This window comes from Barbus barbus, assembly GCF_936440315.1.
Source record: "Barbus barbus genome assembly, chromosome: 9".
NCBI classification, from domain to species: Eukaryota; Metazoa; Chordata; class Actinopteri; order Cypriniformes; family Cyprinidae; genus Barbus; species Barbus barbus.
Window position 1 is genome coordinate 31,634,134 of NC_136737.1, and position 65,176 is coordinate 31,699,309.

General features: G+C 40.4%; 3 protein-coding genes across 4 annotated transcripts in view; 2 read left to right on the top strand and 1 right to left on the bottom strand.

Moving 5' to 3' along the window:
• The window catches only part of LOC306875389 (COMM domain-containing protein 2-like), a gene marked incomplete at its 3' end in the record, with an annotated part of 4,327 nt that extends 3,775 nt beyond the window's left edge, over window positions 1-552 (bottom strand). The window contains exon 1 of the mRNA XM_079425904.1: window positions 377-552. Within this exon, the coding sequence (XP_079282030.1) occupies window positions 377-443 (67 nt within the window). The 5' untranslated portion in view covers window positions 444-552. The remainder of the gene's footprint in view (window positions 1-376) is intronic.
• An 8,445-nt stretch (window positions 553-8,997) lies between these two features.
• Window positions 8,998-13,971, top strand: LOC306874875 (piggyBac transposable element-derived protein 4-like). Its single transcript, XM_079425166.1, has 2 exons — window positions 8,998-9,179; window positions 12,113-13,971. Exons 1-2 carry the CDS (start codon window positions 9,028-9,030, stop codon window positions 13,779-13,781), a joined length of 1,821 nt encoding a protein of 606 aa, XP_079281292.1. The 5' UTR covers window positions 8,998-9,027; the 3' UTR covers window positions 13,782-13,971.
• Window positions 13,972-18,674: 4,703 nt separating this feature from the next.
• On the top strand, window positions 18,675-38,205 carry LOC306874514 (peroxisomal ATPase PEX6-like; the record flags this gene model as incomplete). 2 transcript variants are annotated; one of them, XM_079424629.1, is made up of 17 exons in its annotated part: window positions 18,675-19,835; window positions 21,709-21,878; window positions 21,951-22,034; window positions 22,109-22,214; window positions 22,330-22,466; window positions 24,807-24,918; window positions 25,688-25,890; window positions 28,439-28,625; window positions 28,838-28,914; window positions 29,013-29,145; window positions 30,789-30,994; window positions 31,089-31,150; window positions 31,252-31,360; window positions 33,929-34,045; window positions 34,115-34,192; window positions 34,276-34,415; window positions 37,265-38,205. In XM_079424629.1, the coding sequence occupies 17 exons, from the start codon at window positions 18,693-18,695 to the stop codon at window positions 37,399-37,401; spliced, it is 3,201 nt and encodes a 1,066-aa protein (XP_079280755.1). In that variant the 3' UTR covers window positions 37,402-38,205. The 2 variants fall into 2 exon arrangements, with proteins under 2 accessions (XP_079280755.1, XP_079280754.1); XM_079424628.1 differs by having other exon boundaries at window positions 18,693-19,835; window positions 21,709-22,034.
• Between the last annotated feature and the right edge of the window lie 26,971 nt (window positions 38,206-65,176).

Sequence of the window (65,176 nt, forward strand, 5' to 3'; positions counted from 1 at the left end):
CAGAAAGAAATATATTCCCTCTTTCATTTAAACATGGAAATAAAAGAAAATTCTTTAGCATTTTGAATTATAAAACTAACAAATGTTGTTAAACGAAGAAGAAATATTTAGAAATATTGATAGGAATAGATATTTGTCCGGCTATATAAACGCTAAAACTCAGAATATCCTTCTCAAATCATGGATAGCACTGGAAATATGGATAAAGCTGTAAGCATATTGTAAGTTTGGGGGGGGGGAGTAACTCACAAAATATATTTAAACGCTATAATCTTATACGAGGAGCGCATTTATTGGGGATAAACAGATATTATATATAATCACAAACACAAGTGAACACTATAAAGTGATCTGCTGCTGTTTGTGTGTCTCTTACCCGCAGGATCCACTTCTGACAAGAACCCTAAATGCTCCTTGTGCTCCTCAGATAAAACTAGCAGCATTTTCTGACGCTTTTAATATACCATCACACAAAATCATCGGGTTCTGTTTGCGAACTGAATGCTGTTTGGTGAAGCTTCTCCTGTGTTGCAGTCACGTGATCAGCTGTGTGCGCAGCGCTATACAGTCCGAGTGAAACAAGCGCGAGAGCCAGAGCTGCTCCACACATAACTAATGCATCTACAGGTGCAACATACATGATAGATGAATAACTGTTGTACACTCTCAAGGACATTTTAACGTAGCCAATTAAAACCTATTAGTCTAAAAAATATAATAATAATAATAAAAACATAATAATAATAATAATAAAAACAATCTAAATTCTGTCATCATTTACTAATCCTCATGTTGTTCCAAACCTGAATTAATTTCTTTCTTCTGATGGAGAAAAAAAAAATAAAAAAAAAATTGAGGAATGTGGGTAGTCAAACAGCAGATGCTCCCCTTTGGCTTTAATAGTGAAGAAAAAAATAACTAAATTATATATATATACTGTAGCTATATATATGACCCTGGACCACAAAAGTAGCACAGGTATATTTGTAGCAATAGCAAAAAATACATTGTATCGCTCAAAATGATTCTTCTTTTACGCCAAAAGTCATTAGGATATTAAGTAAATATCATGTTCCATGAAGACATTTTGAAAATATATCAAAAGTAATATGCATTGCTAAGGACTTCATTTGAACAACTTTAAAGGCGATTTTCTCAATATTTTATTTATTCATTTATTTTTTGCACCCTCAGATTATAGATTTTCAAATAGTTGTATCTCAGCCAAATATTGTCCGGTCCTAACAAACCATACATCAATGGAAAGATTATTTAGTAAAACAAATTGCCCCATATGACTGGTTTTGTGGTCCAGGGTCACACACACACACACACACACACACATATTTAGCCTACAAACAGGCAAAATTATGTGATATAAAAATATAGTGGGTATGAAGTATTAATATAATGTGGGAGTAATAAGGCAATGGCCGTGTCAGATTATGCATAGCCTGTAGTAAAGGGTGCTGTCAATCATAATTACAATTTCTTCAATCCTGACTGTTGTTCTTTTATTTAGCTCGATGCTTTAATTATAAAATGGTTACTAAATCACAAAGTTTCATTATTTTACTTTACAATACGCTAGTGCTAAACAAGTCCATTTCATAATATACTTTATATACTTTTCATATAATTTGTTGGGTGTTACACTTTATTTTAGACATTCTACTAACTATAAGTAACTTTGCAATTACATGTCAACTAATTCTCATTAATTTGCAAATATGTCTCTCAACTCTCAAAATAAAGTGTTATCTTTTTTGTGTTGAAAATACATTCTGGACAGCCAAAGACTTCATAGAGCTGAATCTGGACAACATGTTTTTGACACTCTGGACAAGCTGGCCCTGTGTTCATTGTGTAATGTGTTTGGTAAGGGTTGTCAGAGCAGGTTTCCAGGTCATCTCTCAGAGTGCTCTGGACGCTGCGTCTGGCTAGTGTCTGTGCTAGTGCTAGCTGCTGCAGCCACGGCTTCTCGGTGAAAGAGCTGAGGAAAAAACTAAAGAAAAAAATGTGTTAAGTCACCAGCGGCACCAAACAGAACAACAAAAATAATGACTATTTTACAACAGATTTCCCGAAACATTAATGCATTTGTCATAGTTTGGACATGCAGATAATCTACGAGAGAACGCTAACTGCTAGCATTCCCATTTAATGGCAGTTGCATGCCTTTTTTGTTTTATTTTGTTAATCACCCATATTTTAAAAGCCATCTGGCATCACTCTGTAGCCTTGCAGACAGGTTATATGCCACACATACTTTTCTCCGCACCCTGCAACTGATTTTATTGTTATCAGCCTATATTATGGTTAGGGTTAGGGGTTGGTATTTCTTAGGTTAGGTTGTTGGTACATGACCAATCACATCTTTGCGATTAACCAGTTTGGTGGGGGGGAGTTACACTTATGCCATCACATCCACAAACCCCCAACTGCTCCCCGGGCAGTGTGTGTGTGTTGTGTGTGTGTGTGTGTGTGTGTGTGTGTGTGTGCATGTGGATGGATGAAGTGCAGAGGACAAATTCCTAATATATTTGGCTACATGTCACATAACTCACTATCATGTTGCTAGTAGAATGTCAGAAAAAAAAAAAAAAAATGAAGTCACGCTGGCTGAATGTCTGATGCATACGGCACACAAAATTGGAAACACTTCTGGAGTTTTTGAAGAACTCATCTGAATTCTACAGGGTTTCTGGGAGATGTGTGTGTCACGTTCTTAAAGCCGCCGTGACTCCAAACTCTCTCCTGGAAGAAGAAAGCAGTTGTGTTTGTAACTGTGACACTTATCCGGATCAACTTAATGCTGGATTTTTAAAGCATGTGAAGTTCACAAGACAGACTCTTGAGGGCTGGAGAAGACATTCTTGAATGAATGATTTATTGGCTGCATGTCGGTATTTTTTTGTAGGGGCATCAACTTTAGATTTCCATGCCCTAAACATGACACGTGATTGGGTGCTTTACATGCTCCTCTTGACCTATCGGCCATTGGCCCATAAAAGCTGCTATGGAGTCCAGACATTCTGCCATCAATCTGAAGTTCTAGCTATGCATAGTCTTGCGAAGCCAGAGCGTCAGACTGACGGCAGAAGGTCTGGGAACCTTGGCTGCTTTGAATGGCCTGCCCAGGAGGCCATTTGACTGACAGGTAAAGCAACCAATCATGTTTCGTTTTGTGCCATGTCATGTTTATGGGCCTGGAAATGTCCCAACAATAACCAAAGTCTTTCAAGGACAGTCTGTTCACTCAGTCAGCGGCCATATTTGCAACGCCTCTGGGCAGCTCAAACATGACCAAGTCCTATCTAAATGAATGGGGGAATCCTGAAATCTCAAAAACTGGTCCCTGAGCTCGCAATTAAATTACATATTTCAAATCAGCAACAAAATCTGAAATGAAACTGCTTCATGAATGTTGTTTCTTATGCTCAAATAGCGCTAAAAACACTTATTTTTCAGTCTAGACCAGCCAATGTGCATGCGCAGCTATAACGCACTTAAGACTGCGAATGCGCAGTCCAGCCTCAGGTTTCTCCTCGTGAGGTTCTGCATCACGGCATCTTTGTTTCCAGGCAGAACATTAAAGAACGTGACACACACGTCTTCTGGAAATCCTGGCTGCATCTGAAAACCTAGGCAGCTGACTTGTTGCCTCACTGCCTTATCAGGCAATGACTTTGCAGGCAGCGTTTTTGCATGAAGGCACATTTCGGACAGGCTTCTGAGGCAGCGTAACGGTTTAATGATCTACAACAAAATATAATGAGTTTTGATGATAACTAAACACATATTTAATTCCTATAATACTGATTTATCGCTAGAAATAACATCAAAAGTGCAAAACGTTAGCTAGAAATATACAGCTACATATAAACTGACAATCAAACGCAACTTTCAGATGCCATCTTTATTTTTTTAGCTCAACCATCACAGAATGGAACGCACAGGATTGTGGGATTTCAAAGGCATTGAAGGATATATCTATGCTGCCTTCAAAATTCACTCAGAAGTACATTCGGAGACAGGAAGTGAAGCAGAATTTGGATTCAGATGTGCTTTGATGCTCTGAAGGCAGCATTTTAGAGCTTTCGGATGCAGCCCCTGAATAATTCAACCAATCCAATGACGACCGAGAATCTCCTGAAGTGTTTCCAATTTTGTGTGCCGTATACATCAGACGTTCAACCAGCGGTCTGACCATCACAGAAAATTCTAATGGTTTCCACTACAAATACCATTACAAACATTACAATCCATCAACTTTTAACCATTAAACCCATTTTAAAATATGGTTTTCTGTAGTGTGTTTTGGGACATATTCCATTAAGATTTATTGGTTTTAACAAGCCACCAATAGAAGACGACCAGCAGAGACCAAAAGGGCCCATTACAGTTTCCATTAAAACCAATACAGGTCCAATTATAACCAGTAAAACCATCACAAATTTTGTGATGGTGTCTATTGTTTTTTTTCAGCAGGGTAGTATATACGAGACTACCAGCAAGGGTTAACTAGCCAAACACCGAGCCCCAGATCCACAGGGTTAAGAAAGTCAACCTCCAACTCTAACTCTACTGCTCCCATTACTATTTCCAGCTGGCAGGATTTCCTTTGGGTTCTTCCTCCCACATGCCCTGTTTCTAGTTACATCTCGTCTTGTGCTCTTCATGGTCTGGGGAGGATGCAGCTGTGGCAGCGCTACTGATGCACTCTGGGAAGGTGGAGCAGCGGGGTGATGACAGACACAGGAAGGACCCATAAGCATGAGGTCACTGGGATGCCACAGGATGACGTTTTGACCTCTATACATCTTCTCAATGCTCGGCCTCTGGGATTTGAGGATTTCTTCTGCATGGGAAAGCTATCAACATGCACCGGATCACCAAGCTCTTTTTCCAGCAGGTGGCGTCGTCTCGCTTGAGTCTTGTGCATCCAGGTCTTGATCTGAAGATAGATGTGCATTTGTAGAGAGCACCCTGGAAAGTTGACAGTAGTGGAAAGTTTTGAAGCTAAATAGGTAACACTCTCGGTGTCGATGCCGAATTGCGATTAGCAGAAGGTTCCTGCCATAGGGATCGCAGCAGGCCAGATTTGCAATGCTGTTACTGACAAACAGTTTTAAGATCAGCAGTTGTCCGGCCTCGACCGCTGCATGTGTGGGGCACTTCGAAGAGTCTGGATGGGCCGTCTGGTAGCACCATGTATGGTAGGGATGGACATCGACAGGATCTCCTGCTTTGACCCCACTGTCGATCAGCCAGCTGGCCAAGTCCAGGTGTCCATGTGCTGCCACCATATAGAGAGCCACACGCTTCTGAAACCTGCGTCACAAGACGTCAAAATCTCCTGAAATCAGGCTACGTCTACATGAATCCAGAAACATTTGAAAACGGCATTTTCGTGTTAAACCGCTCTCCGTCCACACTAGCGTTTTCAAGCATTTTCAAAAACTTTCTGAGGGGTCAGAAAACGTTAAATTTGCTTTACTGTGCATGCATAAATTCTCAAAAAAGAGACAATACAGATGGAACAGGCATGATACGTTTTCATGCAATTCTTTTGGCAGGAACATTTTATTTAGGAAAATAACTCACCATTCATTGAGACGTTCAGGTCGCACTCACTCACGATTGTATGTCTGATCTGAAATGCAACTACCCTCATCACAAGTGCATTTTATCTCATCTTTGCAGGACTGACTTTGATTTGAAGAGTGTACAAAGTAACTCACCTGTATGCAAGGTGTTTTCCGCCAATTTCAATCATGACTAGGGTTGCCAACTTCAGAGAATGAAAATATGGGAAAATAGCATTTCGGGGGGATGGTGGGGGTTATATGCGATATATACATATACACATATACATACATACATACACACACACACATTATTATATATGAAAATGTGTACTTTTCAATTAAAGACTGCTTATAGATTTAATTTGGGCTGCTTTTGGTGCTTGACACTTTTTTTTATTAGTCATTTTGTGTTTCAAGAAAAAATGTAAAATGTTTCTCTCTATTTAACAACATTGAAAGACGACTTCCCTTACTGATCACGTCTCTTGCGCGGCTGGACGTTAATCACGTTGTTCGTATTCACCAATACTGATTTACTGAAGTCAAAACACGGACAGAATTGACGTTGGTGTGAGTGCCGCTTGCTGTGAGGCTGGAGCGATGAGCCGGCAGAGGATTGCGCAGCCTTTCTCGAACAGGTATGTTCACGATTTCTGATTTAGCCTACTTAACGTATACTGCGGGAGGGTGGCTGTGATTGGATGAAGACAGGTATCGGTGATCATTTTCAAGTGATCATCACTCCTGCTGTTGTATCAGTCAGTGGTTAGCAGAAACGGGACACATAAATTGAGCCCAATATACGGGACGGTTGGCAACCCTAATCATGACAACTCTCAGAAGATTTTAGCATGGTGATGTATATGACAGCGTTAATGTATTTGGTCTTGGTGGAATAGATCTGCTTATAGATGGTGCTGCTGGTTATTGCTGTAGTTGTAGATTATTGCTGCTGCTGCAAGCAAGTACAGGAACTTGCTACTGCCAATGCATACGACGATACAGTGCTGTGAGTATTTAAGACATGCTGCTGCTGCACAAACAGCATATAAAATAGCCCGTAGCAGATCTATACAGGTGGAGCTGGGGAAGGTGGAGGGTTTCAGAGAAACTCTGAAAGCGTGCTGCAGGAATCTCAACTGAATACTAGACAGCGATATAAGGCAGTAAGCTCGTTGGCTGCATATGCAGCATGAACCAATCAGCTTGTGCCAAGACATTTAACTCTCTGAATATCATCAGTTACGTTAACAACCCATCAGCCTACGCCATCTAGAGTTTCATGACTGAACTATATATTTTAAATAAATCAATTACATTATAACAAATTTAAATTAAACCAGATTAACAATTTCATTATAGAAAACTGTATGCAAAATATGTGTAACAATGGTGTGGAAGTGAATAGTACATAACAGGCTCAAAAACGGTATAAACATAGATATCTATTGGTGACTAAACGTGCGTCATCGTTTTCAAAAGCCTACAACGCAGAAATGGCATTTTCAAATTTACCCACTTTGGAGAGCGTTTTCAAAAAGCTGTTTTCCTTGACAACAACGCTGTCTCAGTGCGGACGCAACGGAGAGAAAAAGATGCGTTTTCAAACGAAAACGTATTAGTGTGGACAAGGCCTCAGTCACCCTGTCGGATGTACCCAGAACACCCAGAACAGATTTACTGTAGGAGCACCGACTAAACCAAAATTGGGCTGTTGTCAAACCTAAACACAGGTTTCTCCTCAGAGAGGTGACGCTGAACTGTTTGCTTGTGTCCTCTGAAACAAAGTTCTCAGAAACTCATTCCAGCCTTCCCAGGTTTCCAGAAGAAGGATGCTACCTGTGACAGAGAAAACCTTCATTAATGGCATTCGCTAAGAAAATTTGCTTACCGGCATGCAGTGCATTAACCAGGTACCCCCTCATTCACCACCCAAAGTAAGCCTACGCCAGAGTTGGGTAGATAAATTGTAGTCCAAATTACAAAAAATGTACATTACACATTTTAGGTAAAGTAATCAGAATTCTTTTGATTACTTTTTATCTTTGTTTGTCAAATTGATTTAAATAGGATGATGTAAAAGCATATTGGTATAAAAATACCAAGAGTAAGAAAATATATTCCATTCGTTGTAATTAATAACATGAATTGCATTAAACATTACATTTCATTATTAAGGTTTCCCAAACTGGGGGTTATAAAGGAACTGCAGGGGCTTCCAAACCTGGGCTGCGTTCAGCCCTGAAAAAACGGTGCAAAACGTTTATTAGATGGAAACGGTGGTGCGTTGAACACCCTGTTCTGATGACGCAAGTGTTGTAACTACACTATAAAAAAAATTGAGCCAACTTAAAATTTTAAGGCTGTTTTAAGTTTATACAACAAACAATTGAGAATCTCCTAGAAAAATAAGTTGATAGAACTCAAAAATCTGCTGAAGCTGGTTGCCTTTTTTTTTTTTTTTTTTTTTTACAGTGTATGGCAGCTGAGAAGGCCATTCTTTGTGTTCATTTAGAAGAATGTTTCAGGGCCTGGTGAAATCGGTATATATATGTGTTTAATACTGCAAAATACGCTCGATCTTACAGTCACTGCCCTTGCCGTCCAGAATAAGAGAACATCCCAGTCGAGTGAAAGAATTTGTGGAAACTGTGCTTCCTAATTATAGTGATCAACATTTGCCTCGCATTTCAGGATCAAAAGAAATTTCAGGTGTAGGATAATCCACTTCTTACCTCCGAGACTGTGTTATGATCTATGACCTTATTATTTTTATTGTGAGTATTAGGCTTATCATTATTGCTGATCACTGTTGTGCTATGATATTGTAATATTTACCATTATATAATCAGAGGAGCATAGAAACGTTTATAAAGTGTCACGCCACAATAAAATAGAAAAATATATAAATATGTATAGTATTATTATGTACATTAATCAGTGTCTAGCACACCTTCCTGAGGAAAGGATATGGACCAGAAGACATTGCAATTACTACATATTCATACAGACTTAAAGAAGTTCCTGATCTATACTTGTGCTCTCATTATTTCAGTTATTTTGCCTTTAATGTAAATAAACACGTGCAAACAATATTGCTCTTGTGAATTTATTTAGATGTTAATTACAAAATTCATCATCATCATGTTGATATGTTACTATAAAACTCTTTAGACAAACATGTCTTCAGATATCTTCCATTGTTGCATGAAATGACTTCACTTGGACCCACAATTAACCATCCTGTATTCATGTTATCATCATAACTAACAAACCGTTTTTGCACTATGAAAAAAAACAATCCAGTTGCTCCTGATAGTAGACATTGCACTTTATGACAATACACGGCGTAATACGGTAACTGCATGCTTTCCACCAGCAAATCACAGCGGCTTTCGGGGAGAGTGCAAAATATAATTAAAAAACGGACATAAACATGGCGAAGACAGGTATTGCAAGCGAGGAGGCGATTGATTTGATCTTTGAGGACAGCTGGGAAGAGGCTGAGCATGACTCCTCGGACCCGGAGTCTTTGTATTCAGACGCTGAGGAGGCGTATGCTGCTGGCATTGATCCAGATGTGGATTGGTAAGTGAAGCTATGTTTCTTTCTGATGAATCTATGACAAATGTGAGTAAAATAATCTCCGTGTTTTAGTTCGAAATACCTCTGTTTCACACACTTATGTGGTATATGTGTGCGTTTATATGCGCGTGCATTCGTTCATGTTTGCGTGTGCAGGTACATCTCAAAAAATTAGAATATCGTGAAAAACTGCATTTTTTGTAACTTATTTCAAAAAGGAAAACTTTCATGTATATTTTAGATTCATTACATGTAAAGTAAGACATTTCAAATGTTTTTTTGTTTTAATTGTGATGATTATAGCTCATGAAAGTCAAAATCCAGTATCTCAAAATATTAGAATATTTCCTAAGATTAATAATCAAAAAAAGAATTTGCAAAACATGTTCATTTCTGCACTCAATACTTGGTCGGGGCTCAGTATCAGTGAGGAATGGCATGGAAGCGATCAGCCTGTGGCTCTGCTGAGGCACTATTGAGCCTTCAGCTCGTCTGGATTGTTGGATCCACTGTTTCTCATCTTTCTCTTGAAAATATCCCATAGATCCCATATGGGGTTCAGGTCAGGCATGTTGGGTGGTCAGTCAAGCACAGTAATATCATGGTCAGCAAAGCACTTGGAAATGGTTTTGGCAGTGTGGGCAGGTGTTAAAGTCCAAATCTCCATAAAGCTTGTCAGCAGAAGGAAGCATGAAGTGCTCTAAAATCTCCTGGTAGATGGCTGCGTTGACTGTGGACTTCAGAAAACACAGTGGACCAACACCAGCAGATGACATGCAGCCCAAATCATCACTGACTGTGGAAACTTCACACTGGACTTCAAGCAACATGGATTCTGTGCCTCTCCAGTCTTCCTCCAGACTCTGGGACCTTGATTTCCAAATGAAATGCAAAATTTACATCTGAAAAGAGGACTTTGGAGCACTTCTTTTTCTCCACAGCCCAGGTAAGATGCTTCTGACGTTGTCTCTGGTTCAGAAGTGGCTTGGTAGCTCTTTTCCTGAAGACGTCTGAGCGTGGAGACTCTTGATGCACTGACTCCAGCTTCAGTCCACTCCTTGTGAAGCTCTCCCAAGTGTTTGAATCAGCTTTGCTTGACAGTATTCTCAAGCTTGCAGTCATCCCTGTTGCTTGTGCACCTTTTCCTACCCAAACTCTTCCTTCCAGTCAACTTTGCATTTAATATGCTTTGATACAGCACTCTGTAAACAGCCACTCCTTTCAGTAATGACCTTCTGTGACTTACCCTCTTTGTGGAGGGCGTCAATGTTCGTCTTCTGGATCATTGCCAAGTCAGCAGTCTTCTCCATTATTGTGGTTTCAAACAACAAGAGATACCCAGAATTTATACTGTAGGGATGGTCGTTTAATGAAACTCAATTGTAAATATTCTAATATTTTGAGATACAGATTTTGATTTTCATGAGTTGTAAGCTCTAATCATCAAAATTAAAACAAAAAAAACTTTTGAAATGTCTTACTTTACATGCAATGAATCTAAAATATATGAAAGTTTCACTTTTTGAAATAAGTTACAAAAAATGACGTTTTTCACGATATTGTAATTTTTTGAGATGTACCTGTATGTACGTGCATGCACATATCTATGTGTGTGTACGTGCATGCATGTGTACATATGTATATCTCTATGTTTGTGTGTGTGAGTGTGTGTGTATAGGTGAGTGTGCATGTGTATATGCAAATGTGTGTGTACGTGCATGCATGCACCTAATTATGTGTATACCTGTATATTTGTGTGTAGGTGTCATGTGTGTACGTGCATGTATGTGTGTGTGAATGTGTGCATATATGTGACCCTGGACCTCAAAACCAGTCATAAGGGTAAATTATTCGAAATTTAGCTTTCCATTGATGTATGGTTTGTTATGATAGGACCATATTTGGCTGAGACACAACTATTAGAAAATCTGGAATCTGAGGGAGCAAAAAAATCTAAATATTGAGAAAATCTCCTTTTAAAGTTATCCGTAAGTTTAAGTTTTAAGTTTTATAGCGAAACACAAATGATGTGTCTTACAATAATGTTTTTCAAGCTCTTTAATGATCAGATCGCTGTATTTATGTGAATCAATTCATTAAAGTATAGTTTTCTTTGTGAAAATTCCATCACCTCCTCCGCAAAATCGTCTGTGGCGTCCAAACTTTCATTCCTCACACGTAGCCTGTTTCATTAATAAAACTTTCTAAAGGTTGTACTCCAACTCGTTAACATAAGTCTATATTGTTTTCTTTTCTGAGGTATAGGCTGTAGGCTGATTTATTCATGGTATAATACATTAAATGATTGGGCATAATATTTAACGTCTTCCATTCATTGTTTGTAGCACGCCAGTCGCCCAGTAATCGCAATAATTTTGTGCTTTGTTGCTTTTAAAAACACAGCTTTCAAATTCTGTCAGTTTTATCATGAAATACTAATTATAAATGTGTTTTTCCTCTTTATTTCAAGTTTATAGCAAAATTTAAAAGTGAAGGAACAGAAGGCATGAAAAAAGCAGTATAGCCTAATTTATAATGAAAATAATGTCTCATTATTGTAATCGGAAAGATGATTGACTCACATGCCGCTTAAACTGAAGCGAATACAGCCACATTAAAGAGTGTGAAAAATATAATATATATATTGTTTGTATTTCGCTATAAAACTGACAGATTTTGAAAGATGAGACTGGAATATCTCCCGGTGCTCCCAATCCGGGCCATTTGCATGTGCAAAAGGCTAGAATATCTCATATTATAACTTTAATCTTCATTCTTGAAACATTTCGACTTTATTCTTGTAGTATTTTGACTTTATTCGCAAAACATTTTGCCTTTATTCTCGAAATATTTTTTTTATTTTTTTTTTAACGTGGCACTAAAACGCCGTCGTAAGTTTGTAACACATGCTTCATTTTTTATTTTATTTTTTTCAGTGTGGCTTCTCCAGTTACCTACAAAGAAGCAAATGGGCCATCCACATCGAACACAACACCACATAAGAGGGGCCGGGGCCGTGGTCGCAGTCGCAGCCGGGGACTCATTCATGGCCTTGAGGAATCGCGTAGCCTCTCACCAGTATCAGATGATGGAAGATGGAACACTGAGGCAGATCCTGATATAGTGCCCAATATTCCAAGGTTTACTCCTAAAAGAATTCCTGGAGTGCAGCCTCCACTCACATTTGGAAAAAAGTCTCCACTTGATATTTTCAGTCAATATTTTGACAAAGAGGTCATAAACATCTTGTGTGCAAACACAAACAAGAATGCGGTGAGAAATCTGGAGAGGGGTCGGAAATTCACATGGGCTGATGTATACCCTGAAGAAATGAAGAAGTACATAGGTCTGCTTCTCTACATGGGTGTGATGGATCTGCCCAAAGTGAGGGACTTCTGGAGGAAGAAGACTTTGTTTCATGTTCCCTTTCCTGTTACTGTGATGTCCAGGGATCGTTTCTTAGCAATCTCCTGCAATCTGCACATCAGTGAACCAATGGAAGATGCAGAGAATGACAAGAAAAGGGGCACAGAGGAATATGACTGTCTCCACAGAGTGCAACCACTTTTGGATATTATGAGGAACAGGTGCATGTCTATTTACCACCCTAGACAGCACATTTCTGTTGATGAGAGGATGGTTGCCACTAAAGCCAGGATATCCTTCAAGCAATATATGAAGGCCAAGCCTACTAAGTGGGGCATAATTCTTTTCGTGTTAGCTGATGTCAACGGCTACACCATTGACTTCAAAATCTACACCGGGAAGTCAAAATTTGCATCTGGGAAAGGCCTGTCTTTTAATGTTGTCACATCATTGGTGAACCGAGACTACCTGGGGTCAGGCTATGTGATTTACTGTGACAATTTCTACACAAGCCCTCTCCTCTTTCGACATCTGAACCAGCTGGGATTTGGCGCATGTGGAACTTATCGAGAAGGAAGAGTTGGTGTTCCTTCAACCAAACAAAATGCCCTGAACAAAAGGTCACCAAGAGGCTCCATTCGCTGGATCAGAGATGACGTCCTTTTGTTTGTGAAGTGGATGGACACAAGGGAGGTCTCCATGTGCACAACTGTCCACACAGTGTACAGCGGGGAGACCGTGCTAAGGTGGCAGACGACAGAGGATGGGCAAAAAGAGAGGGTCCCGGTTCCCAGACCAACAGCAATTCAGCAGTACAATAAGTACATGGGGGGAGTTGACACCTCTGACCAGATGCTCGGAACAAATTCGGTGCACCGTAAAACACGGAAGTGGTACATGACAATTTTCCAGCACTTCCTGGACATTGCAGTGACCAACAGCTTCATTTTACACAAAGAGCTGAGTGCCATCCACCATGACAAGCACATGACACGGCAAAACTTTCAGGAGCTGCTAGCTGCTCAGCTCACAGGTGTTCCTCTAGATGGCAGCCCCAAAGAGAGATACGATCATCTGCCTGTTCCTGTGAGTGACACACAAGACCTTTCACAGAGGGCCAGCATGGGTCGGCGTCGTTGCACACGATGCAAAAGGAGCACCCCGTGGAAGTGTCAGGAATGTGATGTGGGACTATGCTTGCAGTTAGACAGGAACTGCTTCAGAGAGCACCACATTTAAATGACTGAGGATCCAAAAACGCCTGGAGGACTGGGATAAAAAAAAAAGGCTTCTGAGTAAAAACTGTGCAATCCAATGTCCCAAAAAGACACGTGTGTGTGTATTATAGTTCCTTTTTCAAGATTGAGACATTAGATTCTTTTGTTCATGAGTTTTCAGATTTTTTCTAAATAAAAAGCAGTAAAATTTCCTCCCGTTTTAAATTTTTTTTGTCTGTCTATTTAAAGGGGTCATATGATGTTGCTAAAAAGAACATTATTTTGTGTATTTGGTGTAATGCAATGTGTTTATGCGGTTTAAGGTTCAAAAAACGCCTTATTCGCCACATACTGTACATTATTGTTGCTCCTCTATGGTCCGCCGTTCTGAAACACGCCAGTTTTTACGAAGCTCATCGTTCTGAAAAGCGAGGTGTGCTCTGTTTGGCCAGCTATCCAGTGCGCTGTGATTGGCCGAATACCTCAAGCGTGAGACAGAAATGTTATGCCCCTAACCGTATTGTGAAGCCGTGTTCTGGCGTGACAACACAAAAACAATAAAACCCATTATAAACGAAGCATTTGTTGCATCCAGTGGGGACATAATTACTGATTATAATGACTTATACTGCCTTTTATGCGTCGCCTTGCATCGCGTCACGTAAACATTACCATGTCTGCATTTGTGATCGGAGAAACGGCAAACAACAAGCACTACTCTGTATTGCTCAACTCGCGTTTGAATAGTCAGTGGCAGAAACATACTTACAGGCTGTGAGTCAGAACCATCAGACTGTCCTTGCGACGTTGGAATTGCCCCACTTTATAGTGTTCACAACCATTCATAGTGTTCACATTGTAGGCTACTCTCTCCCAGGATCAGGAAATAGTCCTCCGTAAAATGTGCTGCACACACTCGAATATTTGGGTTGAACTGTTCTGGAATAGTGTTGTAAATATAACTTCACCACTGATTTCTGGTTGTGTACTCATTTGGAAGCCCAAACAAAGTTCTTTCGCTTTCACAACAAAACACACAGCGTCTCCACGACATGGGGTCGGCAACAACAAAACTACAGCGAGAATAAGTTACACCTTATTTCATTGTGTATACATTTGGCCGGTGTTATGCTAATCTTCCCACACCGTGACGTGGACATGTGAGGGCGTGTTTGAATGAGCCATTTTAGGTGGGCGTGGCCAACCTGGTTTCTTGAAAGCCAGTAATTTTCTGAAAAAAAAAAAAATGACACCTTGCACTTGAAGATACCACATTGTGTTATAATTTTATATTCAAAAAACCAAAATGAGTTAGAACTTTAGGTTCTACAAGCTAATAAAGAATTAAAGGGATAGTTCACCCAAAAATGAAAATCCAAGATGTAGGTGACTTTGTTTCTTCAGTAGAACACAAACAAAGATTTTTAACAACCATTGCAGTCTGTCAGTCATATAATGGCAGTCAATGGGACCCACGGATTTGAGAGAACAAAAAAAACAAACATATAGACAGACAAAACCAAATTAAACCCGTGGCTCGTGACGATACATTGAGTTCTAAAGACGAAACGATGGGTCTGTGCAAGAAACTGAACCGTATTCAATGTGCTCTGGCATAGTAGACACATGCAATCTAAACAATGAGTGACGTATACGTGTGACAGATCGCTTCCGCACATGTGTCTACTATGCCAGAGTACGTTGAATACGGTTCAGTTTCTTGCACAGACCCATCGTTTCGCGTCTTTAGACCTCAATGTATCGTCACGAGCCACAGGGTTTAATTTAGTTTTGTCTGTGTATGTTTTCTTGTCTCTGAAAGCCGTGGGTCCCATTGACTGCCATTATATGACTGACAGAATGCAACGGTTTGAGATAAAAATCTTCGTTTGTGTTCTACTGAAGAAACAAAGTCACCTACATCTTGGATGCACTGGGGGTAAGCAGATAAACATCAAATTTTCATTTTTGGGTGAACTATCCCTTTAAATCACCAAATTAGAATTACATGAATCAAAATAGAACACCTACTAAAAAGATATTTAAATTATTTACCTACATGTTATGTGACCCAACAGAGAACCGTGAACATGCAGATGTGATACTTAATTATTAAAATATTTATTTTAAAATCTCAGGGGTACTTTAAGTAAATATACTAGGTGAAATATGACAAAAAAGTTTGGGAATGCCTGCATTACATGTAAATAAGGAATAATGTGAATTTGTGTCTTTTAAAATTGTGCATTCCTTGAGTGAATGTCTACGAAACAAAAGACTTTCTGAGTGTATATAAGCAGTAGTCCATTTAAGAAAGGAACATTTAAAAGATTAAGGAGAACCAGTAAATTATGAATGATTTATTGCTATTGTGTGAATAATATGCAATCATGTAATCCATAAAACAGTAACTGTAGTCTGATTAAAATGTAATATAATCTAATTACAAGTACTTAATTTTTGGAATCTGATTACGTAATAATCCCGATAGTTACTACCCAGCTCTGACCTACACTTTGGTTGTTGTTGCAGGGTGCCGAATAAAATCAGTTGAAAACAGTGCAGTCAGATCTCCGGTCTTCCTCGTGTGTATTCTGAAACACAAATAGAATAATATATGTTATTATAGCATATTGTGGCATACATAACACAGAGCAGCTCAGTATGGCTACTGGTCCCATTATGGGAAGTGTCTCCCTTGTTATGGCACTGAACACGTGAAGAACGGCTTTGCTGACTTCCTGTGTGGAGCAGAATGTTTACATGCATCAAAACAAGACAACCAAGTACAACATTCTCATTTAAAAGACACGTTTGCCACCCAGTGGTGAAACCTGCTCTCTACGGCACAACAAATGGCTCACAAGTACTACAAACAAGACTTGAAAATCCCCAAAATCAGGTCAAAATGATTCATTTAAACAAAGTGTGAGAGCTTATTCTCAGTGTCAGTTTTAATTTATGCATGTTTTACATGTTCACAATTTTTCAGTCATGTCTGAATACAATTTAAACCTCTGATTGAATCCTAGGTAAAATACTGTAATAAAATTAAAAATATGGCAGGTGTGACAGGACAGAATCCCGATTTTAAAGGGGCGCTACAAACATTTAAAGTGTTTAATGCTAGCTACTTTTCATTTTATGTGATTTTAATTGTATACTGTATAAATAAAAAGGTTTTTAAAATATCACAAAATCTTGCATAATATGCTATATTTGTATACTACAGGTTCACAAATCACTGAAAACATAGACTTGTCTGCAAAGAAACTGAAATGTTGAAATACCTGCACCTGACAGTGAATGGTGCTTCCTGTGGCAATGCCAGAGTCTGTCATGTGCCAGGTGTCCTGCAGGGCGGCGCCAGATATCGCTGCACCTCTTCATCTGATAGTCGCATGAAGAATAGCTCCTGATTGAGCAAAAACAAGAGCTTCTGGTCACTTCCCATGCAAACTGCAGTCCTCAAAAAGGTATTTTTAAAATTCAGTATTATTAGCAGAAGACAACTTAAATCGAAAGCCTATGTACATGACCAAACATATAAACACGACAAAGTCTGCGGACAGGAGTTTTAATACCGTGATCATCTTCTTGATGGTTCCTACTGTCTGATGCAGGACCCCTCAAACGTGACCGAGATCCTCATGATGGGACCAAGTGCTTCTCAGTGTGTGAGATCAGTGGGGTCTTGGTATAACATGGGCGACTAGCTGGGATGTGTTGAGCTAATGTGTGCTAATTTCACAATGAATTCATAAAAACACAAATATTCAGATCAATATTAGACCACCAACTATAGCAGAAACCCATCAAAACAGAAATGAATCAACTCTCTTGAAACAAGCTAGTTTTTTCATCTTTGACTTGCAGTGAACTTCTTGTCAGAAACACTCTTAAACTCACCTTGAGAGTTTTATTGCAAATTTGCATGTGACCTTTCTCGCTTTCTGACTGTCTTTGAGTTTACACATTGCCAAGAGAAACAAGATACAAACACATCAGTTTGTCTTAGAAGATGACAATGAAAAAAGTGAAAAATGAGTGCTCCAGGGTCACATTTGTAAGTCTCTTTGGATAAAAGCGTCTAAATGTATTTATTTATTTGAAAATAGGCTTTTGAAGACACTAAAACACTTTTATCAGCTTGTGTTTTCTTTGTCTTGTGGTTCATGGCTAGTCGTAGCAAACCTATATAAAAAAAAAGGAACATAAACATTAATTGGAACATAAAAAGTGACACATTATTTAAAGGCTTTGCTGGATTAATGTCATTTAAATCAATTTGATTTGTATTTTCTTCATGTGCCCAGTAATTTCAAACAAATTTCCTATGAGAAGCAAAGTGGATATTCCTCCAGGGACCTGTGCTTGAAGACTCAGAAAAAAACTAAAACGATGTGTCTTGTTGGATAGATTTGTAGCTTACGCTAAAAAGTGTAATATCCAAGAAACATCTCCCAAACCCTGACATACAGATGTATTTGCGGTTTATTAGTGCAATAACAACGTGCTGCTTTAGCAATAGGCCTAAATGCAATGAGAATACTGGATGTTAAGATAATATTATTAATCATGTTGATTATTGCTACACTAGTGTTATTAATCTGTGTAGCCATTCAATTTGAATTATTTAATCAAATGACAACCCATGCATGCAGTAAATGATAAGATGAAGGCAAGAGAATTGAAGAAAGAAAAAAAAATTATAAAATGATAAAATAAATGCATTGTTTTACGGTAAATGGCTAGCTCAAAGTAGCTACACAAAACCTTTTAGTTTATTTGCTTTTGGTTTCCTATTACACTAACGTTTCAAAATATCAATTCAGGTTTGAAGAGGAAAATATTTTATTATTATTATTATTATTTTTTTAAAGTAACATTAGAAGCGTAAAAGATTTTCACTGCGCATGCGCACATTTCCAACATGGCGGCCGCGATGAAGTTGCACTGTCTTGAGGACTTTCCCTCACATATTCATCCTCTACACGTGCTTATCAACAAATCACAATTCACTCAAAAGTTTCCAGACCACGCTGGACCCACATACGCGTTGTTACTGTCCCCGACGGACTCGCAGTCCCCCTCGAATCGGGGTTTTTTGGTCTGCGCGCAGGCGACTCCAGAGGAAGAGACCGATGTAAACATTCCCACGTGCGTCGCTGTTTATGTGAGCAGATCTTTCCTCAAACACTACGGACTGAAGGAGCACTCACCGGGAACGCTTCGCCCACAGCCTCTGCTGCCGTTAAAGAAGATCGTGATCGGCGCTCGGACCAAACAAAGCTTTAAATGGGCTTCTTCGGAGAAGTTCTCCAATGCTCTGCTGATCCTGGCGTCCTGTCATGGACAGACTCTGCTGGCGAGACAAGGAGACGCTCTTCTCATTCCCTACCATCATCTACTGGGTGAAGAAGCCGCAGAGGTGCAGCAGTACCTGTCCGATGTGATGGTGCTGGAGTGCACCCCTGTCAGTCAGGGCAGGATAACAGCAGACACCTGCGTGGTGCTCTCAGACTGCAGAGATCTGGAGCTCAGCAGCACCAGCAGCATGCTCGCTCCCTCTCTCTTCGTCTCTGATTTTGCGCAGTATGCGAGCAGCTTGAGTTCTGGCAGCTCTTTGTTGAACAGTAAAGTGTTAGACTTCAGCGCTTTCTCACAGGCTCTTGAATGCAGACTTGATGTGCGCGTGCTAGACCTCCACAAACCTGGAGGAATGCTGTCTAGGCTCGAGCGCGATGGAGGACTGGATGTTGACAGCACTGTTTTTGTGAGCAAGAGCTTGCTGCTGAAGCTGGGTGTGTTTAACGGGGAGTGGGTCATTGCATCTGTCCCAGCGGAGAAGATGAAGAAGACCCAGAGTCCTGTTTTGGGCGACCTTGAAAGCAGCTGTAAAGCTCCCTGTAAGAGACAGGCTCGTGTTCATCTGGCTGCAGTCAAAGCGTTTGGCACAGTTAAGCTCCCAGACATGGATGTGAATGATAATGTGGGCTTGATTTCACCCGTTCAGTGGTTTAACCTGTCAGACGGGATGGCAGTGCCTGTTGGAAACAAGGCCATCAAAATTAAGGTGAAGCGTTAAAAATGGAAATCAGATTAGTTTGTTTATATCACGGTTTCGCTTCTAAGTTAACATTGGATCATTTGAAGTAATTTCATTAATTGGTTTGAGCAGATTTGCCATGTGCAAAAACATCTTTTATTTTCTATAGAAATATTCTGTGATATTATTGAGAACTCTTAATTCCTCACTTCTTGCCAATGCTTTAGTTGGTTGGTTATTTTATTTATATTAGGTTGTAATACGCAGTTATAATTTCAGATGTAAGATTAGACCTTGGTGAAAATATAGTTCACATTTTTGTGAAATATTATTGCATAACTGTTTTCTATTTTAATACACTTTCAGATGTAATTTATTCCTTTTATTAAAGCTGAATTTTCAGCAGCATTACTCCAGTCTTTCAACCCGATCTCATGGAAGTGCGTATAAATAGTATGCCAAATAAAACCAAAACTCGTGGTATTGATATGCAAAAATGGACTTTGGCATGTATATGATATGCAATGGGTAGGATGAGGGTTGTGGGGTAGATGCGTATCAAATCATATGCACGCCAACAAATTTCGTATCATATGCACGTGAAAACTGCATATTATATGCATGCCAAAGAAGATTTTTGCGTAACAATACCACGAGTTTTCATTTTTATTTGCCGTACTATATATACACACTTTCATGGGACCTTCAGTGTCACATGATCCTTCAAAAATCATTCTAATATGCTGATTTATTATCAATGTTTTTTTTTTTGGAACCTGTGATAGATTTTTCAAAAGTTTGGGGTCAGTAATTTTTTTTCTTTTTATTTCTGAAAGAAATTAACACTTTTATTTAGCAAAGATGTTAAATTGATAAAAAAGTGATAGTAAATGCTTGAATTATTAGACAATCTATTTTAAATAAATGCTGCTCTTTTTAAACTTGTTTTATTCATTAGAGAATCTTGAAAAATGTATCGGAGGCTCCAAAAAAATATGAAGCAGCAAAAAATGTTTTCAACACTGATGATAAATCAGCATATTAAAATGATTTCTGAAGGATCGTGACACTGAAGACTGGCGTAATGATGCTAAAAATTCTGCTTTATCATCACAGAAATAAATTATATTTTAAAGTATATGAAAAATAGAAAACAGTCATTTTAAATTGTAATAATATTTCACTATTTTAAGGTTTTTTTTTTCTGTATTGTGCTGTATATTTATAATTTTGTGACTATAAACGGTGAAGCTATAGAGATTTGCTGCATATTATATAAATCCTTTTCCACGAGTATTACAGTATGTGTGCTAATTAAATTAGTTTTACTTAATATCCAAATTTATATATAGAGAGATGAAATATAAAAACTTCTCTAAATTACATAAGCATGTAAATTTTTTCAAATGTTAGACTTCAAAAGATTGCTTCAACAGAAATGACTGTTTATTTAGTTGTGAAATTGCTGATAGATAGAAGTGCTAAAAATTGTAGTGCTGTCAAACGATTGATCACATATAATCATATATTATACACGCATGCATGTATATATTTAAGAAAAATGTTATGTTTATATATTAAATATTTTTATAAATATAATTATAGACATGTAAATATTTACAAAATATATACTGTATGTGTGTGTATTTATATATACATAATAAATATATTTTTTATTTATTTTGGATGTGATTAATCGCGATTAATCGTTTGACAGTGCTAAAAAATAGACACTCATTTAATACAATTTTTAATTAAAATGAACAAATAACAGCTCTGGTTATCGACTGCTGCTTGTCTCAGACTGGCCAGAGATTATTTATCACTCTGCCACTATATGGTAATATTCTGTGAGTGGATCAGATGTAAACAGATGTGTGATGTGGTTTAACTCAAGCAGCGGTGGAATAAGACGTCGTCTGAGGCCGAGTCTCAGATCTCTGTGAGCGCGTGTCGATGTGCAGCGCCGCCGTTTGCTAAAGAGCTGCACATTGAAGCCGTCATATCTCCAGACTACAACTCCCATGGACCCTTCGACAGCATCCTCCACAAACACTTCAGCTCACCCAGGTGCTCAGAGCGCATTTACAGTCATATGCCAACCATCTTCCTGGTTTTCCTGAGCGTTGTGTTTGTTTGCAGGCTTGTTCAGCGGGGGAGTATATTGGGAATCCCGTCAGAAGGACATCCTGATCTAGTAGTGAACAGCTCTGAAGGGATCCCCAGGTGCTGGTTTATCTTCAGCAGCTGCTTTAGAGAGCTTTGAAAGTCAGTCCTCATGCAGGTGTTGTGTTTCGCAGGTGGCCTGTGCTGTATTTCAAAGTAAAGCAGGTGTGTGGTTTTTCTGCTGAGGAGGAAGAGGTTTCTTCATATCTGGCTGACTCCAGTCACACTTCACTGTACATGGTGAGAAATGAAGACAATCACAGAGATATTAATAATAGTCCAGTCGGAATCTGCTCTGGTATACCACACAGTTAATATATGCAGGTGTGTTCAAGCTCTGATTGGCTGTCCACAGGGAGGCTCCGCCCACAGCCTGTCTCCCTGCTCTGTGCTGCAGAAGGGTTCGTCTTTCTGGACGAGTCTCAGTCCTCCGGGTCTGTCCAGCACTGTGGAGAAACTGTTCACTATCATCCAGCCTCACTTCAGTGAAAGGTCTGTATTGTGTGCATATTATGAATAAGGTGCTCACAACCTCAATATTCTAGTATTAAGGACACAAAGTCTCATTTGAAAACTAAGCAGATTCGTTTTGTGTGTCCTTCGTTCTGTTAGAAGAGTAAACAAACTTTTTTATTCCACGAAAGGTTCTTTAGATTATTAAAATGTTCTTCACACTGAGAAAAAATGGTTCTTTTAGGAACTGTTCACTGAAAGGTTCTTTGAGGAACCAAAATTGGTTCTTATGGCATCGCTGTGAAAACCCACTTTTGGAACCTTTATTTTTAACAGTATATACGTGACCCTGCAGCACAAGAGCAGTCATGAGTAGCACAGGTATATCTGTAGCAGTAGCCAACAATACATTGTATGGGTCACAAGTATACATTTTTTCCAAAAATCATTAGGATATTAAGTAAAGATCATGTTCCATGAAGATATTTTGTAAATTTCCTACCGTAAATATAACCAAACCTAATTTCTGATTAGTAATATGCATTGCTGAAAACTTAATTTGGACAACTTTAAAGGAGATTTTTTTTTTGCACCCTCAGATTCCAGATTTTCAAATAGTTGTATCTCAGACAAATATTCTCCTATCATAACAAACCAGACATCAATGGAAAGCTCAATTCTCAATTTCGAAAAATTGACCCTTATGACTGGTTTTGTGGTCTAGGGTCACATATATATTTGAAGGCCCTCAAACCCGTGTAGGCTAAAATATTTTATGTATTTCTTATAATTATAATTTTCAAATTGTGTTTATTAACAGAACCTGTTAATTATGAAGTATTGGTATATTAAACAAATTAACCACAATTAATTTTTGTGAATCCAGAACTTTATATTCTTCAATCAAATGATAGTTATTGAGGAAAAAAGAAACATGATTTTAGTTTATATCTGTTATGTTTAATAGCATTTGGATTTAGGTTAAAATTAGATTATTGTAATGTATTAATACTAGTGCTGTCAAAATTAGCGCGTTAACGCAGGCGATTCATTTTTTCAGCTCAATGCGTTAAAATTATTTAACACCGTTAACTCAGGGGCGGAGCCTAGGGTTGGCCACCCCACTCAACTGCTGTTTCTGGCTGTTTTTTCTCGACAAGAAGTGCATTTATTCAGTCGCAGAGCGTTTTTACGATCACATCAATCCGGAGACGTTTCAGACGCGCTCCAGCTTCACAGTCAAACAAGCGCGGAAACCGGCGCGTGCTGTAGCCTGCATCAATTCATATCAAAGCGTGAAATAAACTACGTGCATGCAATGTCGTGATCAGTTAAGGCATGACGTTACCAAAAAGACGATTAAAGCTGCCTTAACTGTGCGTGCATGTAATATGTTATATATGAGTTACATTAAGAACCTCTCTCTGAAATGGTTTTCCAAACTGTCCTGGAGCAGCCCAGCACTGTCTCCCTCATCTAACACACTCGACTCAACTCGTCAGCTCTTTAGAAGAGACTGAAATGGGTCAGAAAAGGTGATGAGAGTTCAGAGAAAATACGATGCGTGTAATAATCCACGTCACGTTCAGCAGCAACAGCTCTTAAAGAAATAGCAGCCAAAAACAACCTAATAACCAGCTGCTGTGATGTCTGTTCATCAAGAACAAAAGAGAAAAAGAAGAAATCAATAACTTTTATATAGCTGTGATTATTTATCTGTATTTACTTTAGTGTTTGATAACTATTAAATTTCTGTATATTTCTGCTGAGGGGCACAGGTAGCCTAGCTAAATATAACATTTACTATAATGGGTTATGTGAAGATTGTTTTAAGTTCACTTAAATTAGAAGTTATTAAGTCTAATAAATGTAAAAATTGATAGCTCTTAATTATAATGTAATGTTTAATGGCTATAGTCAATGGTTAAATATTAGGGGAATTTTTTTATAGGGAAATCAGTATTACTTGATATCAGTGATACTGGCCTTCAGTCTTAAAAAAGATGCCATTAAACAAATATAAAAAATATGTTGTTTCTACATTAATTTGAAGATTGAATGTGAAATTATTGCAATATAAAAGTATATTTAAAAACTTTAATGTTAGGTGGGATTAATCGCAATTAATTTCAGAAAAATGTGCGATTAATTCGTTTTTTTGTTTTTTCTTGATTGACAGCACTAATTAATACAAATGTATTAATTTACTTTGAGGTTATCCTGCTGCCTCCTTAAGAACCACAGCATTAGAAGACGTTTTAAGACGTAGTTGATGCTGTATCTTGTATTTGAGCTTTGCTGGAATGCTGCATTGATAAACATATTAAAATATTATTGCTGTTTAATTTACATAATATTTTTAAAATGATTCTCTTGCAGCTCTCTAATATTAAAAAGAGGATGTTCGGTTCTTCTGATGGGTCCGAATGGCAGTGGTAAAGTTACCGCGGTAAGAGCGGCTAGCAGGAGGCTACATCTGCATCTGATCAAGGTGATTTGTGATTACATCCCTTTTCTTGAGTTTTGTGTTTTTTCAGTTACGAGCATCAAAACCTTCCTAAGTTGTGTCTTTCATAAGTTCACAGGAAACAACCCATGTGAAAACTAACCATGGTTTTACGACAAATTAAACCAAAAAACCATGGTTACTATAGTTAAACCATGCTAATCACAAATTAATCATGTTTTTGCTACACTAACCATAGTTTAACCATGGTATTTGCAGTAAAACTGTGGTTATACAAATGGTAATCAAAGTGCCAAAAACAAACATGGTTACTACACTTTTACTACAATAAAACCATGGTTAATTTTCTTAAGGGACAACACTGTTGTTGAGTCTAGTAGAGTTTAGTGGAACATTAGCATGTTGCTAAGCTAATAAACACGAAGCATAAAAATACACAAATATTGAGTGAAACTATACATTTTAATCATACCATCTAACATATTTTCTTGATAGTTTTTTATTGACAATGAAGTCATTGTATATTTTTAGTCTACATTTCTTTATTTTTAATCTTGCATGATAATCTTGACCTTGAATAAACAATTTGTTTTCCTATGACTTATTATTTTAGTTACTCATTTGAGTTAAATTGCAACCACGTTCTACTAATTTGTGGCCAACTAAATTACATCAAGAGAGCAAAATGTCGCAGTGCTGACTCTATAATGGCCATATTCAATGGTGACGTTAAATATGCTGCTTGTCTAGTGTTATGGTATGAATGGAGCTGGATATGTGCTGGTGTGTGCAGGTGGACTGCGTCACTCTCTGCGCAGACACTGCAGCTGCCTGCGAGGCGAAGATGAAGTCCGTCTTTGCGAGAGCAGAGCTCCATCACCCGTGTGTTTTGCTGCTGAGAAACCTGCAGCTGCTCGGCCAGCCGCGGGACGGCTCCGAAATGGACTCCAGGGTCACCTCCACGCTCTGCCAGCTCGTAGCAGCTGCTCACGCCAGGTGAGGTGCCTACACGCCTGCAGCGCACAGGGATATTACAGACGCATGCTCCTCTTAAAGAGTTAGTTCACCCAATAATGAAAATTAGCCTGTTATTTGCTCACCCTCGAGGCATCCTAGGTGTATATGACTTTCTTCTTTCAGACAAATCCAGTCGGAGTTAAGCACCTGCTTACCCCCATTGTAACGCTTGGAAGGGCCAGGACTATTTTTTATATAACTCCGACAGGTTTCGTCTGAAAGAAGAAAGCCATATACACCTAGGATGCCTCGAGGGTGAGTAAATAACAGGCTAATTTGAATTTTTGGCTAAACTAACCACTTAACCTCTTAACTGTCACCTGTCCCCTCAGCAGGAAGTTTACTTCACTATATTACAAATAAATCCTAATCTAGTCGTGACAAACTATACATCGTTGTAAAGGTCTAAAATTACTTTCACAGACTTTTACATTAACTGTTCCCTCCTGGTGGACTGACCTGCCCAACTCAATCCCAGCAGCTGAGTCCTTAGCCATCTTCAACAAACGGCTAAAAACTTCTAATTCTGTTCTTAAAAAACAAACAAAAAAAAAAACATTATTTTTGTATTCTATTTGTTTTCTTTTTATTATACAATTAATAAAAAGCAAAAAAAAAAGGCGTCTAACACTAGCTTGCTCTGTTCTTTTTCTATTTTATCTATTTTTTTATTTATTATATAATTAAAAAAAAAAAGTTTCTACTTGTACTGTTTTAAGCTAACTGAGACTTGTTATAGCACTTGCATATCATTGCTCATTGCGTCCATTGTCCTCATTTGTAAGTCGCTTTGGATAAAAGTGTCTGCTAAATGACTAAATGTAAATGTCTAAAGGTCTCTGCACACTGAGTCCGAAATTTTCGCATGCGTTTTTTCGCATTCGCAATCTTAAAAATTCGTCACGCACAGACACCTTGCACACTGAGTCCGATGCGTTTTAATTAATCAGTTGCGAAAAAAATCGCAAAACTATACAAAATGTCTTCAAGCAGTGAGGATGATTTTGTTGTCCGCTCTATTTTTTAAAAAAGAAAAAGGGAATATTGGGTCCATCCAATCCTTAGATTGCGCAGAGAGGAAGGAGAGTTCCACCTCCTTATCAAAGAGCTGCGGGATTATCCCGAGAGATTCAAAGTTTATTTCAGGATGTCAGTGCCTCAGTTTGATACTTTGCTAGCGATACTGAATCCACATATTAAAAAGAAGACCACCAATTTCCGTGAACCAATTGATCCTGAACAGAGACTGTCTGAGGTATGGATACACACACACACCGAACTGTGGCATCGGAAAGGTGCGCGCCAGGCATAAAACAAATAGGCTACAGTAGTTCTTTATATTCTGTATCTTTGTATTCCGCAATTTGTTTGTCATAAAGTGCTCTGTGCTGCAAGACGAAGTGTATTAATTTGTCTGACACTATTTTGGATTTTGGCGTTCGCTTGTACGGTGGCTCTGAATTGTCAAAACACCTTCTCAAAGCATCTCAAAATGCTTTATACGGATGCGAAAAACGCAAAAAATCGAACCCGATCCGAATTTTTTTTTGACGGACGAATATTTCGGAGGCAGTGTGCAAACGTGATTGACAAAACGTGAGGTCGTATTTATTTTTCAACGTGCGAAAATTTCGGACGAAAAATTCGGACTCAGTGTGCAATGGCCTTAAGACTTCTAAATTGATTGATTTAAACTGAATTGAAAGCTTAAAATCTCAAAATTCATCCTTTGAAAACCATTTTAAAATCAGACATTGCATTCCCATGGAAATGCTACATCAAAATCATATCACAAAATGTTTTCGTTCATGCATTCTAAAAAATTTTTGTTTGGATAGTGCACTTTAGGGCTGGGCGATAAAACGATAACGATATGTATCGCGATAGACACGTGAACGATATCAATAAAAAATGTGTTCGATAAAACGTTCGATATTTTTTATTCTTCGTCGGAAGAAAACAAAGTTTGGTTGCATTAACAAAGGCACTCGCTCTCTGGTAACCTAGCAACGTAGGGAGTGACACGCTAACAGCCAATCATGTAACAGTATCAGGTTTGGTTGCGCCGTATCGTTGTCTCGTGTCTAAGTGCGCACACGCGGCTGAGAGTGCACGTCTGCAGCCAGACCCTATTGCCTGGTCTGCTGGATTCCTCTTCATAAGCAGAAAATGAGTGCCGCAGCGAGCGAGGAAATTGTAAATAAAAGAGAAAGTCAGCTCACCAGTATGGCAGTTTTTTGGATATTATAAGTCTGACCGTAGTCAGACCAAATGTCGTCTGCAAATTATGCAAGACCGTCGTCCCCGCCAAGACTGGTAATACCACGAACTTGATGTACCACCTTAAAAGCAATATCAATAATTATCGATATCGACCGATATGAAACACTGATATTGTGATACAGTTTTCAGCCATATCGCCCAGCCCTAGTGCACTTTCACGTCTTTGTTCAAAAATGGGAGTGACAGTTAAAGGATTGAATCAAAATCAATCAGATATGTGATGGTTTCCTTCTTTCTTCTGCAGTGTAGTGGTGTTGGGGTCTGTGAGCAGCCAGAGAGAGTTGTCCTCAGATGTGACTGCAGCGTTTGTGCACCAGGTGGCGATAGAGAGTCTGTCCGAAGAGCAGCGCAGGACGATGCTGGCCAGCCTCAGTGAGGACCTGATGATGGGAAAAGACGTCAATCTTGGCAAGATTGCCAAACAGACAGCTGTGAGACTATCATCTATCTCATCTTCGCATTCAAATTGACCACATGTACTATTTTATACACGTTCCTGGTTCAATTGTGAAACGTTTTGGAGCATATTATTCCAAAGATAAATGTGGAAATTGCTCTGCATCCAGTGAATTACCATATTATATCACTTTATGTAAGTAAATTTGATTGCCAATGTCGTTTCATGTTGACTATGTTTCTGTAGGGTTTTGTTTTAGGAGATTTTTGCGCACTCCTTACCAACGCTGGGAAAGCCGCTCACAGACGACTTCTGCAGACGTAGTAAGTCTTCTCCCTGCTGCTGACTTTCACTCCAGGCATTGTTTGTGACCGTTCTGTCGAATGGATCAGAAACAGGTGTGCTGTTTCTTCATGTGTAGTTCTCCAGCAGCGGCGAGTGAACAGGAAGAGGAGGATCTGTGTGTCTCTGGGGTGAGCGTCACGTCTGAGGACTTCAGCACGGCACTGGATATCCTACAGGAGGCACATTCACAAGCCATCGGAGCGCCAAAAGTACAGTTACCTTGTTTTTCCTTCAAGGAGTCATTTGTATTAAGCATACTTTTAAAAACAAGTTCAAAAACTATGTACTTTTAATAAACAGAATTTTATGTTTTTGCACACTTATATGCATGTTCATTGCAATTAGATGAAAATTTACCATATTTAAAATTTATATGAAAAGCAGAACTTAAGTATATCGTTATGTATTTTCATAATTACTTATTGTCTTGTAAATATGGTTTAATTGTGTTGCCGAATGTACTGACAAGCATTAATGATAAACTAAAATATACTCTAATGTTATTTCTATTGAAACTTGTATGTCAAGCATTTAAATATATAACACTACAATAACACAGTACAGTTAATAATCAACTGCTTTACATGCACTTTAGCATGTTAGTCAGCTCATCGTGTCGCTAGTAGAGATGTAATGGGCTGAACATTTCTTATTACTATTATAATGACCAAAATTATCACGGTATTGTTAAAATGTGCAGGAAATGTTCAAAAAGTACTGACACATAAATTGTTTTACCAAGTTTTGTTTTTAAAATCAACAAACAATAATAAAAATTACCTTTTGTTTGCATAAACACTAAAGCAATAGCATTACCAATGATACGTCTGGATATTAAATGACAATATGACTGAATCAGCTTATCTAATAGCATGTATGAAATGTTCAAATAAAGCTGAGAAAAAGATTAATAAAATGGTAAACCTCACATTTCAGCCTTTAAATAAAGAAAAGGGTTAAGGCAAAATGACAATTGATTAATAAATGACTATATGTATTTTATCTGCTCCATAAACAATTCTAGATACTTTATCCGAATTATTTAAACGTGTAGAATCCATAAGCTTGTTTTTCAACAACTGGTCTAAATTTACAGCAGGGCATACAAACATACAAATTCGGTTAATTTTTTGGCCAGACAAAACCTGCTGCACACAGGCTGAATGTGAATGTAAGTGTCTGTAAATCTAGTCTCTGACACTAGGTGGCGCTTATGGAACAGCAGAATTACTGCATTTTCCCGTTACCTCGTGAACAAAGCAGCATTGCGATTAAAACACTACTTTATTGAGTATTAAATGGAGCGAAGATGAAAACGAAATGCCATTGAATCTTTTCTAAAGACAGTCAGACTGATACATTCATATAATTAATTAATTAATATATTCATTTGTATAATTCCCTTGGCACTCTTTTAAAACCTCCCAGCTTTCCGCCATGTTCTCACACAAAACCAAACTACTCTGCATGCTGTTTATTGATTTTTGCGATAACTGCGGTAATCAAATACGGCTTTAGTAAAATATGAAACGGTAAAACTACCCATGGGGAATTTTATCATGTTTATTGTCAAACCATTAATCGCTCCATCTAGTCGCTGGTTAGTCTCTGGTCTGGCTGTGCATTCATGTGTTTTGGAGGTGTGGCTTTGGAGAGTGATTTGCAGGGAGGGTGGAATCTTATGCTTTCAAAGCTAGCTTGCTATTGCTATTCTCTTACCTACCCTACCTTAAAGTCATAAACGTTCACCCAGAAATTAAGATTGGGCCTTAATGTACTATTTACATAACTATCAGTAAAATGTCATGCTCTAAAGCTGTGGTCATAGTTTGTCCTCTCTTCCTCATTTCAGATCCCGTCAGTCAGATGGCAGGACGTCGGTGGACTGCAGCAGGTTAAGAAGGAGATTCTGGACACGATTCAGCTTCCTCTGGAGCATCCAGAGCTGCTCTCGCTGGGGCTGCGGCGCTCCGGCCTGCTGCTCTATGGGCCGCCGGGCACCGGAAAAACCCTGCTGGCTAAAGCCGTCGCCACAGAGTGTACCATGACCTTCCTCAGGTGACTGCATTACTTTATTTGAGTTTGAAATATTCGAGAGACTGGTTAGAGAACATAATGTCATGTTAAGAGTGTGTTTGGTGTTTGTTTTCAGTGTGAAGGGTCCTGAACTCATCAACATGTACGTTGGTCAGAGTGAGGAGAACATTCGAGAGGGTAAGAGTAATGAAATAAACTACTCCTCTCAATCTGATGATCCATTTCAGCTGTTTATTTTATTGAACATGTTACCATTTCTCTCTCTCGGTGTCCGTCAGTGTTCAGTAAGGCCAGAACCGCTGCACCCTGTATCATTTTCTTTGATGAGCTGGACTCTTTGGCTCCCAATAGAGGCCACAGTGGAGACTCAGGAGGGGTGATGGACAGGTCAGCATCACAAGATATGTGCAGATACTAAACTACAAATAATCTAACAGCACCAGTTTTTAGGGATGCACCGATATGAAAATTCTGAGCCGAAGCCGAAAATTGTGGATGCACTTGGCCGAAACTGAAATGCTTTGTAGTAATTATTTATTATTTTATTAAATAAAGTAATTTATATGACTTGTTTATGAACTCAATAATTTTAATGACACTGAATAAAAATAATCGCACATATTGAAAGTAACACAATATTAAATATAATTGTTTTTATTCAGTTCTATGCACATTCATAGAGTGGAATATTGAGCAGAGCATCACACCGACAATGGCTGAGAGAGAGAGACCTGTGCACTTAATACTGCCAGGTGCTGTGGAGCAGCATATATTTCCAGCTCATATTTTTGGCCAATAATTTTCGGTGGCTGAAAATTCAGATTCATTAAAAAAGAATCAGCTCGTTCATGAATCAGGTACGCTATCCTGTCTCAGGATGTCTTCGAGGAAAAAATTTCATGTAGTGGAGTAAAAAGTAAGATATTATTATTTGGAATTTAGGGACGTAAAAGATTCCCAAAATCAAACAAACAAACAACAACAACAAAAAAATTTAAAAATATATTTTTTATATAATGCTTAGACACACATTCTAATGCACATTGTTTCAAATATAATATCTCCATATCTTCATGCCGTACAGTTGCATTACGTAGATTAGAGCTGGGTGATAATATAGTTACATTTGCGATTATACAAAAAAATCCATCAGTTGAGATTTGCTGTATAGCATATTTTACGTAAGTCCATTGTATACGTAAGCAATAAGGTATGAGAGGCCGTGCTGTATTGTCAATGAGTCACAGCTGAAGGGCATTGTTAGGCACGATGCGAAGAGGAAGTTATAAATGTAGATGCTTATACATACAAGTTTATATATAGAGCTATGTGATAATTGTATTTAAATCTTCGACCGCAGAGTCAAGATTTTCTATATAATATATATTGCTTTACATGAGCATTTTGTATGTAGGTAGATAAAGTTGGGTATACTTACATATCCAACTTTATAGAGCTATGCAGTAATATAGTTTACATTATGATATCAACAATTAAGCAGTTGAGATTTCTTATATATTACTTTGTGATTATACGCCTACTTATAGCAATTGTAGATTGGAGTTATTTTCTATATAGTGTATTGGAGTTTTAGATATTAAAGATTATGGAAATTTTGCTCAATTTATAACAATTTGATATAGTTACAAGCTTAATTACTAGTACAGCAACAAAGTAAAAATAATTATTGCCCACCAGTACTAGAAGTAATAAAAAATATGTTATGGTTACTTCACACAGATTAGCCTTATTTGAATTGATTTTACATCATTGATTCTGTTACTTTCCCATTTAATGCTGTGAAATCCAGTGGCCAAGTAGTGCACAACACAACGAAATCTCCACAACACAACGAAATTAGCACAACATAATGAAATCTCCACAACACACTGGAAACAAGCCGCAACACAGCCAAATTAGCACAACACAACGGAAACAAGCCGCTGCACAGCGAAATTAGTGCAACACAACGAAATGAGCACAACACAATGAAATTAGTCCTATGCGTTGTGTCGTGGCGATTTCGTTGTGTCGTGGCGATTTTATTGTGTCGTGGAGATTCCGTTGTGTAGATTTCATTGTGTCGTGGAGATTTCGTTGTGTCGTGGCGATTTTGTGTCGTCGTGGCGATTCCGTTGTGTAGATTTCATTGTGTCGTGGCGATTTCGTTGTGTCGTGTTGATTTTGTGTCGTCGTGGCGATTCCGTTGTGTAGATTTCATTGTGTCGTGGCGATTTCGTTGTGTCGTGGCGATTTCGTTGTGTCGTGTTGATTTTGTGTCGTCGTGGCGATTTTGCGTCGTCGTGGCGATTTTGTTGTGTCGTGGCGATTCCGTTGTGTAGATTTCGTTGTGTCGTGGAGATTTTGTGTCGTCGTGGCGATTTTGCGTCGTCGTGGCGATTTTGTTGTGTCGTGGAGATTCCGTTGTGTAGATTTCATTTTGTCGTGGAGATTTTGTGTCGTCGTGGCGATTTTGTTGTGTCGTGGCGATTCCGTTGTGTAGATTTCGTTGTGTCGTGGAGATTTTGTGTCGTCGTGGCGATTTTGCGTCGTCGTGGCGATTTTGTTGTGTCGTGGAGATTCCGTTGTGTAGATTTCATTTTGTCGTGGCGATTTTGCGTCGTCATGGCGATTTTGTTGTGTCGTGGCGATTCCGTTGTGTAGATTTCGTTGTGTCGTGGAGATTTTGTGTCGTCGTGGCGATTTTGCGTCGTCGTGGCGATTTTGTTGTGTCGTGGAGATTCCGTTGTGTAGATTTCATTGTGTCGTGGAGATTTTGTGTCGTCGTGGCGATTTTGCGTCGTCGTGGCGATTTTGTGTCGTCGTGGAGATTCCGTTGTGTAGATTTCATTTTGTCGTGGAGATTTCGTTGTGTTTTGGAGATTTGAAATGTGTATAATGGCTAAAGGACTGATGCATCATGACAAGCCAGGTTTTGCCATGTTTTATTATTAGGGTTGTGTCGCAGCTTTTAGCAGAGCTGGATGGTCTTCACTCATCTGGAGACGTCTTTGTGATCGGAGCAACTAATCGCCCAGATCTACTGGACCCATCATTGCTCAGGCCTGGCAGGTAAATACATTCAGATTCAGTTGCTTTTCAGTTTGCCTTGCATTCTTGCAATGTTTTTTGTCTTTCCAGATTTGATAAGTTAGTGTATGTGGGTGTGAATGAAGACAGAGAGTCCCAGCTGCAGGTTCTGAAGGCGATCTTGCGCAGGTGAGTGTGCTCATCATCAGTCTCCTCTCTCTCTGTGCTGGAGTGTGTTTGCTGCTGACTCTCTGCTGCTCTTCTGCTTGGAGGTTTAAGGTGGATCCCAGCGTGTGTCTGTCGGAGGTCGTGGAGTCCTGTCCTGCTCAGCTGACCGGAGCCGATCTCTACGCGCTCTGCTCGGACGCAATGATGTGTGCCATCAAGAGGAAGATTTCACGAATCACTGAAGGTATGTGGAAAATCAACCAGTGAAGGATGAACGGCCTTTTTTGATTATGTGACTCAAGGGTGAGTGACCATAAATGCCAAATGTCACATAAAATGCCACAGAGTGTTGTTGGTCATTACACACATAAATTAATGTTGATATGTATGTGACTGCTCAAAACAACATCTTTAAAGCGAACTGATCTTAGAATGTCTTCATTGTTTTCTTGGTACCATGCCACATAAAGGAGAATGTTATTTCTTTATAAATGACAAGCTTTTTTCTTTCAGAAATCATTTTAACTTGATGGCTTGGTGCTCAGTTATTATCCATTTTAATTGGTTCTTAAAAACTGAATTTGTTTTTATATATATAATACAGTAGTCAACATTTGAAGTGAATCAAAAAAGTTCATTAAAGTTGTCCTAAGACAAGAACGGGTATTGTTTTGGTTTTAGGACAACTTTGATAAAAGGTTTTGATCCACTTCAAAGGTTGACTACTGTATGGAGAATAGAAGATTTAAAAGAACAGAATTTACTTGAAATACAAATCTTTATAAAGGTCTTTACCATCAGTTTAATGTGTTCTTTATGAATACAAGTATTATAGTATATTAAATTATATCATATGTTATATTATATTATATTTAGTGCTGTCAAAATTAGTGCGTTAACAGTTTAACGCGTTAAAATGATTTAACGTTGTTAACGCAGGGGCGGAGCTTAGGGTTGGCCACCCCACTCACAACTGCTGATTCTAGCCATATGTCAGAAAACAAATCTTCCTGTCCTGTGCTTGTAGCGTGTGCTCTTCAGTTGCATGCCCAAATGTAGTGGTGCACGCTGTAGCCTGCATCGTTTAAGCGTGAATGCTTGCGTGTCAGATCTGCGTCATGTTCAACAGCGGCAGCTCTTAAAGTAATGGCAGCCAAATAACATGTCTGTTCATCAAAGAACAAAAGAAAAAAAAGATCAAATCAATCATTTTTGTAGCTTTAAATATTCATCTATATTTAAATTTAAATGTAGTGTTTGATAACTTTATTCAATTTTAGTATATTTCCTACTTGCTGAAGGGCACAGGTAAATGTGACATTTATTATAATGCGTTTATGTGAAGATTGTTTTAAGTTCACTTAAGTTAGAAGTTTTTTTTTTAAAGTCTAAAAAATGTTAATATTGATAGCTCTCAATAATACTGTAATGCTGAATGGCTATAGTCAATGGTTAGATATTAGGGGAAAAAGGACAATTTCCTAGAGACATCAGCAGTTTTGTTATGAGTATCAGTCTTAAAAAAAGATGCCATTAACAAATATTTAAAATATTTTCTACATTAATTTGCAGATTGAATGTGAAATTATTGCAATATAAAAGTATATTTAAAAACTTTAATGTTAGGTTCAATTAATCACGATTAATTGATTAATTTCAGGAAAAAAATGGTGATTAATTAGTTTTTTTAAATCAGTGGACAGCACTTAATTAATTAGCACTTAATTACTGTTCTTAAATGTAGCCTTGCTGAACACCAGACTTCTTAAAAAAAAAAAAAAAAAAAATATATATATATATATATATATATATATATATATATATATATACGTTTAAATAATTTGAATTATGAATAATTACAGTAAATACAATTACACATAATGTAGCTATACATAAAACATTTTCCTTTCAATAATAAGTCACTTAAGTCTTAGGGATGGGACAAAAAATCGATTCACTTAACTATCGCGATTGTTTTTTATTTACGATTTTAAAATATATATATTTTTTTATATCAGAATCGATATTATTTCATATTAAATACATTGCTTTATTTTAGTCCTTGCTTGTATACTAGGCGGAGGAAAGTTACCTCTTTTATTTCAGCAGACGGCGATGTGTTTCTCATCTGGTGAAAAAATGGGTCGCGGAGTGTTACGGCCAAAGAAACGACATCAACAACAAAAAACGTATTTCTTAATGTTTTTCTGATGCGAGACTTTTATTTTAAAAGACGTGCATGAAAGCGGTTGACGCTTCTGTCAGATGCAGTTTAAGTAAAGAGTACCTGAGAAAAGCGCCCTGTCCCGATTCAGCATCTGCGGTCAGATGAGATGTTGACACGCTTAATGTCAGTGTCATTATTCTATCGTTATTTCTTTAACTTGTTACCAGATAAAAAGTCTCTCACCTCAGAAAAACGAACTATCATGTCCTACCAGATGTTATACCGTGTTCGTAGCGCGCACTCTTCAGTAGCCTCGCTGTATATCACTTCACTAATAAAGCGCAGAAACTACGAGCATGCAACGCGTGAAATACAAGTACAGTACCGACAAATCACGTAACTGTACTGCGTGTGTTAGCTGGGAAGGATTTGCATGAAGATACGATATTCATTCTATTCAGGAGCAGTTTCCACATTTCATTAACGGTTCAAAAACAAAAAATTAAAATTGCAACACAGCAATATCGAATCGCAGTACTTGTAGAATCAAAATTTTTTTTAAAATCGCAATACATATCGTATCGGCACTCAAGTATTGTGATAGTATCGAATCGGGAGGTAAACAGTTCTACACCTGAGATCTTTATTGGTTAAAGTTTAGAGGATAGAGGTATGTTTAAACCAAAAGAAATTAAAAGTATGTTTTATGCATGAAACCCATGTGTCCATATTCCAGCTACTCACTCTGAGCCTAAAAACAAACTCTACGCAAATACGTGAACACAAATGCAGTCCTTCATTTTCCTCCTGTGCTTTGGCAATGTGTTGGTCAAGCGTTCACGTCTGCTTGAGTAGAGGCTGTTTCTGGCCTGACTTCTTTCTCTACTTGCCTTCACTCTTTCTTCATCTCTGTGTCTGTGGTGCAGGTGTGGATTCAGAGGCCAGCGCTCTGACTCTGTGTTCAGAAGACTTCAGACAGGCTCTGGCAGGCCTTCAGCCGTCCGTCTCTGAGCAGCAGCTCAACAGATACAAGCTCATCCAGCAGAAATTCACCGCCAAATAGCATCCCAAACATCTGAAAACACCTAACTTCTGAAGCTAAACGTTTTGCACTGTGTCCTAACCAGACCCGGTGTGATAAAGCTACTCTCATTGGCCCATATAACTAAATATGAAATATCGTTGTGATTGTGTCATGTTTCACTTTCAGTGAGCACAGACACAGGGAACGTGTTGCTTCACATCTGGTTAGGACACAGAATGGGTCAAATGTGTAGTAAGTCGAACCTGCTCGTGTTTACTTTCTTATCCCGCAGGATTTCTTTGCATCTTCCTTAATGGGTTTCATATTTAATGCTTGAATGGAAATCAGTCAGGCTGAAAAAAGCAAATGAGAAACTAGAAATGAGATTAAATATAATAAACTGATTTCTAACTAGCACTGCAAAAACTACAACTAAAGATAAACTTCAGCTAGAGTGTGTGTGTGTGTGAGTGTGTGTGAGAGAGAGAGAGAGAGAGAGAGAGAGATGAAAGGTGCTTAATTCATCCACAGGGCTTTGATTTTTACATATTGGCACACATTGGTCACACTTTATATTAAGTGCTTAGTTTTGGATAATTTAATTCTTAATTAATTTGCTATGCAAATGGAATAAAGAGCTGATGTCCGTTGTTTGATTTATATCTGTATATTTTTAGAAATGTTTTATAACTGTGTAATTACTACTTTATTACTATGTTGTTACTGCATACATGTAACAAAGGACAAATGGGACAACTTAATATAAAGTGTTACCTTGTTTATTCAAAGAATTACTGAAAATAATCTTAAAATGCTCTGAAATTAAACGTGTGTTCTTCAAACAAATCTGTGTGTCTGCTTCGACAATATAAGACAATATGAACACAAAAGACAGAACTGTTTCTCAAAAGAGAAAATCAGTTTGAAACTGTGCAAGCATCTGTTTGGACTCGTTGTGCTGTAGCTTGTTGCTGGAAGCAAGTGTGATGGTGAATCTCACCAAAAATGTCATATTTCACCTCAAAATCAGATGAAACGAAACAAGTTTGAAAATATAATTTATCAAATATAATATTTATAAAATCATTTATATTTTGCTTAAAGAAAATTGTATTCAAGTAATTAAAAATAGTGTATTTATACTTGATAGCTTTTGTTTTTTATATAATGCGCCCAGACAGGATGAATTTTATTAGTTATTACCTATTGAGAAAAAATAAAATCCTTTTCGTGATAATTTTGGGGTAAAATGTGTGGAAAAATGTAACCAAAACTCCTAATTGTCCTAAAAAATGGTCGTTTTCTTAATGCAAAATATAATTTCTTATTTTTAGCATGGATTTTGTGTGATATATTAGCTAGACTTGACATGCTTAATGAGATTCACCATGCGGTGTTTTTATTAATTATGTGGACGTGTTTGATAACCAATTATTTATATAAATTACGTCAAATAGCTGCTTGATTTTTTTTTCTTTTTTTTAAATAAAAATACTCATGTTTCTATGATAATTATAATTTTTTTGGTTAAATGATAATGGGGCCACATAATGGTCTATTTGGATTAATATAACACATTTTTTCATTGGATATTGACATTTAAATTAATTATTTTACTCCTCAGGACACAGTAATGGATCGTCAGTCTGACAGCTCAACAGTATGAAAAACCACTGGTGTGCTGTTGGTTACTATATGTCATGGCAATTATACGTTTTTCTTTCTTTTTTCATTATTTTTCTTCTTTTTCACCCACACGCATCATTTGGATTAGAAAAATAAAAGTCCCTGAAATCTTGAGCAGAGAACACAGGAAAGCACTGTCAACCAAAGGCACTTAAAGAGCAAGAGCAATAATGTACTGTCACACGCTGTGTAGCATGACAGAAGTGTATTTGAGAGAAAGATGAACAAATGTCACTGGGAGGCTCCGGATCTTAGTCAGGGGGTCTGGATCTTTGTGGAAGATCCCTCATTTTCACAACAATCTCTGAGCCTCTTCTGCTTTGGCGTTTAGTTCGTATGTTTGGCAGAGACGACTGAGATGCTCTCTCTGTTTCTGGGTCTGCGTTCATGTCGACGGCAGATGCAGCTTCTCTCTGTGTCAGTGACTCAAGTGAAATGCGGCATACGACTGCAGGTTCTGCAACGCAAAGGAATGCATGTGAGATTTCTGCTGAATAAGCAACTCGTGTTATTTACTATATACTACCACCACCAGAGGACCAGTGAATTTAATCATCAACCCCAGGAGAACAAACATAATATTATGAGCTTTTTATTTCATATGAAATTTGGGCCACACTTTAGTTTGGGGACCAGTTCTTGTTATTCACTATTAACTGTGATAGTTAAGGTAACTGTTTGGTTGAAAACATTTGCTTTTAATTAAAATAAAAAATTGGGAAAATTATTATTTTTTTACTTGTCCTTATGCCATGTTATCCAAATGATGTCACCACCTGGGTGTCACAAATTTATGGAATGTTCCATTTTGTTTAATGGGGGAAAATAATGCAATAAAAGCATATAAAGGTAAAACAATGCAAAATGTTGGACACATCTAATCTAAGTTTTGGTAACTAAAATGTTTTAATAATTTTCAATTCATATACTATAAATATAATGCCAATTCAACAAACTGAATGTGGTCATTTTAGCAAAAGTTCTGGAAAAACATTTGGACAAAATGGCCCAATGTCTATTGTCACACACACAAGACACTTTCAAATCAAGCAGCTTTCTGTTGTTCTATGCCCTGAAATTAAATGCGCCAACTTGAAAATGAGCTAAATCTATACAAAGAACTTTTTGTCATCCTCTAATCGTGTAGATTCCTATTGGAATGACTTGGTTTCCGTCCATGAATTTTCACTGAGTAACAGTAAAAGGTTGCGATTACACACAAGGACCTAATTTACCCCCTCTTGAAATTCCCAATAGTGCGCTTTCCAATTGAAACGACTGGATTTTGCCTGTGGAAATGTGCTGAAAACCAGTAATGTTGGGTACAGGCATTTGCAGTTTTCTTTACATGCTCTTTATAAATGTTGTGACATCAGACTACACCCTATTCATGGATGGTGCCTGCTCATTTATTTGGTGCACAGCTAAAAATAGGTCCAACAGGCGTACAGTTCTTCAATCAGTGTTGACCTGTTATGCCCTCTTTTATTCCTCATCTTCTAAATCTAACTTCTCTTCCATTTCATTTACAAATCCAGTGCAATCACTATAAAGTCTAAATGAGATTGAAGTTCATTCAGAGGAAGCTGGTTGAAGTGGTCGGGCTGACTTTGAGGGGTCACTCTGACATCCAACAATAACCATATTTACCGCTTACGTGGCCTTTGCTACTTTCGTGCGTTTCATCCTTTTCCTGCGCATGAGTGTGACCTGAGGTCTCTTCAAGCCAGCGATGAGCAGCAGCAGTCTGGGTCGGGACTTGGTGAGCCAGCTTCTCAGTAGCGTCCCCTTGGGAAACCTGGAAAACATCACATCCCGTGAGTCCACAAACATGTCTGCAGCACCTCAGTGCTCCTCGGGTAAAGATGAAATGTTCACTGACCCCGTCTCATCTGTCAGCTGCTTTGTTATACTTGAAGTTAAAATGTCTGATTCTTTATACTGAATTTTGGTGTTTTTTATTGAATCAAAGTGTATAAAGATCTACATAAATAAGCTTCAGTATAATGGTTATTGAGTTTGCTGAACAACATGAATGTAATTTATTTTATTGACGCAAGCTGTTCCATAAATGCATTGATTTGATGCACTGTAAGAAAAAGATCAATTATAGGAACAAGGATAAGGTACTGGTTATTTTCTGCCAGGACTTTTCCTTTAACCATAACACAACTCAATGCATATTTCAAAATACAAGTGAAAAATTATATTAATTTCATATTAACACCTTGAATTACTATTTCTGTTTTTATGCAATGGAGGTAAACAATAATGAATTGCCAAGGCCTTTATTAAATATGCTTAATACAGCTGACTATATTTGGGAGGAATTGAGTGTGAGACTACAAAAATGTGGGTAATTCTCATTACTGTAATGTGAAAGAAATATTTGCATTTACATTATTACAGTTGTAAGTACAGTAGTGCAGTTAGAACAGCTGTTGTATTTGCTGATTTTAAAAGCTTCATTTTCTATATGCAATTTTAAGTTATTTACTTATGTACTTACATATTTACTTATATATTTACGTATTTATGTACTTGCATATTTACATATGTACTGACATATTTACGTACTTACACACGTATTTACTTATGCACTTACATATTTACGTACTTATATATTTACGTATTTATGTACTGACATATTTACGTACTTACACAGGTATTTACTTATGCACTTACATATTTATGTACTTTCGTATTTGCATATATATGCATTTACAGACATCCTTGCGTACTTACATGCTTTCACGTACTTACATATTTACATATATGTACTTATATTCTTACATACTTATGCATTTAAGTACTTACATATTTACAGACTTACATACATATGTTCTTACGTACTTATGTACTTACACATTTACATTCTCATGTATTAATGTAATAAAAATACATATTTACGTACATACTTATTTACGTACTTACATGTTTACATATATACATACATACTTACTTGCATACTTGCATACTCATGTACTTACGTACTGAAATATGACCTGGATATTTAATGGAAATACGTCCAAAGAAAAAATCGGAAATCCAAGAAGGAAATCCAAAAAGTCTATGGTTCATTGGTCTCTTCTGTCACACTAACAGCTGTAAATCATTGTGTTCCCTATCAAGGGAACTTCGAACTGCGTCCTCTAGAGGTCGCTACGGGGAACTCCATCTACGTGACCCGTGTCTGAAGCATATATACAAAAACACCAAATATTGGCCGGCAAAAGCCTATGACATCACTCCCGGTGCGACCACAGTATAAAAGGGCACCGGGAGAAAGCGTCATTCTCTTCTTCGTCTTTAATGACTGTTTTGTTTGAAGCGTGCATCTTACGAGGTAAGTATGCTTTACTTTTGTAATGGCGAGCACTAGCAAGGCGTTTGAGAGATGTGTGCATCTGTGTCCACGTTATCTGATGCTTGATGACTCACATGATCTTTGCGTCTTTGGTTTGCGCGCTGCATGTACTGCGAGCGTTTTTCTAAAAGCTCCGCTCTCGTCTGTCTCTCTTTCCGAGGAAAGAGGGGCAGCCGTCTGCTTCCCGCGGTTCAGGACCCTCCGCTGCTGAAGCACGGAGGAAGATGAGCTCATGGGGTTTGCAGATGGTTCTCGCCAATGAGTTATAGAAGGGATTTTCCTTCTCGTGCTCGTCTGCCGCGAGCGAGGGCGAGCTGTTGGATGACAATGACGTGATTTCGCTGACGTCATCTGAGAAAAAGAAAAACGCTGGAATTTGATACATACGCAGCAGCAGGTCAGGCTGTCGCCTCATTACACACTATGGCAGTGTTTCAGGCATATCAGGCTGATCTGTTGAAAGACCTGGATAAAAGTCAGGGTTTGTAAAAAAAAAAAAAAAAATGTACTTGACGAGGTTGCTGAGCTGTGCCGCACCACTGATTTAGCTCTTTGAGCCACTAAGCAGGCCGCCTCTGCTATGGGCAGTTCTATGGCGGCCATGGTGGTAACGGAGAGACATCTGTGGGTGAACCTGGCAGATATTGAGAAGAGAGAGAGGGGCTTTCTTCTCAGTGCTCCGGTTTCGCCTTCCGTACTTTTTGGTACCTCCGTCGAGTCGGTGGTTGAAAGGTTTAGGGAGGCGAAGGCGCGTTCAGCGGCTTTTTAAACCTTCATTTAAACGAGAAGGTCCAGGTCTGAGCTCAAACAGCGCAGGGGTCCCGGCCCATCCCGATCTGAGGATCAGAAATGGGCACAGAAGGCTAGTGTTGCGACTCGCGCCCTTCCCCGCCTGCGGGCAGGGCTTCAGGGTGGCGCGGGTCAAAGAGAGGTAGCAAGACCTGAGGGAGGTGGTCCGGACGAGGCGTTGCGATGCTCTCGCCCAGGCCAGGGTAAGAGTTGAACATCTCTCCTTCCCTCAGGGGGCCTGTACATCTAAAGCCCTCATCTTCCCCTCTCTAATTCCCCTGCAACCTCAGTTTTTTCTACCACCTGACCGAGGTTAGGTGAGCACCTCCTGCGCTCTTATTCAGCCCCTACACTGGACCGTTCTTCTGCGCGGGATCCATGGATGGGTGAGTACGATCCAATTTTATCAGATTCGCTGGTATGTGTGTTTTATACCATTCGAACTACCTTTCTTCCAGTACTGCAGGCTGGTATCAGGTGTAGTGCTGAGCAACTTTATTACAATGTTTTGGCTCTGAGGAGCAGCATTTTCTAGTCTGGCCCTTTTGTTCTTCAAACGAGGCCATGATAGGTGCATAGAGGTTTAGGTTAGAACTGTTCACCCTTATTAGGGTTTTAAGTAGCAGTTTCCCTGACCCCTTGTTGCCTTCTGTTCAGCTACCTATTACCCTGATACTATTTCCAGCAGCTTGTTCGGGTTGTTAGGTATCCCTCTGTTTGTAGGTCGAGCTAGCTTTGCTCCCCTCGCCTAGAATGTGGAGGGTTATGAGCATGCCGCTCCCTCCTGAGTGTCTGAAACTCTTTTGCTGTAAGTAGAGTTTCCGCTCCCAGAGCTTTATTACTTAACAACCTGATCCTCGTTGCTGCTGTACCCCTCCGAGCTCTACCCAGTTGGTCGAGCTGGCACTGCTCCCCTCATTTAGAGGGTTGCCTATGAGCATGCCGCTCCCTGCTGAGCGTCCGAGTTTCCTCTCATATGAGAGTAGAGTCTCCGCTCTCAGAGCTCCGTTATTCAGAAACCTCAGCACGTCAGGCCTTTCTCTAGGCCTCCTTGTCAGGTTGCTCTCATAGTTGGTCGAGCTAGCATTGCTCTCCTCACTTTAGAGGGTTATTTATGAGCATGTTGCTCCCTTTCTGAGCTCTCTTTGTTGGGTGAGCTGGCATCGCTCCCCTTATTTAGAGGGTCACTTATGAGCGTGTCGCTCCCTTCTGAGTGTCTGAGTTCCCTCTCATGTTGAGAGTTGAGTTCTCCGCTCTCCAGAGCTCTTTCTTGGTAGAGTTAGCATTGTTCCCCTCATCTAGAGGGTCATCTATGAACATGCTGCTCCCTCCAGAGAGCATCTGACAATACGGTTTCTAAAATCCATGTTATGGTAAGTGCACACGCTAGTCTTTGTGCACTTTCTGAAAGCCACACTGTGGTAAGATCGCACAACGAGTGTTTTGTGGTCTTTTCTAAAAATCCTGTATGGTATGGGTTACGCGCTGAGGTTCGTCCCATTTTTTTTGAGTCGGTTAGGCCCCGGTCTCCTTGGGCCCCACTCTACCTATGTATCCCCAGTGATACTATTTGAACGGGGACTACTACTAAGGATCTGTTGATACAGTTCCTTCAGCGAGCTCTTGAGCAAGCAGTAGCCCCTGGGTGACAGGCCAGGCTTAGTTACTATCCTAAGCGCTTGGTCGTATCCCCTTAAAGGAATCCTTCTTTCTGATTCCAAGGCTTGAGTTTTATCCTAGGTCCAGGAGGTCCGGCCTCTATCAGGTACGTTCCGGGGTATGAAACTCAGGCCTTTGGCCGAAGGGGATAATGTCACTGACAGCCGTCAATTCATCCCAGGGACAACTCCTTTATCTTTTGATAAGAGTTGATGCTTAGTGCTCGCCTTTGGAATGGCATGCACTTCCCTCAGCATGGCGGCGTGGGTATATCGTTCCCCATAGCGACCTCTAGAGGACGCAGTTCGAAGTTCCCTTGATAGGGAACGTCTCAGGTTACGTATGTAACCATGGTTCCCTGAGAGGGAACGAGACACTGCGTCCTCTAGACTTTAGGCCATGCTTCGGATGCATCTTCAGACGAAGAAGTGAATGACGCTTTCTTTTATACTGTGGTCGCACCGGGAGTGATGTCATAGGCTGTCGCCGGCCAATATTTGGTGTTTTTGTATATATGCTTCAGACACGGGTCACGTAGATGAAGTTCCCCGTAGCGACCTCTAGAGGACGCAGTGTCTCGTTCCCTCTCAGGGAACCATGGTTACATACGTAACCTGAGACGTTCCCCATGTTATGTTTAGTCTAAGACGAGTCCTAAGACGTGTCAAGCTGTCTAGTTTGATAATAATAACCTAATTTTAATAACCTTGTCGTGTTTCATTTGCTTTCGACTGCACACAATGAAATTAAGATATAGAAACACAGATAAAATCAGATTATTGATGGACTCATCCATAATCAACACAATCAACATCTGGGGCGTTTGTGTCGGGACACAATGAATTTAAACAATATTGACTCAACATAATTGACTGCATACACTCAATTTTTCTCCATCACACCTTTTGCCATTAATTCTTTTTTTTTTTTTTTTTTTTTTTTTTTACAACCAACACTTTATAATAAGGTCCCATTTTTTAAATGAGTAGATGCATTAACTAACATTAACAAAGAGCAAATACATTTGTTACAGTATCTATTAATCTTTGTTAATGTTAGTTAATAAAAATACAACTGTTCATTATTAGTTCAACTTAGCTCAATCTATTATTATTATTATTAAGTATTATTCAAGCCATTGAATAATACTTATACTAACAGATCCTTTTGATTTTAATGCATGATTATTGTAAGTGCTGAAATTAACATAAAATGACTAAATTATTTTGTTACATTACAACTGTTCATCGTTAATGTTAATTAACTTTTTATTAGATAACATGAACTTATCTAGCGTAACATTTTCGAATCATAGATTTAATAATAGTTTAATAATATTGTTTTCATTTTTATTTTATTTAAAGATTTTGTCATTTTGTTGTTTTGTCATTTACTATTATTATTATTATTATTAATTTTATTTTGTCTATAATATTTATCAGTTTTTATTTCAGGTTTAGTATTTCAGGTTTAGTTTTAATTATTTTAGCAACTATTTAGAACTAAATCTATTTTATTTTATTTATCTATAGTTTTAGTTACCTATAATAACCCTGGTTAACAAATGGAAGCTTATTTTTTAAAGAGTTAAACAGTTTAAAGTTATACTTTAAAAAGCAAGGGTCAAGATATGCTCAAAAAAAGCAAGGGTCAAAAAATACACAACCACGTGGCCAAAAGTCTATTTTTCCATTGACAGCCATTTAAAAGTTGGCATGTATCAGACATAATTGAATCATTTGTACAGTTACACAAAAGAATCATGATGTTTCACCAGTGACTCTTAAAAGCATCAAACTATTATTTTCCCACTTGATTGCAATGAGCTGCATTATAGAGAGAATCAGTCACATGACATTTACCAATGTTTCTGGAATTACATGCCCATGCAAAGCAAAGATGAGAGCATCCAGGAGAGATCGCTCCTGGTATTTAAGACCTCTTTGGAAAAACGGCATTATAAAACATCTAGAAACAGCTCACAGACATCATAAAAGAACTGGAGTTTGACCTGGTAACATATAAGCAGGCCAACATTCAATCCAGAAATCCAAAAATCAAACAAATCGTTTACAATGCAATGCAATACCTTCCTGCAATTGGTGTGTTGATTTACAAAGTATTATGGCATCAGCTGCCAGTAAAATGACACTGATTTTACAGCGAAATCATTTAAATACAAGAGCCGGAAACTTCCCATCTTTCTCATTCTCTGCATGATTTCCCTCCATAACAGACTAAAGCGCTCCTTCTGTGTCTCAGCGAGCACAAAGCGTTGTGGGAGTGTGGCGTTCCCCCAGAACAGCAGCACAGTACCTCAAGCAGCAACACTCCTCACCGACGCACCATTTCAACAAGCCTAGCTTCCTCAGAACCAACCCCTTCACACACCAAACGTTCCCATAACAGGACTTCAGATGAAGGGTGACAGTATAACCCAGCTTTTATACTCATGTCTCGCACGTCTGACTGCTGAGCTCAATGGAAAATATAAAACTTCAATTGTTTCAGCTTTTGCTGGTTGAGCACGACCCAACGGGCCAGAGAGAGATCTAGCAACGTTTAGACGTGCTGCGGAAGCCATTGTTGTTCCCCCAGAGGGGAACGATGTTAAATGTGGCGAGAGCAACATTGTTTGTTTTGCGGCCTTGTTTTCCTCGTTTTTATCTTCTTCATCCACTTCTGTCTCTGATGTTAGCACAGTATTTCTCCTACAGGAAATCTGGCTGTTGTGTTTTTCATTGGTGTTCTCATACACCAAATTAGCTGCTTCATCAAGGTGTCCAAAATGGATCTTACTCCACAGCTTGGAAGCTTTGTTGACTTTGTGTACTGATCCATTTATCTTTTCTTAGATTTCTTCAGTGTTTTTGACAGGAACTTCATAGACGGAAGTCTTTTCAAAATCATTTTGAGATGTCATATACAAATATTGTGTTCACAATATCTTGACTTTCAGCTTGAGATTTAGTCCAAATATTGGCTTCTTTTAAGAAATGTACTAGCAAAAAACGTTCTAGTCTTTTAAGATTTTATCCATACAAACATTGACTGTTGAGATGTCATATCTGAATATTATGTTCACAATATCTTGATTTCTAATCTGAGATTTAGTCCAAAAGTTTGCTTCCTTCAAAGAAACGTTCGGTAACACTTTATTTTGATAGTCCACTTTAGGCGTTCTACTAACAGTAAATAATGACTGCTAGTTGACATGTAGTTGCAAAGTTAGAGTATTAGTAGACTGTCTGCTTAATATCTTAAAAACATACTGACTATGAGAAACTTTGCAAGCATATGCCAGCTTATGCTACTAAGCCTAAACCTACCCTAACAGTCTACTCTGAGAGTTAGTAGACATGTAGTTGTAAATTAATGAGAATTAGTTGACGTGTAATTGCAAAGTTACTTTTAGTTAGTAGACTGTCTAAAGTGGACTATCAAAATAAAGTGTAACCAACCGTTCTAGCAAAACTAAACATCAGTCTATACTAGACCAAAAATAAATAAATAAAATGAGATAGAATTGACAGAGCTACAACTGCCTTCTAGTTCAAAATTCTAGGACAAAAAACAGTATTTCAAACAACTGAAGAACTATAAACACAAACACATTATAATCTTAAATGAAACTCAATCAGTCAAACTCAAAATAATAACAATAAAACCAACCAGAACAGCTTTCTCGACTATAAAACTCACTCATTTATAAGTAAGCAGTGTATGTCTAAACATAAAACATCACTTAAGTTTGTCCAGGTGATCAGCATCTTAATTTAGCAAATAAATCCCTATGAAAAACAGAAAATGTTTCTTACCAATTGACTCCACACATTTGTTAGGCTATGCCCCCTGCGCCCTGCTAAGCCGCATATATGATGCTAAGGACTTATTAGTGTCACGCTAGAAAGTTCAACCAGGATGGAAAAAACAAATCTGTGGGACAAAGGGAAGTGCAGCGGCTCCATGGGGCGGAGTGGGGACGGGGAGGGGGGCTTCAACAGGAGGGTCCACTCAGCACTTCTCTCACGAGCAACAACGGATGATCCCGCGCTCCGCACCAATCACAGCGCTCGCTCACACTGTTTCTATGACAGCCAGGGCCTCGCTGGTATAACACGCTGCTACAAAGGATAGAGAGGTCTGCCAAACTGCCATCCTCTGTTGCACATGTGGAAAAGTCCTTCGAATGTATTTAACACAGCACCCAACTACCTAAGGGTTCAAATATATGATGCAAGTATGTGGAGCTTGGGCCCATAAATTGTGTAAGTAAATACAAGCAAGCAAACAAGCAAACAAAAAGTAAATATATTGTATTGAAACATGCATTGTACATGCGTTGTGAACATTATTCAAATTCTTTATTGACATGTATACCATTTATATATTATGTCAAGCCATTTCATATATCAAACAATAAAATAAAATAAAATTATACAGTATATTCTATGTACAATGACTGTGATATCCCTTCCTCTCTATTTTGCTGTTTTGTTTTTATTTTGTTTTGTTATTATTATTTTATTTTTATTTATTTTTTTGTCATATGCATTGTAAATAGCTCACACACTCTGCATAGTGGCTTTGGCTTGGTCTAATTAATAAATTAATTAGCGCTATTTCAAATATCTGCTTGGTTCATTCTGCTCACCCACTGTTCCCAGCAGTAAACAATACATCTAGGGCACATCATGGCTAGAGAGTTGGACTTGTAACCCGAAGGTCGTGGGTTCGAGTCTCAGGTCCGGCAGGGATTGTAGGTGGGGAAGTGAATAACCAACACTCTCTCCTCCCTCAATACCACGACTGAGGTGAGACCCTTGAGCAAGGCACCGAACCCCCAACAGCTCCCTGGGCGCCTCTGCACAGTATGTTCACTACTGTGTGTACACTTTGATGGGTTAAATGCAGAGCACAAATTCGGAGTATGGGTTGCCACACTCCACTTCAGACTCTCTCTCTCTTAAAGATCATAACATTTATTGGGGGCTCGTCCGGGATCTATGTTTTATGACCCGTCATGTTGATTATTGCTGGGGGTGGATGGTAGAATGACTTTGGAATTAGTAATTTGTTTGTGTTGCTTTAAGGATGTGGCTGGTTACTCGAGTCTCTCTGGTTAGTGTTTATTGCGAGTATAGTCAGTTTGGCTGATTTTGATTTGGAAACTTTCGTTAATGCGCCGTCTGTTGAGCAGCTAGATAAATGTCGAAAAGGCGGTTTGATAAGTATTGCTGCCTATTTTAAAATTGCGGTCATGACGCAGCAGCTTAAAAGAGAGAAAAAGAGTGCTGTCTTACTAAGGTTGGTGGAATCAAGGGCCTCATTTGTAAAGCGTGCACGTACGCTTAAATCCACACCAGCGCTCATATTTATAAAGACGGTCTTTGACGTGGAAAAGTGCTTAGCGTCACGTCAGGGTCTGAGCAGATGTACACACTGTTTATGTCGGAGTATTGCAGGTTTTTGAAAATATAATATCAGAGCAGCCAGTACACAACAGAGCTGCACAATGAAGTCAAACTGTTAAATGGCAAGCATCGATACAATCTCTCACAAAATAAAAAGAAATGTAACATTTCTTCAAGGTATTGTTTAGAGATTACTCCTGTTTCCAGTAACGATCCACCCACCGTTATTAATAAAGGCACCGATAAGATCGTGAGAGCTGCAGTTCATCCTCACTATATTCAGCTGCTGAACAGAGAATCTCTGCAGCATTTGACCTCAGGTAAAGTCATTTCATCACATTGGGCTGTAATTGCTTTTTATTCAAATGCTTTTGATGAACCTAAACAGTCATGAATATTATATTTTAGCAATTTGTTTTGATTATATGGCTTAATTTTGTATAGTTGCAGTGAAGTTGTATTTTGCATAAATGTGCACAACAAACTTAAGTATTTTAAGAAGCAAATATTATTATTCATGCAAATAACTGCCAGATCATATACCCCAAGTAAAAAGAAATAGACTTAAGTTTTACTTATTATATTTTTACTATACTATACTAAGTGCATAATAAATGTGCTAATTTGAAACAACTTTAAGTATATTATTAAGTGCTCTTTAAGATATGCTTAAGATCAACTTTAAGCTAATAGCAATATATTTTAATATATTTAGTTAAAATGGAACAACTTCAAGTATCTTTTGTGTAATTTAAATGTACTTCTTTACATTGTTTTAAAAATAGACTTTTATACTTCTTGAAGTACAGTTAGATTATATTTTACATTTCAGTTTAATGTGCTTCAAGAACATTTTCAGTAGTATTTCAGCTCATTAGAAATGCATTACCAGTACACATTACTTTGTTATAAAGCTATGTTTCAGCATTATAACATGGTGTATTAAAAGCACAAACATCATTACATTAACATGACTTTAATATACTTTAGTTTACAACAATAAATCTTGTGTACATTACAACAATAAATTCCTTGAGTACATTTAAAAAGTACAGCAGCATATATATAAACTCTTAACAAAAACAATTATGATAAATTAAAGATCAGTGAAATGCTATAACAAAACTAATTCAATCAATGTAGAACAGTTCTGTTATTTCTGGAATGTACACTATGAATATTCCATCATTGAATAACGTCTCGGTTACGTACGTAACCCTCGTTCCCTGATGGAGGGAACGGAGACGTTATGTCGTGACGACATTAGGGGATTTACTTGAGAGCCCCGACTGCCTCTGATAAGAGAAAACGCCAATGAAATTTGGCTAGTGGATTTTGCATACCTGAGCCACTCCCCGTGCATACGGGTATAAAAGGGCGACAGGTGCATCCACTCATCAGGTTTTCCGCTGAGGAGCCGAGAACGTGTCCCTGGCAACCAGCGATGGTTCAAGATTGTGGCATGGGGACATAACGTCTCCGTTCCCTCCATCAGGGAACGAGGGTTACGTACGTAACCGAGACGTTCCCTATCTGTCGGTCACTACGAGTTATGTCGTGACGACATTAGGGGTCTATGGAAAGCGCCACAACCTGAACCCCGTCACGACCTTGTGGCATGCAGATGTTGACAAGCTAGCGCGTGACAGACAAATGCGATGCGAAGGTCGCAACCTTCCCGTCGCCCCAGCGCAAATTCGCTAACCTTGGCGCCCGCAGGGACCACTGAGTACATTGCTGCTGGAGATAGCCAAGCCGCTGTTCCTTTCCCCAGAAATCGGAAGGGATTTCGACCTCCTATGAAAGACTGCTTCAAGTCTTTCCTGTTTGTTGTTACAGCCCGGCAGTAACGACGGGGAAGCGTGCCTTCCGGAGAAGGGCGCTACGGAGGCCACACCCTGCCCGAAGGGAGGTAACGTGTGGAGACACTGGTATGGACTGGCCCAAGCCTGGGGCAGTGCTACATACGCCTGGACCCTGGGGCAGATCCTACCTAGGAGAAGGGAGGAAGGCTGCCAGCAGGGTCTGACAGAGCTCTGTCAAAGGGAAGACACGGGTTTACCGTGAGGGAAACCGTACCGTGGATGAATACACATGTGGGATCACCCGAAGGGAATCAGGCCACACGGGCACCTAGCCGAGTACAGGGGCTGACCGGAGACCCGGGCAAGCTAACACCGGTACTGGGCCTGGCGTCAGACTGCTCCGCCCAGCCTGACTGCCGGGGGTGCTGGAGGAACTCCGCCAGGGTTCGCCGTCCGGGGAACTAACTGGAGGAGAGAATAGGCGCTCGTATCCCCGGGTAAGGGGGAATGGCGCAGCAAGCGTGACACCGGCCAACTCTTCCCGCCACTTACCTGTTACCCAACACACGGGAAGAGACTGGCTCAACACGGAGACTGTAAACTCTCGCGAAGGTGTTCGGTGTCGCCCAGCCCGCAGCTCTACAGATGTCTGCCAAAGAGGCGCCGTGCGCCAGCGCATAGGAGGAGGCAACACTCCGTGTGGAGTGAGCCCTCACCCCGAGGGGGCACGGCTCGCCTTGGGATTGGTACGTCAAGGCGATGGCATCCACTATCCAGTGGGCCAACCTCTGCTTGGAGACAGCCTTCCCTTTCTGCTGACCTCCGTGGCAGACAAAGAGCTGCTCAGAGCTTCTGAAGCTCCGGGTGCGGTCCACGTATATGCGCAGCGCTCTTACGGGACACAGCAACGCCAAGGCTGGGTCTGCCTCCTCCGAGGGCAGTGCTTGCGGGTTCACCACCTGATCGCGGAAAGACGTGGTGGGAACCTTAGGCACGTATCCAGGCCGGGGTCTCAGGACAACGTGAGAGTAGGCCGGCCCAAACACAAGGCACTCTTCGCTTACCGAAAATGCTTGAAGGTCCCCGACCCTCTTGATGGAAGTGAGCGCGGTCAGGAGCGCTGTCTTGGCCGACAGGACTTTCAGCTCGACTGAGTCCAGCGGCTCAAAGGGACCCCTCTGAAGTCCAGCCAGGACAATAGAGAGATCCCAGGAGGGCATCAGGGGTGGCCTAGGAGGATTTAACCTTCTGGCACCCCTCAGGAACCTCACGATGAGGTCGTGCTTCCCCAGGGACCGGCCGTCCACTGCATCGTGATGGGCCGCAATAGCAGCCACGTACACTTTCAAGGTGGAGGGCGACAGCCCGCGCTCCAACCTCTCTTGCAGGAAAGAAAGCACCACTCCAATCGTGCATCTTCGGGGGTCCTCCCGCCGAGAAGAACACCAGTCCGCGAACAGACTCCACTTCAGCCTGTGGCAGGCCACTCAAGTCTGCCGCGTCCCATCCAGGAGCCGCACATGGCGGTTCCACAGACCTGGACGCGGGTGCCGTATGGTGCCGAGCCCCTGAGAAAGAAGGTCCTTCCTCAGAGGGATGCGCCAGGGAGGGGCTGTCGTGAGGAGGGTGAGTTCCGGAAATCAGGTCCGGGTGGGCCAATATGGCGCAACCAACAAGACCTGCTCCTCGTCCTCCCTGACCTTGCACAGTGTCTGTGCGATCAGGCTCACTGGGGGAAACGCATACTTGCGCAGAGATCGAGGCCAGCTGTGTGCCAGTGCGTCCGTGCCGGGGGGGGCCTCGGCCAGGGAGAAATACAGCTGGCAGTGGGAGGACTTGCGGGAAGCAAACAGGTCTACCTGAGCTTCCCCGAATCGACTCCAAATCAGCCGGATCGTCTCGGGATGGAGTCGCCATTCTCCGGGGAAGTGAGCTGTCGTGAGAGCGCGTCGGCTGCACGATTGAGCTCCCCCGGAATGTGGACGGCGCGCAGCGATTTGAGCTGTGACTGACTCCAGAGGAGGAGATGGCGGGCGAGCTGTGACATGCGGCGTGATCGTAGACCTCCCTGCCGGTTGATGTATGAAACAGCCGCAGTGTTGTCCGTGCGGACCAACACGTGCTGGCCTAGGAGCAGTGGCCGGAACTGCTTTAAGGCCAGATGCACTGCCAACAGCTCTAGGCAGTTAATGTGCCAAAGCAGTCGAGGCCCCATCCAGAGCCCCGAGGCTGCCTGCCCGTTGCATGTAGCGCCCCAGCCCATGCTGGAGGCATCTGTTGTGACAACAACATGCCGGGACACTTGTCCTAAGGGCACCCCGGCCCGTAGGAAGGCAAGGTCCGACCAGGGGCTGAAAGAGCGGCGACACGATAGCGTGATGGTGACACGACGTGTCCCGCGGCGCCATGCCCATCTCGGGACCCGTGAGTGTAACCAGTGCTGAAGTGGTCTCATATGAAGCAACCCGAGCGGCGTGACTGCGGCTACGGATGCCATATGCCCCAGGAGCTGCTGAAACTGTTTCAGCGGAACCACTGTCCTGCCTCTGAAGGAACTCAGGCAGTTCAGCACTGATTGGGCACGCTCGTCCGAGAGACGTGCCGTCATACTCACAGAGTCTAACTCCACACCGAGAAAAGAGATTCTCTGCACAGGGGAGAGCTTGCTCTTTTCCCAGTTGACCCGAAGCCCCAACTGGCTGAGGTGCCGGAGCACCAGGTCCCTGTGACCACCCAACTGTTCTCGCGATCGGGCCAGGATGAGCCAATCGTCGAGATAGTTGAGGATCCTGACGCCCACTTCCCGTAACGGGGCAAGGGCGCCCTCCGCCACCTTCGTGAAGGCACAGGGAGACAGGGAGAGCCCGAAGGGGAGGACCCTGTACTGCCATGCCCGCCCCTCGAACGCAAACCATAGGAACGGCCTGTGTCGAGGGCGAATCTAGACATGAAAGTAAGCGTCCTTCAGGTCGATCGCTGCAAACCAATCCACGGAGTGAACTCATCTGCGTCAACATCTTGAACGGGAGCTTGTGTTGGGCCCGATTCAAGACTCGCAGGTCCAGGATTGGCCGGAGGCCACCGCCTTTCTTGGGCACGATGAAGTAGGGGCTGTAAAACCCCTGCCTCATCTCGGCTGGAGGGACCGGCTCGATTGCACCCTTTGCCAGAAGGACAGCAATCTCCTCGCGCAGGACAGGTGCATCTCGGACTGCCACCGAAGTCTCGAGGATGCCGCTGAACCTGGGCGGCCGCCTGGCGAACTGAATCGCATAGCCGAGTCGAACTGTGCGAATGAGCCAGCGAGACGAGCTGGGTAGCGCAAGCCACGCCCCCAGATACCGTGCAAGCGGCACCAAAGGCCCAATCGACGTGCCCGCAGTGGTGCAGCGAGGGGGAGAAAGGTTGGATGGAACAGAAGGCAGTGCGTTCTGACTCATCCCCACAAAACTCCCTAAGTCCCCGGGGGGACTGGCTAGAGGTGCGCGGGGAGGCATCGCGTCCCCAGACCGCACTCTCTTGGCCACTGGCAATATGGGTCCCGGGTGAGAGTGAGGAGGCATTGCGTCGCACACGGTCAGCCCGCAGACCTGGGAACCCGGAGGAAAGGGAAATTGCTCTTTCTTTGACAATGTGGGTACCACTGGCCCTTGAGCCAGTGGCGGAACAGAAACCACAGGATTCTCCACCCGGCCCTCCTCCGGGGGAAGGAGCGACGCTAGCCTCGTCGTCTCCTGGGAAAGAGCAAATTCCTCCATCTCCGGGTTGTGCGCGTCAGGGCCGCTTTGTCGTCTTCCTGGAGGACTTGGCGGCCGGCTGAGGCGCAGGGGGCGCCGCACTCCTGCGAGAGGCTCGACGCACCGGCCTAGGTGACGACTCAGCACGGGGCGGAGCAGCTCTGGAGGACGCAGGAGGGCGCCCACGGCGACCAGCAGACTGGGGCCTGGCCCTTGGGCCAGCGGTGGCAGCTGGAGCATCCCGCCGTTTAGGGAGGATGTGCTGAATTGCCTCCGTCTGCTTTTGTACTGCCGAGAGTTGCTGGGCAAAACCCTCGACAGTGTCGCCAAATAGCCCCGTCTGGGAGATGGAGGCGTCGAGAAAGCGTACTTTGTCGACGTCCTTCATCTCGGCCAGATTGAGCCAGAGATGGCGCTCTTGGACCACTAACGTGGACATCGCCTTCCCGAGGGACCGCGCCGTGACTTTCGTCGCCCGGAGAGCGAAGTCAGTCGCCGTGCGCAGCTCCTGCATCAACCCCGGGTCGGGACTACCCTCGTGCATTTGTTTTAGTGCCTTGGCCTGGTGAACTTGCAGGATGGCCATGGCATGCAGGGCAGAGGCGGCCTGGCCCGCAGCGCTGTAGGCCTTGGCGGCGAGTGCGGCCGTCAGCTTACAGGCTTTGGACGGGAGACGCGGACGATTCCTCCAGGTGGCAGCGTTTTGCGGGCACAGGTGCACCGCAACCGCTCTCTCCACCTGGGGAATATCCACGTACCCCCTGGCCGCCCCGCCATCGAGGGTAGTGAGGACGGAGGAGGGAGACGAGCGGCTTCTGGCCGAGAAAGGGGCCGTCCACGACTTCGTCAGCTCCTCATGCACCTCCGGGAAGAAAGGCACCGGGGCAAAGTGCGGCCGCTGGTCGCGTTTTTGCGCCGATGAACCAATCATCCAGCCGCGAGGGCTCGGGACTGGGCGGTCTGTTGACCTCCAGCCCGATACTCACGGCTGCCCGGGCAAGCATGGCCGTCAGCTCTGGGTCCGGATCGGCAGTGGCGACAACACCCGAGGGGGGCAGCCCCGCCGATCGTTCATCCTCAGAGGATGAAGCCCATCCTCCGATGCCGCGATCGACATCTGATCCTCGGGCGGCGCACCGAATGAAATGCTGGCGGCCCCGTGAGGCCAACCAGCGAAATCACTCGGGAACCGGACGGAACAAGCGCTGCGGGAGGAGTAAGAGGTCCGTGGGGGCGTGCCCGGCGGAGAAGCTCTTACTGTCACCCTCAGATCTCCCAGAGCGCCAGCCGGCGGTCCTCTGCTCGAGCCAGAGAGACCGGGACGGGTGGCGGCAGAGGGTGCCAATCCTTTCAGAAAGGAAAGGCGAGAACGCAGCGTTGCCATGTTCATACGCCCACAACAGGCGCATGACTCATCCACAAACGCATCTTCAGCGTGCTGGATGCCCAGACACTGAAGACAACGCTCGTGACCGTCATCCGAGGACAGGAAGCGACCGCAACCAAGAGAACATGGACGGAACGGCATCTTTAAAAAGACGCGAACCGCCCAGTGTTTTAGAAATTTGCTCTTTCAGGTGAAGTGCCCAGGGGAATCGCTGCTGCAGGGACACCGCTGTCTGCACCGTAACGCCACCCAGGAACAAACTTCGAGGCAGACGGCTTTGTGGAGATCTGATCTGTTTTGAAGATTTCTCATCCACTCGGCTCCGAAGCAAAAATCTGATGAGTGGATGCACCTGTCGCCCTTTTATACCCGTATGCACGGGGAGTGGCTCAGGTATGCAAAATCCACTAGCCAAATTTCATTGGCGTTTTCTCTTATCAGAGGCAGTCGGGGCTCTCAAGTAAATACCCTAATGTCGTCACGACATAACTCGTAGTGACCGACAGATAGGGAACAATGCATAATGCAATTTTCTGCACATACACACACACATAAAGAAGTTACTGACAATAAATCAATCAATTGGCTGTCTTCTCTCTTAAGAGCATCCCTTTTTACAGTTTAATCATTGTATGCACAAATTGAGCTGGACAGCTCAAGACAAATTAGGCCAAATTGTTGTGGGGAAAAACACACATAACTTCATTTAAAAAACAAAAAGCATGTTAATGGTGTACATGCTATAATGACAAATTGTTCTTTCTGCAAATACATTGGACAATGTTTTTATAGTTATATGACAGACAAATGCCACTACCTAGACTTTAATCACCCATATATCAAGTAGGGGTGTCCCCGACTTAGGATTTACTTAGTCGAATCAGAATTGTCGAATCATATGTTTGGGGGCAGAGGGAAAAATACATTACCAAGAGTCAAGTAGTCAGACATTCGTCAGTTATAAATACTGACTTTAAAACACACAGGGAAAATGTGTAACTAACGCCTCGCAGATACGAACGGGGTAAATAATGTTTTATGTTTTGATGAAAAGATAGTTAACATTAGCCGGCCGCATATCTTGTTGTTTATTACTTATCAGAGCTGATGAAACCGGAGATTCACACTAAATAAAACCAAATAATCCACATAAGATGAAATCCACAGATGCAATGAGTATTCGATGAAGCCCCATGTTTACTCTAACTGTATCGAGAGGAAATGAACAAATATCCTGCTAATTTTTCCAACTTTGAAGCATAGCCTACTACCACATAAAACTCCATGTGATCCCCTAAATATGAGCTACTGTGAAAAATAGTCTAACAGTTCGTTTTATCCAGACCCGGTTCCAGAATTAAATACTGCACGTGCTTCAGAATGTGTGCTCTAGCTTCAATGCACGTACATTTTCACCTATATTTTTGTCCCGTCCATTGCTCTTTCGAGTGTGAATCCCACATAAATATGCAGATGTCATTCTCGAAAGTTTGCAGCTTGTATGTGGCCGAAAAATTTAAGTTCTATACAAATTCTGAATGGATTATAGCAGACCCAGTTCTAGAATTTGGAAAACTTGGTGGTGCAGCATTATTTTACAGTGGTTGGTCAGACTTTATTCACTTCATGAATTAGAGGTGTTTGGTTTAATTCAAAAGCAATTTCTTGGCAAATTCATAATGATTCACTTTGATTAGTAACTAAATTGCATTAGTTTTCAAATAAAACACATTTAAATAATATTTTAATGCTTTCTCTAATGTGTCTTGCAAGAAAACTATTCAGTATTTTTTATTGCACCAAAAGTAATTTCAAAGGGACATTAAATGTATGTACAGTTGAAGTCAACATTGCAGGATCTGCAAAATGTTAATGATTTTAAAATGATTATTTTAAAAAATTATTTTGTTTTTAGTACAGCTATTTTAAAATAAGCTCTTTTTATATAATAGCTTTTTACATACAGACCACAAGACTAAATAATAACTGAAACGACACAAAAAAATCGAGTTCAAAAGATTACATGCTTGATTCATATTTCTTAAAACTGATTCTTAATACTGTGAGTTGTCAAGACATTCACTGATGCTCAAGGCAACGTATTAAGATTTTTCTTTAGAGCAGCGGGCAGAACAGGACTGCACAGGACAAACATGGGACTTATCATAAAAGCAGGTAATGAAAATCAAACACATGTAAACTTTTAAACTGCTTAATTTGTGTAAATGCATATGGACTATATGTAAACACCTGATATGTGAAAAAGCTTATTCAGTGCAGTACTAAATAAAACAACAACAACATGCAGGTTAAGATATCTTTTTTCTTCTTCTTTCTATTTTTCTTCTTTTTTTAGGGTGTTAATATCTTGCAAATCCTGCAAGGTGCAGAAACATGACATATATATAAAAAAATATGAGGAGCGTGTGTCGCAAATAAAGTGAAAATGAAATGAAAAGTGTGTATTGCAGCATTAAATTTAGATCTGCGCATAGTGCATCATATTTCTTTTTTTAAAGTTTTTACAGTGTTTTGCATTATAACTAATCACACACGATTCTCTTGATTTTATGAACGCAATGACCAGTCAGAGGGACAAAATTTCAGGCTATCCCATACACCCACAACAAATTCTGAAACATGGACAACCCTATTAGCCTATTTCTATGACCATCACATAAAAAGGTCTAAGTCTTTAGTCGGGCCGTGGAAAATAATTAAAGTTTCTGTTTTGAACTGAACCTTCACTTTTTTAATTTTCTTCATTTTCTCCAATATCTCTGTCACTCCCTTTTTTCTTGTACCTGTCACTTCTTTACCAGCAGGTCTACTGTTATTAACACAACTGTGTTCACCGTGTTGTAAAACAACCACCTCATTGCAATTTGTTTGCACATAATGTTGTTATTTCTCTTAAAATGACTTAAATACCCAAGATTTAACAAACCTATAATTCATACAAATACAGTATATTAAAACAAATTTTCTAAAGTGTCTAAATGCCAAAATGAGTACATTGAAAATCCTAATACTGAACACACTATTGTATTTTTTGGCCGACTGATATTTTTGTGTTGCTGTTTGCTCTAGCTCCCTCCCTTTTTATACAACCCAGATAGCAACATATTGTCGGCCCAGATCCGGCCCAGATCTGACTCATGTGGAATGATGATCTGGCCCACATGTGGCGTGGAATGATGGCACTTGGGCGGACCGCTCCTGTTTGCCAGATCTGGGTCAAAAGCAGGCCATAGCAATGCCACATATCAGACAAGAGCAAAGAAATAAACCACACTGGACCTTATCTGAGCCACAAAATCTTCATATATTATTTATGGAGTTCTCTCAGCTTGTCTAAGATTGTTAACTAGCTAAATCACTGAAGGAAGAGAACAGAAAAAAATAGACAAACAGAAACTCAAGAACTACAACTGCGTTAAGCCACAGTCTTAGATTAATTCAGCTGAAGATAAAATACATTAAATCTCTGAAGATCTCAGCAGAGGAGGACTAAACAACCCCACAAACAGCATTACCAGCTTCACTCATTACTAACCAGACTGACTTTATATCTGTTAGAGGTCTACAGAAGTTCTTGTTGAGAATTAACAGGGGTTTAAATCTAATGTTTGAAGTCACCATAATGGTGACTGGTGATTCCATTAGCTGGGCTCTTATTACTATTATTAATCTTTTATATCTGCCTTATGTTCAACTGTCCCAATACTTATGCTCACATCAATGAGTAGGATGAACTCTAAAAGTGCTGTTCTTTTTATTTGGTAAAACATGTATGTGTTGAAACGGCTAATAATAAAATGTGACATTCTGTAGTTTTGTCTCATATTCATTTGCAAATGTCTTGACTCCACAGCCAACAGAGCAATTTTGTCTTTACGGTTCCAGTACTTATGGAGGGCACTGTATATATACACTCACCTAAAGGATTATTAGGAACACCATACTAATACTGTGATTGACCCCCTTTCGCCTTCAGAACTGCCTTAATTCTATGTGGCATTGATTCAACAAGGTGCTGAAAGCATTCTTTAGAAATGTTGGCCCATATTGATAGGATAGCATCTTGCAGTTGATGGAGATTTGTGGGATGCACATCCAGGGCACGAAGCTCCCGTTCCACCACATCCCAAAGATGCTCTATTGGGTTGAGATCTGGTGACTGTGGGGGCCATTTTAGTACAGTGAACTCATTGTCATGTTCAAGAAACCAATTTGAAATGATTCGAGCTTTGTGACATGGTGCATTATCCTGCTGGAAGTAGCCATCAGAGGATGGGTACATGGTGGTCATAAAGGGATGGACATGGTCAGAAACAATGCTCAGGTAGGCCGTGGCATTTAAACGATGCCCAATTGGCACTAAGGGGCCTAAAGTGTGCCAAGAAAACATCCCCCACACCATTACACCACCACCAGCCTGCACAGTGGTAACAAGGCATGATGGATCCATGTTCTCATTCTGTTTACGCCAAATTCTGACTCTACCATCTGAATGTCTCAACAGAAATCGAGACTCATCAGACCAGGCAACATTTTTCCAGTCTTCAACCGTCCAATTTTGGTGAGCTCGTGCAAATTGTAGCCTCTTTTTCCTATTTGTAGTGGAGATGAGTGGTACCCGGTGGGATCTTCTGCTGTTGTAGCCCATCCGCCTCAAGGTTGTGCGTGTTGTGGCTTCACAAATGCCTTACTGCATACCTCGGTTGTAACGAGTGGTTATTTCAGTCAAAGTTGCTCTTCTATCAGCTTGAATCAGTCGGCCCATTCTCCTCTGACCTCTAGCATCAACAAGGCATTTTCGCCCACAGGACTGCCGCATACTGGATGTTTTTCCCTTTTCACACCATTCTTTGTAAACCCTAGAAATGGTTGTGCGTGAAAATCCCAGTAACTGAGCAGATTGTGAAATACTCAGACCGGCCCGTCTGGCACCAACAACCATGCCACGCTCAAAATTGCTTAAATCACCTTTCTTTCCCATTCTGACATTCAGTTTGGAGTTCAGGAGATTGTCTTGACCAGGACCACACCCCTAAATGCATTGAAGCAACTGCCATGTGATTGGTTGATTAGATAATTGCATTCATGAGAAACTGAACTGGTGTTCCTAATAATCCTTTAGGTGAGTGTATATATATATATATATATATATATATATATAAGAATATTAACTTGCCTAATAATATATGCATGCACTGTATATGCCAAATGTATTTTCAATCTTTGACTTACTTGCTTGTAACTGAATATAACACTCCACCATAATTTAACAGCTCAAAACGGCTCTCACATCAGCAGTTTAACACTCTAGGGACCAAAAAAAAATAAAAATTAGACAAAAACCCTAAACCCTTGGCCTTAACTACTATGTATTCACATCAAAAGTAAGTACAATGTACACATTGTGTTCATATTGTATTGCAAAAAACTTTTGCTGCTATTGGGGTGGATATGGGTATGGTTGGGGACAGTGTAAGTTTAAGGGTGGGTTAAAGTGTAAGGAACAGGTGAACAATGTAATTATAACTGTAATTACAGTTTTAATTACATGCAGGTATTATTATTTTTTTTATATATAAGTACAATGTAAAAGCATGTATGTACACAATAGGTGCATTGTAGAATATGATTAATTTAAATGCAAGTACATAGTAGTTAGGTCCACCAAAAATAAAGTGGGACCAAAAATCCGTTACGATCCAGGTGGGGATCAAACTCGGATCTGGGGTGTATATATCCTTGGAGCTTACCACTGCACTAGTGGCAGAGGTCAAACCCACATGCAGAGGAAATAACCAAGAGGCTCAAAGTCTGACTGTTAGAGTTCTTTACTCGAGGTGAAAAACAAACAAACAGCAGATTCAGTCATATACAGCATTTAACAGGAATTGTCCATGGTGGAACTCCAAAAATAACACTCCTTGGTGGAAAACACAAAAAGGTAATCCAAACAGAAAAGCTGTCCATAAACGTCAGGCAAGAGAGAAATCCCCCCCCCCCCAACAAAAAAATCCACAAAAAGGGAAAATGCAATCCAAAAAGACTCAACTGAAGGCAGGGAAGTCTCTAATCACAGATCCTTGGCAGCAACATGCTTAAGCAGAAATCAGGACTGAACAAGAACAATAGGCAGTGAGGTATTTAAATAAGGTTGACCATCAGAAGTGATTTAATACAGGTGTGAGTGCTACAAGTCTCTAACAGAGGAGAAGTGATTTGGGGCTGAAATAGCGCCATCCAGTGGTGAACCCAGGGAATATTAGGCAGAACATTACAAAAATCATAATCATTTTGGTTATTTGAGGAATGACTGAACCTCACCATGTCTTAGCTTACCAGAAAGAACACTTCAAACAGTGCAGCATTCATTACTTGTGTACAGATGATGAAATAATATAAGCAGTACCGTATGTAACAGATATTTATAAATGTATTGTATGTGACTGGCAAACAATGCTTACTACTGGAGAGTTCATTATAAACCCAAAGCACATTTGTGTGTCACTGTTTTTTTCCTACCTCTGCCACACTCCTCCCTGTCTCTGCTAGGCCTACCGTAGCATCCTTCCTCACAGCACTGGTATTAGAAGACCAGGGGTCTCTGGCTGTACTGATTCCAGAAACATCCTATAATGAACACAGTATAGGATGAAAACACTGCAGCAAAATGTTTTTTCACTGATTGCTCTCAACATTGGAATACACATGAATACAAGCAAGTAATAATAATAGCACAAAAGGGAATAGAATATATAGCAAAGAGTATAGTAGCAGCAGCAATAGTCGTGTGTGTGTGTGTGTGTGTGTGTGTGTGTTTGTTTGTGTGTACCAACGGATTTTTACATTTTTAAATCCTTTATGATGTACAATTTGTGAAATAAGTAGCTGAAGTGTGTGCTGCTGGTACATTTGTGTGTGTGTGTGACACACAAATGCACAGCGTTCTAATTAATTAATTGTTCATTAGAGCCACAATATTAAGAAACTGGCAGCATCTGTATCAGGGTGTGTCTCTCTCATTGTGTCTTCCTACCTCCATGATACTTGACTCTGCTTCAGCAGCTGAGCTGTCTAAACTGGGTCCAGAAACATTCTAGTTATGAACAGATGAACACAATTCAGACAAGGGTGAACATATAATATAATACCTCATCTAACTATTGCATATGAGTGCCTGTAATAGAAGCCTATGTTCCATCCTACTTAAGGATTGAGGAAAATTAATACTAATTACTAAATTTATACTATTTTTTACAATTGAATTCTTATTTCTTCATTTTGATTTGAAGATGAAATCTGAATATTGTAGCTGTTTGTGGTGCTTCCCTGCAGTGTCTTTTCAGCTCTGTGAGGGGCAGTATGGCACTGCTTGAGAAGCTCTTATGAGACGGTAAAGACCCCGGTGAGAGACCAAACACACCGAGAGGAGGACATTACCCGCACATACTGCAGATGATTGCCGTGTGTGAGAGAGAGAGAGAGAGAGAGCTGGGGAAGCCTGGCACTGCATTGCAGATCACCAGAGACAGGAGGAGACTGCAGGAGTCTGCAGGGATGACAGACACCGCGGGATTCCCTCATCTCTGTGTGAGAAAGAGTGAAAGACACCCAACCCTCACTGGATGATGTTCATGATACGAGCTGCATCATACGTGACAAGAATAAATGCTTCATAGTAGTTCTTATGATGCAGCAGAAACTGTTGTTTATGTTGTGCTGTTGCAGTCCTTCATGCAGGGCAACATGTGTTATTTGTAATGAATGAACCGTGAGAAATGTGCAGGTTAAATCACAATTATAATCTAGAAAATATTCAATATCGTATAGAACGAAACTATTGTGTCCTTGTCCTTAAACTTGTGTGACACTATGATACCCGATATTGAATATAACCTCGCAATTGCCACAAAGATTCAATGGCCATTAGTTTCTGCTTCTCAGTAATTACT

Coding starts and splice junctions, on each gene's coding strand:
- LOC306874875 (XM_079425166.1), top strand. CDS start 9,028: ATGGCGAAGACAGGTATTGCAAGCGAGGAGGCGATTGATTTGATCTTT. Junction 9,180..12,112: donor ATTGATCCAGATGTGGATTG/GTAAGTGAAGCT, acceptor TATTTTTTTCAG/TGTGGCTTCTCCAGTTACCT.